Below are 65,560 nucleotides of genomic sequence, written 5' to 3'. Positions count from 1 at the left end.
ACATTGAAGCATTGTTTAGAATGGAATGGAATAGAATAGAATAGAATAGAATAGAATAGAATAGAATAGAATAGAATAGAATTTTTATTGGCCAAGTGTGATTGGACCCACAAGGAATTTGTCTTGGTGCATATGCTCTCAGTGTACATAAAAGAAAAGATACGTTCATCAAGGTACAACATTTACAACACAATTGATGGTCAATATATCAATATAAATCATAAGGATTGCCAGCAACAAAGTTACAGTCATACAGTCATAAGTGGAAAGAGATTGGTGATGGGAATGATGAGAAGATTAATAGTAGTGCAGATTTAGTAAATAGTTTGACAGTGTTGAGGGAATTATTTGTTTAGCAGAGTGATGGCCTTCGGGAAAAAACTGTTCTTGTGTCTAGTTGTTCTGGTGTGCAGGGCTCTGTAGTGTCGCTTTGAGGGTAGGAGTTGAAACAGTTTATGTCCAGGATGTGAGGGATCTGTAAATATTTTCACAGCCCACTTCAGGAAGTTTCTCTTTAGTTCTAGGTTGCTTCTCTCCTTGATTAGTTTCCATCCATTGTTTCTTGTCTTGCCCACAGGTGCTTTGGAAAATAACTTGACCCTCTTCCTCCTCTCTGTGGCAGCCCCTCAGATATAGGAATACTGCTCTCACGTCTCCCCTGGTCCTTCTCTTCACTAGACTAACCATATCCAGTTCCTGCAACAATTCATCGTATGTTTTAGCCTCCAGTCCCCTCATCGTCCTGGTTGCTCTTCTCTGCACTCTTTCTAGAGTCACAACATCTTTTTTACATCGTGGCAACCAAAACTGGATGCAGGATTCTAGGTGTGGCCTTACTAAGGCTTCATAGAGTGGTATTAACATGTCACGTGATCATTGTAAAGTGATCATTGTAAAAGATTGCCAGTAGAATATAGAATAACCGAGTTTGAGGTGACCTTGGAGGTTCGGTTTTTTTTTTCATTTCCCAGGGTTCTGTTGGTAGATAGGCTATACAAGTTAACAACAAGTTAACAAGTTAAGAACAACAGAGTTGGAAGGGACCTTGGAGGCCTTCTAGCCCAACCCCCTGCCTAGGCAGGAAACCCTACACCATCTCAGACAGATGGTTATCCAACATTTTCTTAAAAATTTCCAGTGTTGGAGCATTTATAACTTCTGCAGGCAAGTCGTTCTAGGTCTTCTAGTCCAACCCCCTACTCAAGCAGGAGACCCTTACCATTTCAGCCAAATGGCTGTCCATTCTTTTCTTAAAAAGTCCAGTGTTGAAGCACCCACATCGTCTGAAGGCAGGCCCTTCCACTGGCTAATTCTTCTCACTGTTAGGAAATTCCTCCTTAGTTCTAGCAGTATTTCACGAGAGGACTTCACCAATATCAAGAGTTCCATCAATACCAATTCTTCACGAGAGAGAACCGACACCAAAGATCTCCTTCCATGAAGATCTTATCTGGATCCCATTTATTTCTTGCTTCTCCGGGACTTTTAAGTACAAGGATGGCACCCATCCAATGAACCATTTTCCTGAAATGGCCAAGCTAAGGTCTCCTGCTTGGGCAGGGGGTTGGACTACAACAGGGGTCTCCAACCTTGGTCCCTTTAAGACTTGTGGACTTCAACTCCCAGAGTCCCTCAGCCAGCAAAGCTGGCTGAGGAACTCTGGGAGTTGAAGTCCACAAGTCTTAAAGGGACCAAGGTTGGAGACCCCTGGACTAGAAGTTCTTCCAGGTCCCTCCCAACACTTCTGTTCTTCTTTTTGGGGAGAGGCTGGGTGTTGTTGCGCAAGACTGCCTGACCCAAAGCTTCTGAGAGAGAGAACGTTGCAGAAGGACGACTCACAGCTCAGCTTTTCTGCAAGAGGGGATTGCAAAACGTGCTTCCGGCTGACTTGAAGAAAAAGGAAGAAAGTTCATCTCGGATCAAGACTTTGATCCTCCTTTTGAGAAAAGGAGGGGAGTCGTGGAACATAGAGGAGGGTCAGAGCTGACAGAGTAGCTCAGGGGTCAGCAACCTGCAGGCTCTGGAACCGCATGCGGCTCTTTCATCCCTCTGCTGCGGCTCCTTGTTGCTGGGTCGGCTCCACAATTGATAGGGGTTTCGGTTAGGACAGGTGGAGGAAAAAGGATGCTGCGCTAGGAGGAGACTCTATGGTGGGGGAGCTGGACATTTGGTCGGCTTCAGAATTTATTTATTTTTTATTTTGTCACAACTGTAGGAATTTAGCACCCACCCCCCTTCTAGAAGAATGAAATATTTTAGAAAATATTTAAAAGGCAGAATATATTTCCCTGGATGAGAAATGGAGAAACATGTTTTAAAGACAAAGCAGCTCCCTGCAACTTCCTGCCACTCCCCACCTTTGTCAATGGGCCATCATCTGCATCATAATAGAACCCATTTAGCAACTGAAACTCACCACATGGCACCTGGGAAGATTACATCAGCCAGCAAGGCTAGCTAAGATCCCCACCCCCTGGGAGTCTGACAGCCAATCAGGGTACTCTTCTTGTGCCCCAGAAAGTTCAAAGCTCAGAAAAAGCATAAATCCAGGGAGCACACAGGATCTCATCCCTTTTCTGTTCAGGATCTCAAGCCATGTGATCCTGACCACCATTAAACCATCTTTCCAAGCAGCCTCCATGTTTCCAGTGTCTTTGTCCCCACTTGGAACTGAACCCAGATGGATATTTCTTCCAACACAACAGTATACACAAACATAATATATAAGCAAAAGTATGCAACAACTATATTAATTTGATATAATGAAATGGAACAATAGGACAGGAACGGGAGGCACTTTTGTGCTCTTATGCACGCCCCTTGTAGTCCTCTTAGGAATGTGGTGAGGTCAATGGTAGTCAGTTTTTGGTTAAAGATTTTGGGATTTTGAGATGAGACCACAGAGTCAGGTAGTGAGTTCCAAGCGTTAACAACTCTGTTACTGAAGTCATATTTTCTGCAATCAAGATTGTTAACAGGACCTTTTTGGCTCTTTGACTGTTTAAGGTTGCCGACCCCTGGGCTAGCTAGAAGAATCAGGAAGTCCCAGAGAGCTTCTCCTTGGCAGGAAATGGTTGCTGGCCCAGGTTGCAAAGGGGTTCCCCTTTTTTAAAGCTCTTTCACCCAGCTCAGCTCAGCCAAGGAAAAAACGAGGCTTTCCTGCTAGTGTGTGTCTTTGTGTGTGTGTGTGTGAGAGAGAGAGAGAGAGGGAGAGAGGGAGAGAGAGAGAGAGAGAAAGGGAGAGAGAGCTCAGTTCTTACCAGCTTTTTGATATGTAGATCTGCTTGTGTTGTTTTGCATAGAGTTTCCCCCCCCCCTTGCATTGGCCACCACCCGCAGGGTTGGGAGGAGCTTTTGCAGAACAGGCTCAGCTTGGTTAGAAGAAGGAATCTGGGGAGTTAATCTGGGGAGTAGCTTGAGCTCTCTGGTTTATATTCATTTATTTATTTAGGGGATTTATATTGCCACCTATTCACCCATGGGGACTCAAGGCAGCTGACAGGATGTAAAACCCCATATAAAAACAATAAAACTAATAAAATAGAATAGAATAGAATAGAATTTTATTGGCCAAGTGTGATTGGACACACAAGGAATTTGTCTTGGTGCAGATGCTCTCAAAAGAAGAGTCATATAATTTTTTAAGTTCTTTAAGTTCAATCAGATTCAATTCAGATGGGAGGTGCCAGTTGGACTGACACTATTCTATCAAGGAAGGAGATATAGAATTGACACGGTTTTAAAGGCAAAGGATTTTCTTTCTACAGTTTTGAAAGTCGAAATAGAAGTGATAGAAAAACTTCAAGAGACTCAAGAAGGCGTGGTGACCCAAGAGCCTTTATTGCTGCCAGTATCAGAGGAACCACAAGAGCAAAGGGTGACAAGAGGAGCCCTTAAGCGTAAAGAAGAGCAACAGTCTCAAAGTAAAAGTCAGGATCCCATTATGGAAGCTGTGGGAGGAGCTAGACGGAAGATACCGGAGGAGGAGCTTCCGTTGTCTGCTTCAAAGCTTCAGGAGGCCAGTAATGGCAAATAGAATCTTGTCATGGAATGTTAATGGCTTGAATTCAGCTCAGAAAAGAAGGAAAATATTTCACTACTTGAAACAATTTAAAAATGATGTGATTTGTTTGCAAGAGACACATATAAAATTATCAGACCAAAAATATTTAATTAATTCAAAATTGGGTAACCATTTTGTTGCATCAGCTTTGGAAAAGAAGCATGGAATTGTTGTATATATCAGGAAGGATTTACCAGCTAAGCTAATTGAGGCAGATATTCAAGGAAGATTTATTGCTATTGAACTGGTGATAGATGCAAAAAAGACTTTGTTGATAGGTATTTATGCACCTAATCAGCAACAAGAAAAGTTTTACAAAATGTTACATGAGAGGTTGACCCTCTGGGATTATAGTTCGTTTATTTTATTAGGAGACTGGAATGGAGTAATTGATACAAGAAGGGATAAGAGAACCTCCTCCAAGAAGATACCTATACATGCAAAATTACCAAAATCCTTTTTTGAAATGATGGAAGATTCGGAAAAGGATTTGGTAAAGGATTGTATGATAAAATGGGCACAGAATATTCAGGAACCAATAATGTTGGAAACATGGGAGAAAATCTGGGTTAGAAATGTTAAGTTTACACAAGCACAGAATTTAAGGGAAAATTTTTATAAGATGTTTTATAGATGGCATTTAGATCCCAAAAAATTATCATGTATGTATCCTAATATCCAAGCGAAATGTTGGAGGTGTGATTGTGATGATGCTACATATTTTCATATTTGGTGGACTTGCAAGAAAATTAAGGTCTTTTGGATAAGAATTTGGTGGATTATTCAAAATGTACTGAAGAAGAAGATAAAGTTCCTGCCACAATTTTTCCTTTTGGGAATTATAATGGATTGTACAGGGATTGAGACTAAATTGATTTTGAACTTAATAACAGCAGCAAGACTGTTGATTGGACAATACTGGAAGAAAGAAGAGATACCTACAATAGAAGAATGGATATTGAAAGTTATTAATTTGGCTGAGATGGCTAAAATCTCAGCGTTTTTAAAGACAATACGGGAAAGATATTTAATTGAATGGAAAAATGGATTGATTATCTACAAAACAGATATCAGATTAAGAAATATCAGATTGCCTTTGAATAATTAGAAAGTTATTTTATGTAATGGGGAGGGGGTTGGGAGACGAAAAGCTTTGGATGTGGTTATTTGGATTGGACTTTACCTTGTGATTGACCCGGGAAGCCGGGGGTGGGGAGGAGGGGTGTTTTGTTTTGTTTTTGGGAGGGAGGGGGAAAAAAGGGGGGAAAATGTTTTTGTTTTTTTAAAACTCTTTCAATAAAAAAAAAAAAAAAGAGTCATATAATAAATTAATGTATTAAAATCACCCCATCCCACCCCAGCGAATGCAGATCACACGAGCATTGAATGGGCTCCATCACACTCTGGGTTCCCCAGGCCCTCTGGCAGAACCGGGTCTTCAGTGCCTTCCGGAAGAGTGTTAGAGTGGGGGCCGTTCTAATCTCTGGGGGAAACGATGTTCCAGAGAGAGGGAGCCACCACAGAGAAGGCCCTTCTTCTGGGTCCCACCAGGTGCATCTCCCTCGGGGATGGGACCCACAACATTCCCTGCCCCCCCTCTCTGATGTTGTCTCCCCGCTCTTCAGTGTTGTCTGGCAATCCAGCAAATGTGCAACTCGGGGTAAATACGTTGTGTAAACACAGTAACCTGAACCTGCCGGAGAGCGATTGGAGGGGCTTTCTCACTGAGCTTGCAGCCAGGATTCTGGGAATGATCTGGGGGTACCAGTTTGGGGAAGGCTGGGGTCTAACAGAAGAGAATGTTTGTAGCTCGGGGGTCCTTGGTGATGTCAGAGCTGGGTTATTTTCTTGCAGACGCTCCATGTCCCAACTGGGGATCATCGTCAGTGCTGGAAGGAAGGAGGGTTTGCGGGGTGGGTGGGTGGGTGGAGGAGGAGGAGTGGGAGGAGGGCTGTGGGGTCCTTGGTGCTCTCTGAGCTGGGGGATTTTCTTGCAGACATTTCATTACCCAGCTAGGGAACGTCATCAGTGCTAGAAGGAAGTTGGGGGTGTAGGAATTTAGCACCCACCCCCCTCCTAGAAGAATGAAATATTTTAGAAAATATGTAAAAAGGCAGAATATTCTATTTCCCTGGATGAGAAATGGAGAAACATGTTTTAAAGACAAAGGAGCTCCCTGCAACTTCCTGCCACCCCCCACCTTTGTCAATGGGCCATTAAGGCCTGAGCCAGTCCATTGTCTACATGACAAAGATAGGATTAGCCCCTACCCATCTAGCAACAGAATCTTACCACATGGCAAGGCTCAAGCAAGCTTGAGAGACAACCTACAACATTAGCTAAGACCCCCACCCCCTGGGAGTCTGACAACCAATCAGGATACTCTTCTTGTGCCCCAGAAAGTTCAAAGCTCAGAAAAAGCATAAAACCAGGGAGCACACAGGATCTCAGCCCCTTTTCTGTTCAGGAACTCAAGCCATGTGATCCTGACCACCATTAAACCATCTTTCCAAGCAGCCTCCATGTTTCCAGTGTCTTTGTCCCCACTTGGAACTGAACCCAGATGGATATTTCTTCCAACAGGGGAGAGAAGGAGGAGGAAGACTGTGGGGCTCCTTGATGCTCTCTGAGCAGGGTTCTTTTCTTGCAGATGGTTCATTACCCAACTAGAGAACATCATCAGTGCTAGAAGGGAATGGGGGGGAGGAGGAGGAGGAAGACTAAGTGGTCTTTGATGCTGAGCTTGGTTGTTTTCTTGCAGACGCTTCGTTACCCAACTAGGGAATATCATCAGTGCCAGAAGGGAGAGGGTTTGGGGAGAGGAGGAGGAAGAGGAGGACTGTGGGGCTCCTTGATGCTCTCCGAGCTTGGCTGTTTTCTTGCAGATGGTTCATTACCCAACTAGGTAACATCATTTGAGCCATCATGAAACATCTGCAGGAAAACACCCCAGCTCAGAGCCCACCAAGGGCCCCTCAACCCACTCCCCTTACGTGTTTCCTCCCCCTGCTCTTTTCCCACTCTGGGCCACCAAAGCCTTGGTCTTCTCTTTCCTCGTTTCCCCTCCCCTTCCCCAGAGGACCCAAACCACGATGAGAAAAAAGCTGCCCCCAATTTTCCATCCTGCTGTCAAGATCCAAGAATGTGCAGCATTTCCAGGACAGTCAGATGGATCAGAAGCCATAAGGACTATTGGACTCTGTGAAGAGTAACTACAAAGTAAACAGTTGGGGGAGAATTAATGAGTCCCCAATGAATTAATTAAAAAAAAACACCTGACTGGGTGGGTTGCTTTGAAGCCGTGATTGCCCATCAGTCACAAAGGCACTTTTAGAGGTGGGGGCTGGAGAAACAGAGGCCCCTTCCCCAAAACCTCCACTGGCTCCCTTTTGTCAGGGAAGTTGGAAGGAGGCCCTTCATCCATTGTCTTCCCTCTCTCTGCCATCCTGCCCTTGAAGTCTCCATTCAAAGCCAGCGTAATTAATTTCGCTCATCCATCACCGAAACAAAGAGCCATCCAAGTTAGCATCCATCAAGGTTTCCATTAGCTGCGCAAACCAGTGAGATGTGGAGAGATCTGGCTGGCTGCAGAAGGGAGATAGGGCAGGGATGGAGAAGGCGGTGGTGGCCCACCTCTCTCCAGTAGACTTTGGGGAGAGAAAAACTTTGGGGAGAGAAACAGTGAGGTCCTTTCTGTCGTGTCCCACTCCTCCGCTGACGGCTGGGTCAGGGAAATCCGAATCAGGCATGCCTCTGCAGCTCTGCCAAAGTCCCAGCAAAGTCCTCAAGGCAGGCAGGAGACCAGAAAGTGACTTCAGCAAGATATGTGTAGACTTTGCCTGACTCAGAGAATGCCAGAAAGCAGGTCCTTTATATAGGCCATGGGGTGTGGCTCCATGACTCAGCACTTATCCAGGCCTGCCCCTCCCTTCCTTCTGTTGACGCCGCCTATCAATCCTTCTGAAGCGAGGGTCACTCCAGTCTGCAGCTGTTGGTAATTGACCTTCCTCAGGCTCACATGCTGTGGAGGAGGGGGAGGGGTCTAGTTGCTCCGTTTGCCTGGGCATGGAGCCAGAGCTGGGGGCTGGAGATACTTCCTCCTCTTCAGCCTGTCTGGGCATGGAGCCAGGGCTGGGGCCGGGAGGCATACTAGAACATTCCTCCGTGTTCGGAAGCAGATAAGAAGGCCCCGGCTGTGGTGAGATCGGACGAGACACAACACCTTCATGTCCTTTCTCATATGCTGAGGTCTCCAATACCTGACCTACCGGGAAGGGAAGGGAAGGGAAGGGAATGGGAGTGGAGTGGACCAACAAAAGCAGGAGACCCTTCACCATTTCTGACCGATGGCCGTCCAGTCTCTTCTTGAAAGCTTCCAGGGATGAAGCTCTCGTAACTTCCAAAGGCAACTTCTGTTCCATCAGCTGATTGTCCTCACTGTCAGAAAATTCCTCCTTACTTCTAGACTGAATCAATCAATCAGAATAGAGTTGGAAGGGAGCTTGTAGGTCATCTACTCTAACCTCCCCCCCCCCCCCCGCAAGCAGGAGACTTCCGAAGGCAACTTCTGTTCCATGGGTTGATTGTTCTCACCGTTTCTCCTTATTTCCACGCTGAATCTCTCCTAGATCAGTTTCCATCCATTATTCCTTGCCTGGCCTTCAGGTGCTTTGGAGAATAGCTTATCCCCTTCCTCTCTTTGGCAACCCCTCAAATATTGGAAGACTGCTCTCCTGTCTCCCCTGGTCCTTCTCTTCCCTAGACTAGCCAGGCCTGGTTCCTGCAACCGTTCATCGCTATGTTTTAGCCTCCAGTCCCCTCATCATCCTGGTTGCTCTTCTCTGCACTCTTTCTGAAGCCTCAACATCTTTTTTAGAGTGTGGTGACCAAAACTGGAGGCAGAGTTCTAGGTGTGGTCTAGGTGTGTAAGATGGCAGCCCAGTCTTTTCTTGAAAGCTAACCGTGATGAAGCTCCCACAACTTCTGAAGGCAACTTCTGTACTATTGGTTTTCTCACGGTCAGAAATTTCCTCCTTATTACTAGGTTGAATCTCTCCTTGATCAGTTCCGATCGACTTTGTCATACACTTCAATGTTTTTCAACCTTGGCAACTTTAAGAGAGGTGGACTTCAACTTCTAGAATTCTCTAGTCAACCCCCCCAGAAGATAGGCTCGAGATCCAGATGGATCTTGACAGACTTGGACACTGGGCCCTATCCAACAAAATGAAATTCAGTGTAGAGAAAAGTAAAGTAAAGTAAAAGAAAAGTAAACAGAGGGATAAAATCAAGATCACGTGAAGTGTTAGTGCCACTTTATAATGCCTCGGTAAGGCCACACTTGGAATATTGCATCCAGTTTTGGTCGCCACGATGTAAAAAAGATGCTGAGACTCTAGAAAGAGTGCAGAGAAGAACAACAAAGATGATTAGGGGACTGGAGGCTAAAACATATGAAGAACGGTTGCAGGAACTGGGTATGTCTAGTTTAATGAAAAGAAGGACTAGGGGAGACATGATAGCTGTGTTCCAATATCTTAGGCGCTGCCACAAAGAAGAGGGAGTCAAGCTATTCTCCAAAGCACCTGAGGGTAGAACAAGAAGCGATGGGTGGAAACTGATCAAAGAAAGAAGCAACTTAGAACTAAGGAGAAATTTCCTGACAGTTAGAACAATTAATAAGTGGAACGACTTGCCTGCAGAAGTTGTGAATGCTCCAACACTGGAAATTTTTAAGAAAATGTTGGATAACCATCTGACTGAGATGGTGTAGGGTTCCTGCCTAGGCAGGGGGTTGGACTAGAAGGCCTCCAAGGTCCCTTCCAACTCTGTTGTTATGTTATGTTAAAGTCCTACACTTAGGCAAGAAAAACTAACTATACAGGTACAGACAAGGTCAAACTTGGCTAATGCCAGCACATGAGGGGGATCTTGGAGTCCCAGTGGACAATTACTTAAATATCAGCCAGCCGTGTGCTGCAGCAGCCAAAAAAGCCAATGGAAGGAAGGGATGGATGGATGGAAGGAAGGAAGGAATAGGATTTAGACTTATATACCACTTTACAGTGCTTTACAGCTCTCTAAGCAGTTTACAGAGTCAGCCTATGGCCCCCAACAATCTGGGTCCTCATTTTACTGACCTCGTAAAGATACAAGGCTGAGTCAACCTTGAGCCTGGTGAGATTCGAACTGCCAAACTGCAAACAGCTGGCAGTCAGCAGAAGTAGCTGCAGTACTTCAAGGAAAGAAGCAACTTAGAACTAAGGAGAAATTTCCTGACAGTTAGAACAATTAATCAGTGGAACGACTTGCCTGCAGAAGTTGTGAATGCTCCAATACTGGAAATTTTTAAGAAAATGTTGGATAACCATCTGACTGAGATGGTGTAGGGTTTCCTGCCTGGGCAGGGGGTTGGACTAGAAGGCCTCCAAGGTCCCTTCCAACTCTGATGTTATATTATTATATTATACTGCACTCTAACCACTGGCTCAAGGAAGGAAGGAAGGAAGGAAAGAAAGTTCACGCTATGTTCTAAGCATTGTTTTTCCACTTGTTAGGTGCTCCATCACTAAAGGCTTCTGGGAAAAGACTGGACAACCATTTGTCTGGAATTGTATATAGCGAAGTTCCCCAAACTTTCTAGCTTTGCGGACCCGTGGGGAGGGTTCCACATTGAGGGCCCCTGATATAGAGTTTCCTGGCTCAGGAGGGGTTGGACTAGAAGACCTCTAGGGTTCCCTTCCAACCCTATTATTCTATCTTCAGTCCTAAGAAGTCACTTCCTGGCCTGAGAACGGAGCATTGCAAGCCAGAGGCACAACCACAATGCTTAAGAACGCAGAGCACAGACTAGAGAGCCTGCCAAACACAAGAGGAGCAACTGCTGGACAAACACATTTGTGAACCAAGTAGGAATGTTTTTCTTTCTTTTTTGGTTGAAAAAGAAACAATATAAAAAGAATGAGATTATAAACACATGTTCTTTTCTCATAGCGATTTCCACATCTCCCCCCTCCCCCCAGAAAAACCCCTTTGCATTTCATTCTGCCTTTCTCCAAGGAGTGCAAAGGTTACTGAATTGGTAAGATTCTCACACTTGTTTCTACGCTTCATCCCTGTGAGGTAGGCCAGTCCGAATGTGACCTTAAGACACCTGGGGAGTTTCAGAGCTGTGAATTTTTCCTCCAAATTCTAGCACAGGTGCCATCAGGATTTTAGTTTAAGCCACTCTGGACAATGTCTATGGAGATTCTCCGTCATCCAGGTCGAGGTTGTGCCAAAGGTGCCTTTTCAAGAGGCAACTGGGCCTTCTTGGTTTTGCCTTGAAGACGTTTCGCCTCTCAAGAATCGAAGAAGCTTCTTGGATGAGAAGCAAAACTATTACCAACTTTTTTTAAATATTAAGAAACTTTGGACTCTAGTCTGCAAGAATGAACAGTGGTCCAGCTTCGGTGTAAGAGGAGGAGGAGGAGGAGGAGGAGGAGAAAAGGGAGGAGGAGGAGGAGGAGGAGGAGGAGGAGGAGGAGGAGGAGGAGGAGGAGAAGGAGAAGAAGAAGAAGAAGAAGAAGAAGAAGAAGAAGAAGAAGAAGAAGAAGAAGAAGAAGAAGAAGAAGAAGAAGAAGAAGAAGAAGAAGAAGAAGAAGAAGAAGAAGTAGTAGTAGTAGTACTAGTCATCCATTAAATCATGTCTATGGGCCAGGAAGGAGAAGAAAGAGGAGGATTGTGGGGTCCTTGGTGCTCTCTGAGCTTGGTTTCTTTGCTGATGTTTCATGACCCAACTAAGGAACATCATCAGTGCTAGAAAGGAGTTAGATTTGCAGAGGGGAAGTGTTGTGTCTGCACCCCCCGAGCCGGGCCCCCTGCCAGAAAGTGACTTGGAGAGTGAGGGGGAAGGGCTGTCAGGACTTACCTCGGGAGCACCAGCTTCCCTGGCTCAGCTCCAGGAGCCAGAGGCAGGCCAGGTGGAAGAGATAACGAGGCCTCCGTCCCCTGACTCTTCCCCCCCCCAGGCCACGCCTCCCGACCCGGCTGATGGCAATCAGGCCTGGCTGGACCCTAGGTTTCGTAGGCAGGAGAGGCGGGAACAACAGAAGCAGGGGAGGGGCAGGCCTAGGAAGTGCTGAGTCATGGAGCCACACCCCACAGGATATAAAGGGAGCAAGGGCTGCTATACCACTTCGTGGCGAGCAAAATCAACTGCTTAGAGGGAGAGAACTAGAGCTGAAGTCCTGTTTGTTCCTGGTTTCCTGGCTGACTCATCGGCATCAAGAGAGATAACAGAGACACTTGGCAGACGCTCGCTAATTTGCTGCCAGAGCTGATAGTTGCTGGCTAATTAAGTCATCACTTGTGTCTCCCGGACTGAGGCGAGGGGGACAGAACAGGAAGGGAGGGAGGGAGGGAGGGAGGGAGGGAGGGTGGAGGAAAAGGAGCAGGAGGACTGTGGGATCCTTGATCCTCTCTGAGCTGGGTTGTTTCCTTGCAGACGTTTCATGACCTGACAAGGTACCATCATGAGTGCTAGATGGGAGTGAGATTTGCTCTCTTTATATAGACTAGTGGCTTGCCCTGTTAAGAGTGAAGAAACAGAAACGGGCTTTGGGCGAAAATCCAGCTGGGTTACAAAAGCACCAAACAACCAGGAATGTTTTCAGCACCAGGTCGGTTGGCCAGAAGACCTAGAAATAATCCAGAGCTCCAACACCTCAAGTCTCTGGTTTCACTGGACTTGAGCCGCTGCTTGGACTGTGGTTCTCCAAGTAGAGGATCCCCAGGCCCTTCTCCTGAGCCCCACCTCCTCCTCGGAGGCCCTGCAGTTCCATGGACCACGTGCTACTGGAGTCCACGGCATCTTCGGATGAGTTCTGAGAATCAGCGTCTTCTGAAGAAAAACTCCCATGTCTGGAGAGCTGGAAGTACTGGGCTCTCTCTCGCTTTGGGGGGCATGGTGGACCTCTCACTGGCAGAGGGGCACAGGAGTGGCCAGAGGGGGGAAGAGTCTCCCCGGTTCCTGGCATTGGCTCTGCTTTGGGAGAAGAGGCGGAAGAACGACACAACGGAGAAGAATCCCAGGAGGTCCTCTGAGGTTTTCTGGAGGGCTCCTCACCCAGATGCTGATGGTCAAGCCCACCAAATTCCAAGGTGGCACCTGGAGAAGCTTCCTTGTTGTCTCTTACATGCATGTCTGAGCTGATGCACAAGGACCTCTTTTGAGAGGAAGGGTCAACTTCATCCGTTCTGTCCACGGTTTCTTTGGAGAATGGCTCCAGATTCTTGGTGGTCTCCAATACCTCACCACCATTGAGGAGGTCAACTGGGATTGATGAGGATGAGTTAGGAGCTGAAGGGCCTCTCTCTTCCCCACAGCCTCCTGCAGTAATTCCCTTGACCTCCTTGAAGTTGGTCAGAAGATCCTCCAGAATTCCCTTGGCTTCTTGGCTTCGTTTCAAGGCGTCACTCCAGATCAAGCGACCCTTCTCGCTGTGCATGCTGGAAGCTTGGAGCTTCATCTGCTGGAATTTCTCCTCTGAAAAGTCCTCGGACATTCGCCGGAGAGCATCTTTGGTGTCCTGCTGGACGTCCACGGTGTTGGGTTCCTTCTCCCTGGCCTTCCACTGGGCCAGATGTTCCTTGCAGTCCAGGTGAAATGCCGTGACCTTGAAAAGACAAGAGGTCAACATTCATTACTGACTCCATCAAAGATGTCTTTCTTGGTTTCCACACTAGGTCAACAATAAGAGTATTTTTCTTGACAGTTGAGAAGGAGAAGTTTCTTGACAGTTAACATTAATCAGTGGAATGTGTTGCCTTCAGAAGTTGTAGGTGGAGGTTTTCAAGAAGAAATTGGACAGCCATTTGTCCAGAATGGTATTGGGTAAGGATGTCCAACTCTGGGAATTTTGGGGACTGGAACTCCTAGAATTCCCCAGCCATCCATGAATAGGGTAGGGTAGGGTAGGGTAGGGCAGGGCAGGGCAGGAGAGGAGAGGGCTGGAAGGGACCTTGGAGGTCTTCTAGTCCAACCCCCTGCTCAAGCAGGAGACCCCATGCCATTTCACACAAATGGTTGTCCAATCTTCTTAATAGTCTCCAGTATTGGATGCCTGTGGAGATTTTCTGTCATATAAGGTCATGGTTGTCCCAAAAGTGTTTTTTCAAGAGGCAACTGGACTTTTTAAAGAGGCAGCTGAAGAAACTTCTTGGATGAGAAGCAAAACGTCTTCAAAGAAAAACCAAAAAGTCCAGTTGCCTCGTGAAAAAGCACCTTTGGGACTCCCCACAACTTCTGGAGGCAAGCCGTTTCACTGATTAATTCTCCTCACTGTTAGGAAGCTTCTCCTTAATTCCAGGTTGCTTTCTCTCCTTGCTTAGTTTCCATCCGTTCCTTCTTGTCCTGCCTTCGGGTGCTTTGGAGAATAGCTTGACTCCCTCTTCTTTGGGGCAGCCCCTCAAGTCCTGGAAGAAGCTATCGTGTCTCCCCTGAGCCTTCTCTTTCTTAGGCTAGACATGTCTAATTATTTTAGCCATTCATAACCATTCTTGACCGTTCTTCCACTTTATGAAGGCCGTTTCTGAGCTCACCTGGTCACAGAATCGGTAGAGGTCCAGGAAAGATTCCAGCTCTGCTCCTTTCATCTCCATGTCCATGTAGAACATGGTCAGCTTAGCTTGGAAAGCTCCCTTGGCTGCCTCAAAGGCGACCATCTCGGGAAACTTGAACCCATGGATCTTGACAGCTTCCTTGGATAAGGAGAGGCCCCGGTTGTAGTGAACCTATGGCAGAAAGAAGGCAGCTCATGGTTAGCCATCTGCAACAGACATGATTAGGGGACTGGAAACCAAAACGTACAAAGAACAGCTGTAGTGATTGGGTTTGTCTAGTCTAATGAAAAGAAGGACTATGGGAGATGATAGCAGCCTTCCAATATTTGAGGGCTGCCCTAAAGAAGAGTGGGTCAACCTATTCTCCAAAGCACCAGAAGGCAGGACAAGAAGCAACGGATGGAAACTAATCAAGGAGAGAAGCTAGAGTCCTGCATCCAGTTTTGGTCACCACACTCTAAAAAAGATGTTGAAACTCTAGAAACAGTGCAGAGAAGAGCAACCAGGATGATGAGGGGACCGGAGGCTAAAATATACAATGAACGGTTGCAGAAACTGGGCCTAACTAGTCTAGTGAACAGAAGGACCAGGGGAGACATGATAGAATAGAATAGAATAGAATAGAATAGAATAGAATAGAATAGAATAGAATAGAATAGAATAGAATAGAATAGAATAATAGTATAATATTATTATTAAGACTGATAACAGTCTTCCAATATCTGAGGGGCTGCCACAGAGAGGAGGGGGCCAAGCTATTTTCCAAAGCATCAGAAGGTCAGAAAAGGAACAATGGATGGAAATTGATCGAGGAGAGATTCAATCTAGAAATAAGAAGAAACTTCCTGGCATTGGTAACAATCAACCCATGGAACGGAAGTTGCTTCAGAAGTTGTGGGAGCTTCATCACTGGAAGCTTTCAAGAAGAGATTGGACTGCCATCTGTCAGAAGTTGTGTGGGATCTCCTGCTTGGGTGGGGGGTTGGACTAGATGACCTACAAGCTCCCTTCCAACTCTGTGATTCTACGTCCTAAATCACGCCAAGGAGTAAGTCACCTTACTAGGGTCTCCTGCTTGACCAGGGGGTTGGATTAGACGACCTACAAGGTCCCTTCCAACTCTGTTAATCTATCTATATAAACAAAGGTCTCGTGGCTGAGCTGGGGGTTGGTCTAGAAGACCTCCAAGCTCCCTTCCCTCTCTGTTATTCTGTTAGCTGCATTTTATTCTACCCAGCGACCAAAAAGACCCCTGAACGAAACGCCCATATCCAGAGGCCCCCAGGAGATCCTTGCAGGGGGAGCCTTGATTCTAAGCGATGCTAGAGATGGTTCCCAGGGACTCATGGAGAAACAAGGCTGAGCTATCGATCTTTGGTTCAATGTTCAACCAGACACTCCTAAATTAAGAAGTCTGACGGAAGAAAATATTTAACAGATTAACAGAATTGGGAGAGACCTTGCAGGTCATCTACCGGAGGTCAACTCCCCTGCCCAAGCAGCAGAACCTACACCGATTTGTGGTCGCTCACGGCCAGACGCCACATGACACATGGCCCCAGTGCTGCTGTTTGCGGCAGGACGCCATGTGGCGCATCGCACTGGTGCCATCACAACACAACAAGCCATGAGACCGCCTCCTGCTGTGAGTGGCCGCAATGGTGTGACGAGCCACAAGGCATCTGGCCACGAGTGGCTGCAGAAATCAGACAGTGGCTGGACAAGTGTCAGGGCATGGGAAGCTTGAGTGCGGTGGTCCTAAAAAAAGCGGGTAAGACATCCCCCAAAAATAAAACCTGGTGCATTTTTGGGGGGCCCAGAAGAAAATAAGACCGGGTCTTATTTTTGGAGAAACATGGCTATCTATCTGCCGCAAGCTTAAGACACATCTATTTATTTGTGCAGGGCTGGCCTAGGGTTTAATTTTAAAATTAATTTTAAATGGGGTTTTGTACTTTTAACTATAGTTTTAAATTTGGCCTAATGGAATAAGTTTTTTAAATGTTGTTTTAACATGTATTTATTTTATACTTTATGTTTTATAAGGCTGTAAACCGCCCTGAGTCCTTCGGGAGATAGGGCGGTATAGAAATTTGAATAATAATAAATAAATAAATATCTATTTATCTGTCATCTATTTATCCTCTGTCTATGTATCTATATCTCTTGCCTGTCTGTCTGTGTCTGTCTATGTCTGTCTGTCTGTCTATCCCTTTCTCAAATGTCACACTTAGCAACATAAATTCTGGGCTCAATTGCGGTCATAAGTCGACCTGTATATTGGCTGAACTTAGAAACATTAAAAGATATTTAGGCGTGTCGGGCAGATTTGACTTGGAACGAATCTACCTGTCAGGCAGAATTGAGATCAAGGAAGGGACCGAGCTGGCGCCCAGTTAGTTCTGGGCAGGAGGACTGAAGCCCTGGAGGAAGAGATAAGAGACTCTGCAGAACAGACCGTTTCTTCCAAGCAGGGGGAAAAAAATATTCCCCAAATTAAAAAGTGACTTTTTAGAATATGCTATCATGTCAGCCAAAGAAAAGTGGGAAATTAAAGCCTCAGGTGAAACGGTTCGGAAAAACTCATTACGGAAATAAAAACGGAAACTGAAAAGTCCAGGTTTAAAAAATAAAGTTTAGATCCAGGTAGTCCTCGACTTATTGGGACTACAATTTCCCTTGCAAGCAAGGGCACTGTTAAATGAGTTGCATCCCATTTTATGATATTTCTTGATGTAGTTTATGATTTATATTGATATATTGACCATCAATTGTGTTGTAAGTGTTGTACCTTGATGAACGTATCTTTTCTTTTATGTACACTGAGAGCATATGCACCAAGACAAATTCCTTGTGTGTCCAATCACACTTGGCCAATAAAAAAATTCTATTCTATTCTATTCTATTCTATTCTATTCTAGTCTAGTCTAGTCTAGTTTAGTCTAGTTGTTAAGCGAACGGCTGCCGTTCTTAAGCAAATCACTTGTTAAGTGAATCTGGCTTCCCCATTGACTTTGTTTGTCCGAAGGTCGCAAAAGAGGATCATGTGACCCTGGGACACTGGGTTGCATTAACAAAGACACAGAATCAAGATCACCTGAAGGGTTAATACCACTTTATAATGCCTTGGTAAGGCCACACTTGGAATATTACATTCAGTTTTGGTCGCCACGATGTAAAAAAGATGCTGAGACTCTAGAAAGAGTGCAGAGAAGAGCAACCAAGATGATTAGGGGACTGGAGGCTGAAACATATGAAGAACGGTTGCAGGAACTGGGTATGTCTAGTTTAACGAAAAGAAGGACTAGGGGGACATGATAGCAGTCTTCCAGTATTTGAGGGGCTGCCACAAAGAAGAGGGAGTCGGGCTGTTCTCCAAAGCACCTGAGGGTAGAACAAGAAGCAATGGGTGGAAACTAATCAAGGAGAGAAGCAACCTGGAATTAAGGAGAAACTTCCTGACAGTGAGGACAATTAACCAGTGGAACAGCTTGCCACCAGAAGTTGTGGGTGCTCCATCACTGGAGGTTTTTAAGAAGAGACTGGACAGCCACTTGTCTGAAATGGTATTGGGTCTCCTGCTTGAGGAGGGGGCTGGACTAGAAGACCTCCAAGGTCCCTTCCAGTTCTATGATACTATGATTCAGTGGTGAAATCCAATTTTTTTTTACTACCAGTTCTGTGGGCATGGTGTGGTGTGGCTTGGTGGGCATGGCAGGGGAAGGATACTGCAAAATCTCCATTCCCACCCCACTCCAGGGGAAGGATACTGCAAAATCTCCATTCCCACCCCACTCCAGGGGAAGGATACTGCAAAATCTCCATTCCCACCCCACTCCAGGGGAAGGATACTGCAAAATCTCCATTCTCACCCCACTCCAGGGGAAGGATACTGCAAAATCCCCATTCCCACCCCACTCCAGGGGAAGGATACTGCAAAATCTCCATTCCCACCCCACTCCAGGGGAAGGATACTGCAAAATCTCCATTCCCACCCCATTCCAGGGGAAGGATACTGCAAAATCTCCATTCCCACCCCACTCCAGGGGAAGGATATTGCAAAATCTCCATTCTTACCCCACTCCAGGGGAAGGATACTGCAAAATCCCCATTCCCACCCCACTCCAGGGGAAGGATACTGCAAAATCTCCATTCCCACCCCACTCCAGGGGAAGGATACTGCAAAATCTCCATTCCCACCATAATCTGGGACCAGCCAGAAGTGATATTTGCCGGTTCTCCAAACTGATCAAAATGTCCGCTACTGGTTCTCCAGAACCTGTCAGAACCTGCTGGATTTCACCCCTGCTACGATTCTAAGCAAATATAGGACACAATTCTCCAATAACCTCACTTACATTTCCTAAAGAAAAAAATCTCTTGAAATACAGGGAAGAATTCTCCCAAAGGTGCTTTTTACAAGACTTCCTGGTTTTTCTTTGAAGACATTTTGCTTCTCATCCCAGAAGCTTCTTCGGCTTGAAAAGCACCTTTGGGACAACCATGATCTGGATGACTGAGGACCTCCATAGACAGGGAAGACTTAAACTTCAACTGCCTTTACTTGCCTACGGAGGGTTGCAGTTACAACAACAGGAAAATTAGAATATACATGTCGGATTTCAGCTGTGTAGGATTTGACAAGCTCTGCCTTGCTCTCTCCACCCTAACTTACTGTGGCTTCTTTGAAAAAGTCCTTAAATCGCCGGTAGGACTCTTCGGTCTTCTTCAGGCTGCCTTCTGCCAATCCCACCGCATGCAGCTCTGGCTCTCCTTCTTCATCAATCCACAAAGTGACCTGCAGGAACAAGCAACAGGGAAAAAAAAAGACCCTCTTTCTCTGGACAAGGACTTGCTTTGAAGGTCAAGTTGAGCCAAGGTCACTTCGCCGGATGCTCTATTTCTAGGGAACGCGAAGCTCAGCTGGTCCATTCTTAAGTTTCTTGTCATTTGGGGCTTCATTTGTCCCACAAAAAGGCCTGGAGACTAAAACATAGGAAGAACGACTGCAGGGTCTGGCTAGTCTAAAGAAAAGAAGAATTAGGGGTGACATGACAGGACATGGTGGCTCAGGGGCTAGGACGTTGAGCTTGTTGATCGAAAGGTCGGCAGCTCAGCGGTTCGAATCCCTAGTGCTGCCGTGTAACGGGGTGAGCTCCTGTGCCTTGTCCCAGCTTCTCCAACCTAGCAGTTTTGAAAGCATGTAAAAATGCAAGTAGAAAAATAGGGACCACCTTTGGTGGGAAGGTAACAGCGTTCCGTCCACCTTTAGCGTTGAGTCATGCCGGCCACATGACCACGGAGACGTCTTCAGACAGTGCTGGCTCTTCGGCTTTGAAACGGAAATGAGCACCGCCCCCTAGAGTCGGCAACGACTAGCACGTATGTGCGAGGGAAACCTTTACCTTTTATGACAGCTGAATTCCAGTATTTGAGGGGCTGCCCCAAAGAAGAGAGGGGTCAAATTATTCTCCAAAGCACCTGAAGGCAGGACAAGAAACAATGGATGAAAACTAATCAAAGAGAGCAGCAACCTGGAATTAAGGAGAAACTTCCTAACGGTGAGGACAATCAACCAGTGGAACAGAAGTTGCCTTCAGAAGTTGTGGATGCTCCATCGCTGGAGGCTTTTAAGAAGAGACTGGACAGACATTTGTCTGAAATAGTAGAGGGTCTGCTGCTTGAGCAGAGGGTGGGCTAGAAGACCACTGAGGTCCCTTCCAGATCTATTCTATTCTTAGTGGGTTCAATCTTGGGGTTGACCTTTGTAACTTTAGAAAGAGGTTTATTCGATCACTAGGCTAAGTGTGAGGGTGGGTGAAGTAGCTGGCTTGCTTTACAGGCAGTCCTCGACTTACGACCACAACTGAGCCCAAAAGTTCTGTTGCCAAGCGAGGCAGTTATTAAATAAGTCTTGCCCCTTTTTTTATGACCTTTCTTGCCAGAGTTGTTAAGCAAATCAGTGCAGTTGTTAAGTTAGTCACACATTTGTAGGTGAACCCTGCTTCTCCATGGACATTGCTGGTCAGAAGGTCACAGAAGGGGATCACGTGACCCCAGGAAGGGGGTCTTACTCCTTGGCGTGATTTAGGACATATAATTACAGAGATGGAAGGGACCTTGCAGGTCATCTAGTCCAGCCCTCTGCCCAAGCAAGGGACCCTACAGCATCTCTGACAGATGGCAGTCCAGTCTCTTCTTGAAAGCCTCCAGAGATGAAGCTCCCACAACTTCTGAAGGCAACTTCTCTTCCATGGGTTGATTGTTCTCACTGTCAGGAAATGTCTCCTTATTTCCAGGTTGAATCTCTCCTTGGTCAGTTTCCATCCATTGTTCCTTCTCTGGCCTTCAGGTGCCTTGGAAAACAGCTTGACTCCCTTCTCTCTATGGCAGCCCCTCAAATATTAGAAGATGCTATCCTGTCTCCCCTGGTCCTTCTCTTCACTAGACTAGCCAGGCCCAGTTTCTGCAACCGTTCATTGTATCTTGTAGCCTCCAGTGCCCTCATCATCCTGGTTGCTCTTCTCTGCACTTTTTCTAGAGTCTCAGCATCTTTTTATAGTGTGGTGACCAAAACTGGATGCAGGATTCTAGGTGTGGTCTTACTAAAGCTTTATAGAGTGGTATTAGCACCTCCCGTGATCTTGATTGTAGCCCTCTGTTAATGCAATTTAGGATTGCATTGGCTTTTTTGGCCGCTGCTACATGAACAGAGATAGAATGAAAAAGATGAAAGGATGAACACAATGCGGCGTAACTAGCATTGGACACAGTTCAACTGCAGCCCTTCCCTTACCTGGTGAAATTGTTCCTCAAGTTCCCGGATCTTCTTGAGGAACTCCAAGTGCTCCAAGCAACTGTTGGATTTGGTTACCAGCGTGTGAACGTCCTCCTCCACCAGGTTGTAGACGGCCAGGGCGCTCTCAAAACTGCCCCTAACAAACACACACACAAACAAACAAACAGGGAGCCCTCCTGGGTCACTCTTGGCCTTGTGGACATCTTTGCCCTTGCAACATCTCGAGGTTTTTGTTTTTCATTTTCTCTACGGCTTTGCTTAAGGATTGTCCCACCCCCGAGTTCTTGAAGCACCGAAAAATCAGGCTGACAGGGAGTTTGCTGATGCCATTCCTACCCATCTTCTGCCCACTGGACGATGGGATATTTATTTGCAGTGTGGTGGGGAGGTTATGGAAGAAGATTGGTATGGGTAGTCCTCAACATATGGACGCCGTTGAGCCCAAATTGGCCACTCAAGGTCCCTTGAGTGAAATGGAGAAGGCCAGGAGCTTTGCTAGGGACTATTAAGGGTGTGCATTGATCTCCTCTTCCTTCCTTCCTCCCTCCTCCTCTCTTCGCAAAACCTCCCTCCCTTCTAGCACTGATAACGTTAGCTAGCTGGGTCCTGAAATGTCTGTTAGAAAACAACCAAGCTCAGAGAGCACCAAGGACCCCACAGTCTTTCTCCTCCATCTCCTCTCTGCAAACCCCACTCCCTTCTAGCACTGATGATATTACCTAGTTGGGTCATGAAATGTCTGCAAGGAAACAAGCAACCCTGTTACCCCAAGAGCATCAAGGACCCCACAGTCCTCCTCCTCTTCCTCCTTCACCACCACCACCTCCTCCTCCTCCTCCTCCTTTTCAGAACTGCCCCAAGGACTTGGTGTTCCTACCGGACGTCAGGCGTGAAGCCGAGTCGGGCCGCCTCCTTCCGCAGCCTGGCCAGGGTGGCCCCTCCTTCCCTCTGCAAGCTGACCAGCTGGGCATCACGCAGAACTTCTTGCATGAGCTGCTGGTGCCTGCTGACTTGGCGCTCCACTGCCTGGGGGACAAGCCAACCGGTTAGCCAAGTCCACGGAGGGCAGGAAAGTTCTCCTCGAATCGCTTTGGTCCAGGCAGTCCTTGATTTATGACCGCAATGGACCTTGCCCATTACGGTCATAAATTGTGATGGCCGTTAAGCAATTCACTCGTGTGGTGGCCTTGCTAAATGGGCCCAATCCCTGCTCTCCCTATTGCAGTCATTAAGTGACTGCATGGGTTGTTAAGTGGAGCATGGGGTGCTAAGGGGGGCAGGGGGAGGACCCTCTGGGAGGGCTATTGCAAGCCCAGGCCAACACTGCAGTCCCTTCCCAGCTCATACATAGCCTGCCTGGTCCTTTCCCGTCTTCTCAGGCACCCTGGCTCCACTTTCTGCCCAGGAGTCCTTGGGACTGCTTTCCACTTCACTGGGTCCTACATACCTCCTCTCCAGCAGAAAATAATATTTGCAGCTCAGGGATCAACCTCGGCTTCCTTGGTGCTCTCTAAGCTTGACGTTTCATGACCCAACTAGAGAACATCATCAGTTCTAGAAGGGGGAGAGGATTGTGTAGGGGGGGAGGAGGAAGTGAAGGATGGGGTTCTTGGTCTCTCTGAGCTTGATTATTTTCTTTCAGGGGTTTCATGACCCAACTAAGGAACAGCATCAGTTCTGAACATCGGGTAATGAAACATATCTGTAAGAAGACCACCAAGCTTAAGAGAGCACCAAGCACCTCACAGTCGTCTTCTTCTTCTTCTTCTTCTTCTTCTTCTTCTTCTTCTTCTTCTTCTTCTTCTTCTTTTCTTCTCCTCCTCCTCCTATTCTTCTTCCTCTTCTTCCTCTTCTTCTCCTCCTCCTCCTCCTCCTCCTCCTCTCCTCCACAACCCCTTCCTCTTCTAGCACTGGATGCATTACCTAGCTGGGTCATCTGCAAGAACACAACCAAGCTCAGAGCACCAAGAACCCCACAGCCCTCCTCCTCCTCTCCTGAACCTTCAAGCATTGATGCTGTGACCTAGTTGGGTCATGAAACATCTGGAACAAAATCACCAAGCTCAGAGAGTGTCAAGGACCCCATAGTTCTCCTCCTCCTCCTCCACTTCCACCTCCTCCTCTCCAGCAGAAAATAATATTTGCAGCTCAGGGATCAACCTCGGCTTCCTTGGTGCTCTCTAAGCTTGACGTTTCATGACCCAACTAGGGAACATCATCAGTTCTAGAAGGGGGAGAGGATTGTGTAGCGGGGGAAGAGGAGGTGGAGGATGGGGTTCTTGGTCTCTCTGAGCTTGATTATTTTCTTTCAGGGGTTTCATGACCCAACTAAGGAACAGCATCAGTTCTGAACATCGGGTAATGAAACATATCTGTAAGGAGACCACCAAGCTTAAGAGAGCACCAAGCACCTCACAGTCGTCGTCTTCTTCTTCTTCTTCTTCTTCTTCTTCTTCTTTTCTCCTCCTCCTCCTCCTCCTCCTCCTCCTCCTCCTATTCTTCTTCCTCTTCTTCCTCTTCTTCTTCTCCTCCTCCTCCTCCTCCTCCTCTCCTGCACAACCCCTTCCTCTTCTAGCACTGGATGCATTACCTAGCTGGGTCATCTGCAAGAACACAACCAAGCTCAGAGCACCAAGAACCCCACAGCCCTCCTCCTCCTCTCCTGAACCTTCAAGCATTGATGCTGTGACCTAGTTGGGTCATGAAACATCTGGAACAAAATCACCAAGCTCAGAGAGTGTCAAGGACCCCATAGTTCTCCTCCTCCTCCTCCACTTCCACCTCCTCCTCTCCTGAACCCCACTCCCTTCTAGCACTGATGACGTTACCTAGTTCGGCTCATGAAATGTCTCCAAGAACACAAGCAAGCTCAGACAGCGCAACGGACCTCAAAAGAGACTAATGCAGCCCTCCAAAGCTAGGCCACAAAGCCTGGCCTCAAATGTCCACCTCCAGTAGTCCTTACCTGCAAGGTCTCCAGACTCTCTTCCTTCTCCAGCTCCTGGGTGGTGGTCCGTAACAACTCAGAGGCCTTTCTGAGACCACCGACAAAATGATGGACTTTCTAGGAGAAGGAATCGCCAAAAGGCATTTGGTCACAATGAAGGTCTACAGATCGATTGGCTGGTTTCAAGGTGGCATCTGTACAAAATGTGGGTCACTACGGAGGGCAATCAGGGTGATACAGCTGTGTGGTCCCCATGAATGATGGGAAGAAGACAGGAGGCCATAGAATCTCATACTCAGAGATGCCAATCTCCAAGTAACTCTTTGCACGTCCTCCTGACACACACTTACGTCCACCTACACCTGATTTTTCCACCTGCTACAAGCTCTTTCTCACCAAAGGCCTTCAAGCAGGTGGCTCCTTCACAGAGCATTCCGCACTGGAGAGGGCTTTGGTCTAATGGTTAAGGCTAGAAAGTGGGACATGGTGAGTTCTAGTTCTGCCTTAGGTATGAAAACCAGGTTTTGGTCCAGTTCCCAGGACATGCTGGGTTCTAATCCTGACTTAGCCATGGAAACTGGTTGGGTGACTTGGAGTTAATTTCAAAGAAACGGTGAGTTCTAGTTCCGGCTTACGCATGAAAGCCAGTTGAGTGACTTTGGGCCAATCACCAGGAGACAGTGAGTTCTAGTCCTGCCTTAGGCGTGAAAGCCAGCTGGGTGACTTTGGGCTGATAACCAGGAGACTGTGAGTTCTAGTCCTGCCTTAGGCGTGAAAGCCAGCTGGGTGACTTTGGGCTGATAACCAGGAGACTGTGAATTCTAGTCCTGCTTTAGGCACGGAAGCCGGCTGGGTGACTTTGGGCCGATCACCAGGAGACAGGGAGTTCTAGTCCCATCTTATGCATAAAAGCCAACTGGGTGGTTTTAGGAATCACTAGGAAAAGCCAACTGGGTGACTTTAGGCCAATCACCGGGAGAGAGTGAGTTCTAGTCCTGCCTTAGACATGAAGGACACTGGATTACTTTGGAGCAGTCATTTTCTCTCTGCTCAACCCACCTCACAAGTTTGTTGTTGTGGGGAAAATAGACAAAGGAAGATATGTCAGATATGTTTGCCACCTTGAATTATTTGTAAAAATCATAAAGGCGGGATACAAACAAACTGAGAAATAAATTGTGTTTGAAGGCAAGGAGATCCCCTACCACGTCTGAGCCACGGGACCAGGTAGCTGTGGGGGAAGCCTGGAATTTTGAGGCCAAAAGCCACGAAAGGGACTAGAGTCTTTTTTTCCTAAGTGAGAAACTCCATGATAAATCACAGAACGGCGATGTCTTCAGCTCCAAAAAGTCAAGATGGCGGCCGTGATGGCGAGATGAAAACTTCACCTGATTTTAATCTGTGGGGCACATCTTGAAAATTCCTTGTGTGTCCAATCACACTTGGCCAATAAAAATTCTATTCTATTCTATTCTATTATAATTAAAACCAAGATGGAACCTCAATCACACCCCAGTTGCCATCTTGGTTTTTTGGACCACCCCGCCTGGACACCCCTTGCCGTCGAGACCCAAAGAGCAAGTTTGCCCCCGAGACCCCTCCCCAAATGGATAAAGGGCGGGAAAAGAGGATACCTGGAAGAACTGCACCCATTCCCCGTGGTTGTAAGGGAAGTGACCGTCAAAGGCCTGGGTCAGCTGGCTATTGTCCACGTGGCGGCTCAAAGCTTTCGGAGAAGTCACGGTCTCCACCTGTGGGCAAGACACGGGATGACATTTAACCTCAGCCTGGACATTTACCTAGCTCAACCCACCTCACAGGGTTGTTGTTGTGGAGAAAAGAGGAGGAGGAAACAGTATTGGGTATATTTGCTGCCTTGAATTAAGTATGTTGTTGTTATTGTTGTTGTTAGTTGCAAAGTCATGGACAACAGGCCTTCCTGTCCTCTACCATCCTCTGGAGTCCATTTAAGCTCACAGCGACTGCTTCAGTGACTCCGTCCAGCCACCTCGTTCTCTGCCGTCCCCTTCTTCTTTTGCCCTCAGTCGTTCCCAGCATTAGGCTCTTCTCCAGGGAGTCCTTCCTTCTCATTAGGTGGCCAAAGTATTTGAGTTTCCTCTTCAGGATCTGGCCTTCTAAAGAGCAGTCAAGGTTGATCTCCTCTAGGACTGACCGGATTGATCGCCTTGCAGTCCAAGGGACTTGCAGGAGTCTTCTCCAGCACCAGAGTTCAAAGGCCTTAATTCTTTGGCGCTCAGCCTTCCTTATGGTCCAACTTTCACAGCCATCCATTGCAACTGGGAAAATCCTAGCCTTGACTATACGCACTTTTGTTGGCAGGGTGATGTCTTTTTAGTCTGCTGTCTAGATTTGCCATAGCTTTCCTTCCCGGGAGCAAGCGTCTTTTAATTTCTTGGCTGCAGTCCCCATCTGCGGTGATCTTGGAACCCAGGAAAATAAAATCTGTCACTACCTCAATTTCTTCCCCATCTATCTGCCAGGAATTGAGAGGGCTGGATGCAGTATTAAAAGGATGAAAATTGAATAAATAAATAGAAGCTAACAATAAATACTATAAAGGTTTAGAATTTGGACTGTCAAAAGCCAAGAGAATTCGACTCACCAATGACAAGAGAACAATAATTAGATTTTATTAGGGTTCAATTCAAAAACAGGCCAATATTGGCTGATGATGCCGAATTAGGGAGCTGGAATAACAATAACAACAACCATAATAAATGAGGTAGATTTGAGCCAGAAGGCAGAACAAATCAACCAGACGGACAGAGTAGCATTGTTTTGCAATGAAATACAGGCAGTCCTTGAGTTATGACCACAATGGAGCCCAACATTTATGTTGCTAACTGAGACAGTTGTTCAGTGAGTTTTACCCCATTTTACAAACTTTCCTTCCACAGTTGTTAAGGGAATCCCTGCAGCTGTCATATGGTCGTTCAGCGAATCTGGCTTCCCACGTCGATTTTTGCCGGGTCTGAGAGTCACCAAAGGGGATCACGTGACCCCCAAGACACTGAGACCGTCGTAAATACGAGCCAGTTGCCCAGCGTCTGAATTTTGATCACGCGACCATGGGGATGGTGCAATGGTCATAAGTGTGAAAAACGGTTGTCAGTCCCTTTTTTCAGTGCAGTTATAACTTTGGGTGGTCACTAAGTGAAAAGAAGGACTAGGGGAGACATGATAGCAGTCTTCCAATATCTCAGGGGTTGCCACATAGAAGAGGGAGTCAAACTATTCTCCAAAGCACCAGAAGGCAGGACAAGAAGCAATGGGTGGAAACTAATCAAGGAGAGAAGCAACCTAGAACTAAGGAGAAATTTCCTGAGAGTTAGAACAATTAATCAGTGGAACAACTTGCCTCCAGAAGTTGTGAATGCTCCAACACTGGAAGTTTTTAAGAAAATGTTGGACAGCCATTTGTCTGAAGTGGTGTAGGGTTTCCTGCCTGGGCAGGGGGTTGGACTAGAAGGCCTCCAAGGTCCCTTCCAACTGTTATTCTGGATTATTCTGACTCCACAGAGATGCCAGTTTCAATGAACAAATAATCAGTCGAACCCAAACCAGGTTTAGTGTAAACTTGCAACTCCCTAAAAAAAAAGCAGGAAGCAACCCAAAAATTCCACCACCACCCCTCACCTCTCTGCCCATCCTCCAGGTGTTCCCTAGATGATAACGTGTGGGACAATTTTTAAGAAGAGACTGGACGGTCACTTCTCTGAGATTGTATAGGTTCTCCTGCTGGAGCAGGGGGCTGGACTAGAAGACCTCCAAGGTCCCTTCCAGATTCTATTCTGTTCTGTCGTATTATGTCCTGTCCTATCCTACCCTACCCTACCCCCGTTCTCTATTCTATTCTATTCTATTCTATTCTATTCTATTCTATTCTATTCTATTCGCTATTCAATTCAATTCAATATCCTATCCTATCCTATCCTATCCTATCCCATCCCATCCCATCCCATCCCATCCTATTTGAATGGTAGTAACGAGGTCTACCTGAAATTTATTCAGCTTGCAGAATTGGGTCTTGGCTGACAACTCATTCAGACAACTCTTCCAAAGCAAGGCCAATATTACACCTGTTTTCTGAATCGCCTGCATTTTAGGAACACTGATCCCAGGGGACCCCTTGCACCCCTCCTTTTTCTGAATCGGGCAGGGCGGTGAGGGGGGGGGCTTCTGGCTCCTTTTCCCACTTGTCATTCATCAGACACCCCGGAAGGAGCTTCCCCACCCCCACACCCCACCGACGGGCAAAGGAACCTGTTAATCATGCCAGGCAGCTGCAGTTTATCAAAGCCATTAATATTTCACATTGCATTAATTAAAGCCATCGGCATTAATGAAGGAACAGGCCCCTTTCAAGGCTGAATTATTATTTTAATCTCCACGCGCCGAGGTGTGTGATTTGAAGAGGCTGGCGTAGCCAGCAGGAGCCAGAAGTCCATTAAGGGCTGCTCCAATCAACACGGTTGGCGTTAATTAATGGCTGGGGAGAGAACAGAGGCAGGCAGGATTGGAACTCAGTTCCCACCCTGACATTCAGCTTCCGAGAGAGAATAACAGAATAACTCTTGTTATTCTTTAAGAAAGAATTTTCATGCCAGCTTGTCCTAACCAGGCTGTGTAATTGGGGAGGAAGAGTCAGGTTGCGGTGAAGAAGATTTGGGAGTACGATGTCTTTCAAGGATTCTTATCGGAATAACAGAGCTGGAAGGGGCCTGGGAGGTCTTCTAATCCAACCCCCTGCTCAAGCAAGAAACTCTATACCATTTCTGACAAATGTCTTTTCTTGAAAATCTCCAGTGTTGGAGCATTTACAACTTCTGAAAGCAAGCTCCTCCCTCCTTCCTTCCTTCCTTCCTTCCTTCCTTCCTTCCTTCCTTCCTTCCTTCCTCCTCCCTCCCTCCCTTCCATCTGTCTCTCTGTCCATCATGTATATTATCTCTCTCAGAATCCTAGGGCTGGATGGGACCTTGGAGGTCATCTATTCCAACCCCATGCTCAAGCAGCAGACCCTATGCCATTTCAGACAAATGGCTGTCCAGTCTCTTCTTGAAAACCTCCAGTGATGAAACATCCACAACTTCTGGTGGCAAGCTGTTCCACTGGTCAATTGTCCTCACTGAAGAGGAAATTTCTCTTCTCTTAATTCCTGGTTGCTTCTCTCTTTGTTTAGTTTCCATCCGTTGCTTCTTGTCCTGCCTTCAGGTGCAGAATAGGTCAACCTTTCGCTGCGAGCTTAAGACACATCTATTTATCTGCGCAGGACTGGACTAGATTTTTAAATTTGAATTGGTTTTAATGGGGATTTTATTATGTGTATTGCTATTTTTAATTATTCGGCCATATGTAATAAGTTTTTTTTTAATGGATGTTTTATTTTGTATTTATATGTATATTTTATCTGGCTGTGAACTGCCCTGAGTCCCTAGGGAGATAGGGCAGTATAAAAATACGAAAAATAAATAAAATAAATACATAAACCCCCAATTCTTTAAAAACCGCCAGCACCCACAACTAGCCTTGTTCTGGGGAATTCTGGGAGTTGAAGTCCAGACGTCTTCAAGGAGCCAAGGTTTATGCTGCTACCTAACAAGGCACCAAATTCTACCTTTTAATGTGAAAGAGTAATCCGTTTAATTATATTTGATTGGGAAGGGCTGTTATCCATTATATGTTAATGAAAATTGAATAAAAGAGAGAATGCCATTTGACTCCTCAGCCTCTTGGTCAGAGGCCACCCGTGGTCCTGCCGCAGGGGGGGAAAAACGGGTCAGCCTTAATCTAATGATTTGATTACCTCCAACCTGGTTAGAAATGAGTCTGTCGCCGTTTTTGAAAAATGGCTTAATTGTTGTTCAGGTAGAACTTCACGCTTCTCTGCCTCCATCCATCATTCTGAACACTGTTTTGAGGGAAAGACAACTTGGTTTCCCATAACGGCTGCCGTACTAGGAAATGTATGGCGGTCCTTGAGTTACAACCGTCATGGAGCCTGCCCATGACGGTCGTAAAACCCAACCGTTGTAAAACAGGTCGGTCACACGACCGGCACGATTTTTACAATGTTTTTTTGCTGCGGTTGTTTAGCAAATGTAGTGGTCATAAGCGCGAACATTGCGGTCGTTAAGAGGACACTGCAGTCGTTAAGCAAAGCCATTGGTCGCTCAGGTGCAGTTTTGCCAAAAACCAGCCAGACTTTCATAAAATGTGACCGTGGGCAGCTGCAAACGGCTGTATATGTGTGTATAATTATTTGGTAAAAATCAATTAATAAGTAACAATTACACGCGTTGCTGAGTGTGGTTCTATGATTGTGTCTTGTGGGTCAACCTTTGGAACTTTGGGTCCAGGTAAGTCCCCTTTTTCGGGTAGGTCATAACCTCAAAAGGTTGCTAAATCGAGGACCACTAAGGGAAGTTTGGTACCTGTCCACCTGCCAATCGTAGGACAGAGGAGTTAATAAAGAGTAGGGGTCTCCAACCTTGGTCACTTTCAGATGGGTGGACTCAGTGGTGAAATTTGAACCGGTTTGCCACCGGTTCACTGGCTGCGCATGCACAATACATGCCAAACACTTCATGTGGAAAAAGGACGCTTGGGAAGGTAAGTAGAACAGCGAGGTGGGGGGGGAACATCTGTGCCGCATGATTTAGATTTCCTGCTTTCTAGTGATTTTAAATCGTGCAGCATAGCTGATCGTCGGAAATACCGGTAGCTTTTTTTTACTATGGGTTCACCTGAACCGGTAGTTTTTATCGCCACTGGTTCGCGCGAACCGGTGCGAACTGGTAGCATTTCACCACTGGGTGGACTTCAACTCCCAGAATTCCCCAGCCAACGAGACCCAGGCACAGAAGGGGATGGGCAGAACTTATGTTGTGACTCATCCTCCTCTCCTCAGCCGGGCCCCTCCTGTCTCCAACCCGGCCTGAGTCTGATAATGAAGATGAACGGCCTGTCATGCCTCCAGCCCCCGGCCCTGGCCCCATGCCCAGAGAGGATTCCAGGATTGAACAAACAAGCCCGATAAACCTCACTCATACAGCGTGTGTTCCTTGTGTGTTCCTTTGGCTCAGCCGTCAGAGGAAGCCAGCCAGGGATTGGAATTGCTCAAAGTGGTAGGATCCTCGCTTCCGGAGATCTGAGAGGCGACGCCAGCAGAAGGAAGGGAGGGGCAGGCCTGGATAAATGCTGAGTCATGGAGCCACACCCCACAGCCTATATAAAGGACCTGCTTTTGGCATTCCAACCTTGAGTCAAGCAAAGTCTTATCTAGTTTGCTGATATCGGACTCTATTGCTGAAGTCACAACTTGGACTCCTGCCTGCCCTGATAAACCTCGAAGGAATTTGGCAAGCTGCAGAGGCTTCGTTGCCACATTTGATACGGACTTCCTTGACCCGGTCGTCGGAGGGGTAGTGGGACACGACAACTTACCTGTAAGCCGAGGAACTTCTCCACCTGAGAGGTGGCCTCTTTCTCTGCCACCAGCAGGAGAACTTGGATGGATCCAGGAAAAGTTTTCTGCAAGGAAGTGGAGACACCAGTGACTTCCCGTGGCTTCCCTCCATGGCTTCCTCTGCTCGTTGTGTCTGTGTGCATTGTCTGTATGTGTGTGTGTGTAGCACCTTCCAATTTGAAGCTCTTGTCTTCTCTCCCCCCTCCTCAAATGGTCCCACAGCATCTTCATCGGGGCAAGACGTGGAAGGTGGGCAGGAAAGGGATGTGGGAACATTTGGGTTGCTTCCTGCTTTTTTGAAGGAGTTGCGGTTTACACTAAACTTGGTTTAGGTTTGGCTTGGATTGTTTGTTCATTGAAACCGGGATCTCTCTGGATTCAAACTAGACAAAGCAGGGGTGAAATCTATTTACCTTCCTTACCAGTTCGGAAGTGCATGTGCCGCATGCAAAACCTTTCTGCGCATGCGCAGAGGGTACAAAACACATTACTTCCTGGTTAAAACCAGGCAGTAACGACAGCCAGGCTGGTGGGCAGAGCCTCGCATTGCGATTGCTACTGGTTCTCCGAACCACCGGTCAAGATTGCTACCAGATCGAGCGATCCGGTCCGAACCGGGAGCATTTCACCCCTGAGACAAAGGCCCAGAGGCTTTGCTACGTCTTAACATTAAAAATGTAAAATCTAGAGTAAAGGCAGTCCTTACCTTATGACTGTTTTTCAATGACTACTCGAAGTTCCAACAGCACTGAAAAAGGGGACTCATATTTATGAAGCTTGGCAACTGACCTATATTTATGAGGGTTGCAGTGTCTTGGGGGTCACGTGTCCCCTTTTGCGACCTTCTGACAAGCAAAATCAATGCCAGATTCACTTAACAACCGTGTTACTAACCTAACAACCGCAGCGATTCACTTAACCAACGTGGCAAGAAAAAGTCGTAAAATATGACCAAACTCCCCTCACCGATGTCTCACTTAGGAAGAGAAGTTTTGAGCTCGACAGTGATCCTAAGTCGAGGACTATTTTGGTTAGTTAATGGTTCGAGATATTCTGAGAAAGGTTTAAAGGTTTAACAAGAAAGGTTTAACAGTTCAGGAAGTTTTGTGAACACAACCTCTGGCCGCTTTAAGATGGTTGGAGATTAAGCCTCAGAATGTCCGGAAGTCCATCCATCTGAAAGTGATCCAGGCTGAAGAAATTTCCTGCTATAGGGTCTCCTGCTTGGGTGGGTGGGGGGACTCAGTGGTGAAATCTAAACTGATTTAGTACCGGTTCGATGGCTGTGCAGGCACACTGTGTGTGCACATTCATAGTGTGCGTCACACACCAAATACAAGTGTTGTGTCTGTGCCCCCTGAGCCGGGCCCCCTGCCAGAAAGTGAGGGGGAAGGGCCATCAGGACTTACCTGGGAGCACCGGCTTCCCTGGCTCAGCTCCAGGAGCCAGAGGCAGGCCAGGTGGAGGAGATAACGAGGCCTCCGTCCCCTGACTCTTTCCTCCCCCCCAGGCCACGCCTCCCGACCCGGCTGATGGCAATCAGGCCTGGCTGGACCCTAGGTTTCGTAGGCAGGAGAGGCGGGAACAAGAGAAGCAGGGGTGGGGCAGGCTTAGGAAGTGCTTAGTCATGGAGCCACACCCCACAGGATATAAAAGGCAGCCAGAGTTGCTGTGCCTCTTCGTAGCAGGCAAATTAACTGCTTAACTAAGAGCTGAAGTACTGTTTGACTCATCGGCGTCGAGGGAGATAACAGAGACACTTGGCAGACGCTCGCTATTTTGCTGCCAGAGCTGATAGTGCCGGCTAATTAAGCCATCGCTCGGACGGAGGCAAAGGGGGACAGAACAGCGAGGTGCACATGCGCAGTGCACACCAAAAGGAGGCTTTGGGTAAGTAGAACGATGCGCAGGGGATGCTGGTGGGGGTGATCAGCTGTGGCGCACAATCTTTTTTTTTTTACTTTTAAAAGCATTTTTTTTACAACCTATTCGGCTGAATCGGTTGTAAAGAAAATGCCTTTAAAAGTAAAAAAAAAAAAAAGGATCTGACGATCGCGTGGCTCAGCTGGGATTGTCAGAGCCTTTTTTTTACCTTTTAAAAGCATTTTTTAAAAGAAGCGGGCAACCGGGCATTGGGTGGGCATGGGCAATGGGGGGGGGGACACCAGGGATTTTTGCTACCGGTTCTCTGAACCACCCGCCAACCATCACTACCGGATCAGCTGATCTGGTCCGAACTGGGAGCATTTCACCCCCTGGTGGGACTAGATCAGTGGTCACCAATCTTTCGGACCTCAAGGACCATTAAATTAATAATTTTCAATCCTGCGGACCATTAATATGATCTGCCTAATGACTGAGTGGGTGGGCGTGGCTAAGTGGTCATGTAACTGGGTGGGCATGGCCAACTCGATGCCATTCACGTCAAGGGGTGCCTTGCCAGCCTCTTCTCGCCCCTCCTTTTCCAGCCACTTTGCCTGCCACCTCGGGATCCTTAGGGTAGCAACAGGTAGCAACAGGTAGCAGTTGTTGGAGCAGCCACCATGAGAAAGAGTCCATAGTTTGAGGACCCCTGATTTAGTGCAATATAAAAAATGCAAATAATTTTTCTGCGGACCACCAAAATTTTCTCACGGACCACCAGTGATCCACGGACCACCAGTTGGTGACCACTGGACTAGATGACCTCCAAGGTCCCTTCCAACTCTGTTAATCTGTTTGTTTGTCAGGGGATTGAGTCTCGACGGAAAAAAATACCATCCTACTTGGATGTCCTCTTCCTGGGGAAAGAACGGAGCTGCGCCTCTCTTTTACCAACTACAGGTAATCCTTGAGTTATGACCACAACTGCAGCTGACCGCAACCGCCATAAATACAAGAAGCAATGGGTGGAAACTGATCAAGGAGAGAAGCAACTTAGAACTAAGGAGAAATTTCCTGACAGTGAGAACAATTAACCAGTGGAACGACTTGCCTGCAGAAGTTGTAAATGCTCCAACACTGGAAGTTTTTAAGAAGATGTTTAAGAAGATGGATAACCATTTGTCTGAAATGGTTTAGGGTTTCCTGCCTGGGCAGGGGGTTGGACTAGAAGGCCTCCAAGGTCCCTTCCAACTCTGATATTATTATTATTATTACAAACCAAGTGGCCAAGCGTCTGAATTTTTGATCACGTGACCATGGGGATGCTGCAAAGGTCGAAAGTGTGAAACACGGCCATAAGTTGCTTCGTTCAGTGCTGTTGTAACTTTGAACGGTCCCTAAACGAACGGTTGTAAGTCCAGGACCGGCTGTATCAAGAAGGAATCTTGGAATCTACTTCCCGAGGTGAGAAAACTCTCCCTCCTCAACCGGTCATAAGCAGTATGGATCTCCGCTATGGATCCTGCTCGCCCATAATTACCTGGAGGGATGCCAGGGCTGTGGGGAGGGTGGGAGGGGGTGCTTCCTTTCTGGCATCAATGAGGACTACCACCGCCTGGTCGTGGGAACGCTTCCTGCATTGTGGAATAAAATAAAGTGAGGTAGACTCTCGAGTGGAGATGGGCTTCATGGCCATCTCTGTTGACCCAAAGGTGCTCTTTCAGGAGGCAACTGGACTTTCTTCTTTCGAAGACGTTTCCCTTCTCATCCCAGAAGCTTCTTCAAGGAATATAAACCTTTCCCTTCCCCTCCATCCAGTCAGAACTGAAGAAGCTTCTGGGATGAGAAGCGAAACGTCTTCCAAGAAAAAGCAAAGGAAGTCCAGTTGCCTCCTGAAAAAAAGCGCCTTTGGGACTGGATGACTGAAAATCCCTACAGACTTTCTATCTCTGTTGAGTTTCCTTAGTGGTGGTCCCCTCGGGGGTCTTTTAGGACGGTTTCCCATCTTCTCACTCTAACCAACAGCCGTAAGATTTCCTCGTGGTCTCCCATCCTCTCACAGAAGAGGAACAAGGTTGAGGGTTATTATTTTTTTAAAGCTAGGCAAAATTGAGCCGATGCTGCCCCCTGCTGTGCAGGAGGTGAACTAAGAGGCTGGTGAACTGGAAGGGAATTTCTGGAGGAGGCAGAAAGTGGAGGAGGGGATTTAGAACTTGGGGAGATATCTATGGAGCTTCTCCGTCCTCCAGTTCATGGTTGTCCCAAAGGTTCTTTTTCAAGAGGCAACTGGACTTTCCTCTTTTTCTTTGAAGGCATTTCGCTTCTCTCTTGGCGAGTTGCTGCCTTGTCCCCTGCTCATCTAAAGACTCAGCTCCACCTGGATGGTGGAGAGTGCCTGGCGGTGGGTATTTGGGCCATCTCATGGCCTACCAGGACATCCGGATGGGTAGCAGAATGAGAAAAAGAAGGTGCTTCCTTGGGAATCGAGGTCACCTTTGCTTGTCTACTGGGAAGAGGCATCGGGAAGAGCAAGTGGGCTGCAGATGGGGCGTTTCCCCCCCCCCCACGCACCTGCAGGGAGGGGATCCCACCTGTCTTGCCTCCCTCCCATCGTATTGGACTCCTTTCCTCTCGACTGGCTTACCTGGCCATGGAGCAAAGGCAGAGTAGAAGCCGTGCCACCTCTTTGGGGGAAAACCCAGGGTCCTGCCAGCCTCCTCCGTTTTGGGGGATTTCAACCACGGGCCTCCCGAGCTTGTCCACGCTGCCTGAAATTCCAGAAGAAGTCAGGAAAAACCACGCGTGAATCCAGGGATCTCCAAACGTGGCCACTTTAAGACTTGTGGACTTCAACTCCCAGAATACCCCAGCCAGCATTGCGAGTTGAAGTCCACAATTTTAAAGTGGCCGCCTTTGGAGACCTTTGCATGAGTTGTTAAAAAAAAAAAAGGTCACATCCTGCAGAGCCTCCCAGTTTACCAAATGTTGTAAAATTACTCTACTTTGGATGAGATTAAAAGGATACTTGGTTTGGAAAAATCCTCAGGGAAAATGCTCTCCTTAATAAAGAACAATTGATCAGTGGAACGACTTGCCTCCAGAAGTTGTGGGAACTTCATCACTAGCCTGTTATTAAGAACACAGTAGCCTGCAATTACTGCAGGTTCGAGCCCGGCCCAAGGCCTCTGGTGGCGCAACAGGCTAATGCAGCCTATTATTAACAGCAACTGCTTGCAATATTGCAGGTTCAAGTCCCACCAGGCCCAAGGTTGACTCAGCCTTCCATCCTTTATAAGGTAGGTAAAATGAGGACCCAGATTGTTGGGGGGGCAATAAGTTGACTTTGTAAAAATATACAAATAGAATGAGACTATTGCCTTATACACTGTAAGCCGCCCTGAGTCTTCGGAGAAGGGCGGGGTATAAATGTAAACAAAAAAAAAAGGCTTTCAGGAAGAGACTGGACTAGAGCAGAGGTCTTCAAACTTGGCAGCTTTAAGACTTGTGGACTTCAACTCCCAGAATTCTCCAGCCAGCTATGCTATGCTGGCTGGAGAATTCTGGGAGTTGAAGTCCGCAAGTCTTAAAGCGGCCAAATTTGAAGACCTCTGGACTAGAAGACCTCCAAAGTCCCATCCAGCCCCTAGGATTCTATGATTCTGAAGAACATGATCACCGAACTGGTTGTTAAACCGGAAGGATCCCACCACTGAAGCTAAGGATCTACTCCACCCAAATCTTTCACGGATCAACTCTTTGGCCATCAACCCAACTGGACCAGCCAGGAGATTTGGGCAGGAAAACATCTCTCACTCAGACCATCCTGGAGCGTTTTCCATGCAGGGTACCTGGCAGACGGGCAATCCCTGAAGACAAAAGCTCGGAGTTGAGCAGATCCCACGGGACCGACGTGGAGGGATTCGATCCCAGGACAAGCGACTCGCTTATCAGAGTATCAGTGCTGGAAGGAGTTAGGCGAACAGCGTCCAGATTCAGGGGTCTTGAGAGTTCCCCAACGACTTCAGTCTGACTGGAACCTGGGAGGGAAAGAGAGAGAAATGGACTTTATTTATTCATTTATTTGCTTGTTCATTCATTCAATTATTCATTTAGATATTAATTAATTAATTAATTAATTAATTAATTAATTCATATGCAACCCATCTCACAGACAAGCGACTCTGGACAGCTGCCAGACCTCATTAAAACAGTGGGACACAATATTAATAACTTTTATATTTAATTACCGTGTTTCTCAGCCTTGGGAACTAGAAGAAGGGTGGACTTCAACTCCCAGAATTCCACCCATCTTCAAGTTCCCAGGGCGGAGAAACCAATCTGTCTGGGGAATTCTGGGAGATGAAGTCTATCATCTTCAACTTGCTAGGTGTGGCAAACATTGTCTTAGAAAATGCTAGGGAGAATTGGGGTGGGCTGAAACAAGGCTTCTTTGGGGAGGGAGCACCAGGTAACACCCCCTCCCCTTCCTGGGGGCCTCCTTGCCCCCAACCCTCCGGACATTTTGCAAGGCCTCCTAGGGTGGAGATCTTAATGTTGGCTGTTAGGCGGTTTGGTGCCCATGGCTGTTACTCATCGATTTTATAGTTTTAGGTTCTTCTTATTGGCCATTTAAGTGGTATTTGTTGAGGCTGTAACACTGGATGGTATTAAATCAGGGGTCTCCAACCTTGGTCCCTTTAAGACTTGTGGACTTCAACTCCCAGAGTTCCTCAGCCAGCTTTGCTGGCTGAGGAACTCTGGGAGTTGAAGTCCACAAGTCTTAAAGGGACCAAGGTTGGAGACCCCTGGTATAAAGTTCAATGTAATAAACAAAATTAGATTAAAACTTTGGCTGGCGCAAACACCCACAATGGTGTGGTTGACACAACCCAGGTCCAGGTGAAGACAAGGCACAAAAAAACAGCACAATAGTTCCAGAGATTTGACTAACTGATGCTTTGTTTAATTTGATTTAATTTAATTTAATTTAATTTAATTTATTAAGTGCATGTACCGCCCATCTCACTATTAGGGACTCTGGGCATCTTACCATATTACAAGGAGTCCTTGATTTATAACATTTTATTTAGTGACCAAAGTTACGACGACGTCAAAAAAAACTTAGGATCATTTTTCACACAACTGTTGCAACATCCCCACGGTCACATGATCAAACTTCAGACAGTTGGCGACTGACTCGTATTTATGACGGGTCGCGTCGCCGTCTCCCGGGGTCATGTGATCCCCTTATGCGACCTTCTGACACAGGTCAATGGGGAAACCAGATTCACTTAACCACCATGTTACTAAACGAACCTACCGCAGGGGTTTACTTAATAAACTGTAGCAAAAAAAGGTAATGAAATGGGGCAAAAACTCACTTAACGACCGCCTCTCTTAGCAAAGGGAATTTTGGGGCTCAATTGCAGCCATAAGTCAAGGACCCCTCGTAAACCAAAATTTGATTCCTGCCATCCCCCCTTCTCCCCTTCCTCTTACCCTTTCCAGCTGCCGGCTTTGCTCTGGCCACTTTGGGAGAGGAAACCATCAGTGTTTTCTTTCGAGGTCCTTCGGGCCCCTTGCCAGCTTTTTCGGGGGGCCCGGGGCCCTCCCCAGAAGAAGCCAAGGGACGGTGGCCTTTCAAGAAGGAGAATTTATTGCTGACCGCCGGACCTTCGGCTGGAGACTTCGTCAGTTTTGTGACCTCTGACTTGGGACTTTCCTCCGTTTTCCTGTCCTTGTTGGGGTGCTCCGAGAGGTTTGGAGAGATCATCTGGCCTGACCCTTCATCCGGCTGGGCCTCCGCGTTCTCAGAAGCTGCTTGGGTCAAGTCCATTTCCTCCAATATGGCCGCCATCAGCCCCGAGTTGAAGCTGATGGGATTCTGGAGAGCCGCCATGTAGGAGTCTCGGTAACGGCAGCGTGGCTCATGGATCTTGGAGTCCGGACTCAGTTTCCTTCTCAGGCAGGGGGTACAGGGACCTTCCTCCAAATCTTGCTCCTTCCCACAGTTCCAGGGCTCCCCCTGAGATCCGGCTTCCCCGTTGGGCCGAAGAAGCACCTTCTCAGCCGCGGGAAATGCGGCAACCTCAGGAGGAGACATCTCAGCCTTTGGAGATTCTTCTGAAAACTCCACCAGGTTGACATATTCGCCTTCCAGGTTCTCGCTGATGATGTCGCAGAGGCTGGGCACCACAAAGAGGTCGGGCTTCTTCCAGGACCCTTGGTCCACCTTGATGAGTCCTGGATACTTTGCTTGAGATGGTTTGGAGACCTGGTCTCCACCATTCTGGTGGCTTGGAGGCTCAGCATTTAACCTGCAGTGGGTCTCCGGGTGGACGGAGTCCTTCTCCATAGGATGTTCTGCTTTGGGGAGCTGGACAAACTCCGGGGTAGCTATTTTATTCCAGAGGACGGGGACAATCCCGTTGCCGGTGGCCACCAGGCAGGTGTGCAGGGTTGGCCGTTCCAGGTCTCGGTTGATGTCCTCCAACCAAGCTTCGGTGAAGAGCCAAGAGCAAGAAGCATCAGGGATGGAGATCTTCTCAGCGGTGGTCAAGTCCCTGGAGAGACACTTCACCACCAGGCAGGCTGACTGCTCCCCACAAGGCTCGGCTTGGAGGTAAAAGTCTCCCGGACGGAGCAGTAGGGGGTTCAAGGGGCTGAGATGGACGGTCACCTTCTCGTGGAGACACAAGGGCCAGCCTTCGTGCAGGAAGACACAGCCAGAGTAGGGCGCCTGGGGAGGGGGGCAGAGAAGGAAAAAGAGAAAGCATGGAGTGAAACCAGTCAATTCTCTGAAACTTTAACTGTTTTTAACTGTTTTATACTGATGATGCACTGATGAAGTTACCTAGTGTGGCAGTGAGATGTCTGTAAACATATAACCAAGTTCAGGGACCACCAAGGACCCCACAGTTCTCCTCCTCCTCCTCTCCGCAAACCCCACTCCTTTCTAGCACTGATGACATTAGATAGTTGGGTCATGAAATGTCTTTTTAAAAAACAAGCAAACTCAGGGAACACCAGAGACCCCACAGCCATCCTCCTCCGCCATTCTGCAAACCTCACTCCCTTCCAGCACTGATGGGGAATTCTGGGAGTTGAAGTTCACCCATCTTCAAGTTGCCAAAGTTAAGAAATACTATCCCCTGAGACTAGAAGGCCCTGCCATGAAATCACCAAGAGCTGTGAAACTCATTTTTCGCAATAGTTGTCTGCAGGTGGGAGACATACGCTCCAATTTTATTGTACAACTGCAACCCCACCATTTGCATGCGGTTACCACGCTGGGCCTGCCTGTGCTGGGACTTGCTCTGGAAGCCCAACATCCCAGAGTTACCAATTACATGGAGAGGGAGAGAGAAAGAGAGAGTGAGAGAGCGAGAGAGAAAGAATGAGAATGAGAGAGAGAGAGAGAGAAAGAATGAGAGACAGAATGCGAGAGAAAGAGAGAGAGAATGAGAGAGAGAGAGGGAGGGAGAGAAAGAGGGAGAAAGAGAGGGAATGAGAGAAAGAGAAAGAGAGAGAACGAGAGAGAGGAAGAAAGAGAGAGAGAGGGAAGGAGAGAAAGAGAGGGAGAAAGAGAGGAGGAGGGAGGAATAAGAGGAGAGAAAGAGAGAGGAGAAAGAGAGAAAGGAGGAATGAGAGAGAAAGAAAGAGAGAGGAAGAAAGAGAGAGAGAGGAAGAGAGAAGAGAGGAGAAAGAGAGGGAGGAGGAGGAATAAGAGGAGAGAAGAGAGAGAGAAAGGGAGAAAGGGAGGGAATGAGAGAAAGAGGAAGAAACAGAATGAGAGAGAGGAAGAAAGAGAGAGAGAGGGAAGGAAAGAAAGAGAGGGAGAAAGAGAGGGAGGGAGGGAGGGAATAAGAGGGAGAGAAAGAGAGAGAGGGAGAAAGAGAAAGAATGAGAGAGAGAGAGAATGAGAGAACAAAAAAGAATAAGAAAGAGAAAGAGAGAGAGACAAACACACAGAGGGAGGGAGGAAGAATGAGAGAGGGAGAGAGAGAATGAGAGAGAAACACACACAGAGAGAATGAGAAACACACAGAGAGAGAGAATGAGAGAGAGAAGAGAGAGAGAGACACCAGAGCTGGGGATTTTCCTTCTGTACTTACACAGGCAGCTTGTCGGATGTGCTCCAGGAGGCGCTTCAGAGGGATGAGGAAGTCCAGGAGGCAGCAGAGCCCATCCCCGTGGTACTTGGACTCCAGGACCCGGAAGAGCTGGCTCAGCACCGTGGGAGCCGTGACCTCGAAGGGAGGGAAGAGCCCAGACAAGGTGTTCTGCACAGCGGCATCCAGAGATTGGGGGTCCTGCCATGGGAAAGGAAGGGAGGGAGGAGGAAAAGGAGAAAGGGAAGGAGGAGGAGGAGGAAAAGGAGAAGAAAGGAAGAGGCATTTATTTTATTATTTAGTAAATTTATCTGCCAGCCTTCTCGGTGTCATAAAGCAATCAAAGCATCAGTAGAAGAGAATATTTGTAGTCCAGAGTTGAATTGTGGGGTCTTTCTTGAAAGGTGTTTCGTGACCCAACTAGGTAACATCACCAGTCCTAGAAGGGAGACAGAACAAGACCAAACCCCCCTCCCTTGTAGCACTGATGATGTTCCTTAGTTGGGTCATGAAACGTCTGCAAGAAAACCACCAAGCTCAGAGAGCACCGAGGACCCCACAACCCTTCCTCCTTCTCCCCTCTGCAAACCTCACTCCCTTCCTGCACTGATGATCTCACCTATTTGGGTCATGAAACATCTGCAGAAAAGCAACTAAGTTCACCAAGAGCACCAAGGATCCCACAATAATTAAAGCATGATAACCACAAAGCATTAAAATCAGAACACTGGAATGAGGATGAATTGCAAACATTGGTAAGGTTGAAAAAAAAAACCCCTCGATGGAGCAAATCTGAACCCAGGGCAACCCATAAGATGGGCCTCATCCACAAGTTATCTGGATCACACCATTTTGAGACCAAGGCTAGAACTTTGTCTTTTCTTTGGGTTGGCCCAGTAAAATTAAATCTTTATTAATTTGCTGCTCAACGTTTATAAGTTTTCGTCATTATGGTATTTCTAACATGGTACGATGTCCAGAGCTGCTAATAATGAGATGGGCGGCATGTACATTTAATCAATAAATTACATTAAATTAAACAAAGCATCAGTTAGTCAAATAATTGCAATTTCTGTTGTGTTGGTGTTTTCAGCCCTATCTTTGCCTGAATTGGGGTTGCATCAACCACACTGTTGTGGGTGTTCATGCAAGCCAAAGTTTTAACAGTAATTTTGTTTATTGCATTGAATTTTTTACCGTCCATTTAACAGCCTCAAAACTTACAACTTAAATGGCTGATATGAAGAACCTAAAACTATAAAATCGATGAGCAACAGCCGCGAGCACCAATGAACCGCCTAACGGCCAATATTAAGACCTCCACCACAGGAGGCCTTGCAAAATGTCCTGAGGGTTGGGGGCATGGAGGCCCCAAGAAAAAGGTGGGTGTTACCTGGTGTCCCCCAAAGCAAACTTTGTCTCTAGCCCCCACTGCAATTCTCCCAAGCGTTTTCTAAGACCATGTTTGCCACACCTAGCAACTTGAAGAGGGGTGGATTTCAACTCCCAGAATTCCCCAGCCTGGCCAATGTTTCTCAGCCTTGGGAACTTGAAGATGGGTGGAATTCTGGGAGTTGAAGTCCACCCATCTCAGGTTGTTCAACTTGCGAACTACTGCGGTAGAACCAGGCTGTCCCTTTCCCCCCCACCCTAAGATACATCATCAGGATGGTCACTGTACCTTTGGGGAGTAGAATAGCGGGCTTCTGTCAACACAGATTCTGGCTCCAGCCTCTTGGGTGCACCACGCTCTAATTCTAGGATGGGAGGCCACCAGGCAACCCTTCTGGCTCCTCAAATGCACAGAACCACCCTTCTCTTGGGTCTACTGCTGCAATTCCTTGAAGGCTGTGTGTGTGTCAAATCTTAAGACTTTTGCAAATCTCTGCTGTCCCCCAACTGGCCATCTGGAGGTTGATATCCCAGATCGGGTGGCTCAATGCCTCCCCAACTGATTGATTTACAATAACAGAATAACAGAGTTGGAAGGGACCTTGGAGGTCTTCTAGTCCAACCCCCTGCTCAAGCAGAGACCCTATACCATTGTTGACAAACGGCTGTTCAATCCCTTCTTGGAAACCTCCATGGATGGAGCACCCATAACTTCTGGAGGCAAGCAGTTCCACTGGTTAATTGTCAGGAAATTTCTCCTGAATTCCAGGTTGCTCCTCTCCTTGGTTAGTTTCCATCCGTTGCTTCTTGTCCTGCCTTCAGGGGCTTTGGAGAATAGGTTGACCCCCTTCTTCTTTGGGGCAACCCCTGAGATATTGAAACACTGTTATCACGTCCTGGTCCTTCTTTTCCTTAAACGAGACATACCCTCAACCGGTTCTTGGTTATGTTCTCGCCTCCAGTCCCCTAATCCTCTTTGTTGCTCTTCTCTGCACTCTTTCCAGAGTCTCAACCTCTTTTAATATCGTGGCGACCAAAAATGGATGCAGAATTCCAAGTGTGGCCTTCCCAAGGCCTTCTAAAGCAGTGCTAACACTTCATGGGATCTTGAATCCTTGGGAGGGATGTGTGTTGTTGAGAGAAACGCTCCCCCCCCCACTTCTCACTTTATGTCCCAGTGGTTCCGCAGACTTCATGGGAAGGAAGGAAAACTTGTCCAACCAGTTTTTCCATCCATCCATCCATCCACACTGCCCACCCCCTTCCTTTGGTCTGCATGGCTGCAGCGGAAACCCACCCAGCCCTCCCCTCCTTGCTGCAGGTAACCGGAAGGGACTTTCTCCCCCAGAGAAAAAGTCAGAAGGGCCTTATTGGGGAGAGGGGGGAGAGTGGCATTTATTTATTGGCTTCTTTATCGAACGTTTCAACTGCCCGCCTCCCAATGGGGGGAGCCGGGCTCTGGGCAGTGCACAATTTAATCAATATACTACAACATTTGATACGTGAGTAATTTAAGATCAGCGTTTTAAAATGTAAATTAACATGACGGGTAATCCTCGAGATACAACCGTTCATTTAGTGACCGTTCAAAGTCACAGCAGCACCAGACTTGTTACGACCGTTTTTCACACTTACGACCGTTGTAGCATCCCTATGGTCATGCGAACAAAATTCAGATACTCGGCTGCCGACTCACACTTATGACGGTTCGCCGCTTGCCGGGGTCACACGATTCCCCTTTGGCGACCTCCTGACAAGCGAAGTCCACGGAAGAAGTGAGGTTCACTTAGCGACCGTGTTATTAATTAAACAACTTCAGTGATCCACTTATCAACGGCGGCGCGGTAGGTCGTAAAATGAGGCAAAACTCACTTCAACGTCTCACTTGGACAAGAGAAATTTGGGGCTCAATTAGGGTCGTAAGTCGAGGAGTGTCTGCACAGAATTGCAGAAGGTGGGGGTGGACTAAGAGTGTTACAACCCACAAAGGGTCAGGCCCACAAAGTTTTGCCAACTCTGGAACAGCCCTGAGCTGTTCCCTCTGCAGCCTCCGCCACCCACCCACCCACCCTTTCCTGGAAAAGTTTTAAGAGGAATCCTGGGAAATTTGGCTGGAAAGCAAAGCCAGCGGTCTCAACATTGTGCCCAGCCTCCACTTTTTCTGGCTGGAATGCCCTTCAATGGAGACTTTGGAGTCAGAAGGGGTCAATTGGGTAACAATCCAAAGTACTAGACCTGGGATGGGTCAGTCTTTCTCAACCTTGATCATGTAGAGATGGCTGGATTTCAACTCCCAGAATTCCCCAGCCAGACTCATGTTTTTTAATCCTGGTGACATGAAATGGCCCAGCAATTTTGCGGTGCGTAGACTTCAACTCCCAGAATTCCTCAGCCAGACCAGTGTTCCCCAACCTCGGGCATGTAAAATGTCTGGACTTCAACTCCCAGAATTCCCCAGCCAGACTCATGTTTTTTAATCCTGGTGACATGAAATGGCCCAGCAATTTTGCGGTGCGTAGACTTCAACTCCCAGAATTCCTCAGCCAGACCAGTGTTCCCCAACCTCGGGCATGTAAAATGTCTGGACTTCAACTCCCAGAATTCCCCAGCCAGACTCATGTTTTTTAATCCTGGTGACATGAAATGGCCCAGCAATTTTGCGGTGCGTAGACTTCAACTCCCAGAATTCCCCAGCCAGACTCATGTTTTTTAATCCTGGCGACATGAAATGGCTGGACTTCAACTCCCAGAATTCCTCAGCCAGACTCATGTTTTTTAATCCTGGCGACATGAAATGGCTGGACTTCAATTCCCAGAATTCCCTACCAGACTCATGTTTTTTAATCCTGGCGACATGAAATGGCTGGACTTCAATTCCCAGAATTCCCTACCAGACTCATGTTTTTTAATCCTGGCGACATGAAATGGCTGGACTTCAACTCCCAGAATTCCTCAGCCATACTAGTGTTCCCCAACCTCGGCCATGTAAAATGTCTGGACTTCAACTCCCAGAATTCCCCAGCCAGACTCATGTTTTTTAATCCTGGCGACATGAAATGGCTGGACTTCAACTCCCAGAATTCCTCAGCCAGACTCATGTTTTTTAATCCTGGCGACATGAAATGGCTGGACTTCAACTCCCAGAATTCCTCAGCCATACTAGTGTTCCCCAACCTCGGCCATGTAAAATGTCTGGACTTCAACTCCCAGAATTCCCCAGCCAGTTGCGACAATTAACTTAACAACTTGAGACAAGGAAGGTTGTAAAATGGGCCAAAAAAAAATCGCTTAACAAATGTTTCACTTAGCAACAGAAACGCTGGGCTCAATTGTGGCCGTAGGTCGAGGACTACTTCCGTACTTCCTCTTATAGCGCAACATGCTGCACTCCGTTTCGTTTCCTGCTAGCTGGGGAATCCTGGGATTTGAAGTCTACGCACCGCAAAATTGCTGGGATTGAGTAATTCTCTTCTAATGTTTCTCCCCCCACACACACACTTTTGTGTTTTATTTGCTGTACACCGCCCCGAGTCTTTGGAGATGGGCGGTATAAAAATTTGAAAAATAAATAAATAAAATAAAATAAACTTTTCCAGGTGTTTTTTCTGTAAGGATGTTTCTGCCCCGGGCCTTGTTTGCGTCCCAGGTGCTCCCACCTGAGATGGAAGAGGAGACGTGACTCACTTTGCAAAACCTGGAGTTGAAACCGTTGCTCCGGCAAAGCAAACCACATGGGAGAATCAGGCCATTTCCGGGACCGCAAACACGGGTGAATCATATTTCAGTCTGTCCAGAGGTGAAAACATAGGAACCGAGTCTTGATTTGCACCTTATCTCCAGGAAAGGAGAAGAGGAGCATGGCGGTCGGGTCAAAATACTCAAATTGATCAGGTTAAAATAGCTCGATCGGGCAATCAAAAAACCACCAGTGTATAAGCAAGCGAGCCAACCCTCCTCTCTTCTAGTACTGATGTTGTTACCTAGTTGGATCATGAAAGGTCTGCAAGAAAACTGCCAAGTTCAGAGAGAGCCCTAAGAACTCAATAGTCATCCTCCTCCTCCTCCTCCCCGCACTGAGGAAGTTATCTAGTTGGGTCATGAAATGTCTGGCAGAAAACATCCAAGCTCAGAGAGCACCAAGGCGCCCACAATACTACTATTTATTTATTTTTTATTTATTTATTAGATTTCTAGACCGCCCTTCTCCCGAAGGACTCAGGGCGGTGTACAGCCTTATTAAAACACATAGGTACACAATAAATTTAAAATACATTTAAAATGAAATATTTAACCGGCCAATTTAAAACTAAAACGGTCAAAAGACCGATATAAAACCCTAAAATATAAAATTACAAATAGATTAATACAATTTAAAATTCAATTAAAATTAAGTTAAACTAAAATATTAAATTAAAATAATATTTAGGCTAGTCCCGCCCGATTGAATAGCAGAGTCTTCAGTTCCCGGTTGAAGGTATGGAGGTCAGGAAGTTGGCGTAACCCTGGAGGTAACTCATTCCATACTATTCCTCTTCCTCCACAAACTCCACTCCCTTCTAGCACTGATGATGTTCCCTAGTTGGGTCATTAAAGGTCTGCAGGAAAACATTATAACTGTTCTAATTGTAAGGAAATTCCTCCTTAATCCAGATTGCTTCTCTCCTTGATTAGTTCCCATCTGTTGCTTCTTGTCCTGTCTTCAGGTGCTTTGGAAAATAAGTTGTTGAAGAAGAAGCACTTGTCTCAGTTTTATTGTAATAGTAACAGTAATAGAGTTAGAAGGGACCTTGGAGGTCTTCCAGCCCAACCCTGTGCTCGAGCAGGAGACCCTAACCCATTTCAGACAAGTGACTATCCAGCCTCTTCTTAAAAGCCTCCAATGATGGAGCACCCAGAACTTCTGGTGGCAAGCTGTTCCACTGATTAATTGTTGTCACTGTTACCATGTTTTCCCCAAAATAAGACCAGGTCTTATATTAATTTTTGCTCCAAAAGATGCATTATGGCTGATTTTCCAGTTAGGTCTTTTTTGGGGGGGGGAAATACCATACTTAATGGCTCCATCAGGTTGACGATCTTAACTGGGGCTTATTTTTGGGGTAAGGGCTTATATTATGAGCATCCTGAAAAATCATGCTAGGGCTTATTTTCCAGCTGGGTCTTATTTTCGGGGAAACGGGCTAGGAAGTTTCTCCTCAATTCCAGGTCGCTTCTCTCCTCGATTAGTTTCCATCCATTGCTTCTTCTCCTTCCTTCAGGTGCTTTGGAGCAGGGGTCTCCAACCTTGGCCACTTTAAGACTTGCGGACTTCAACTCCCAGAGTTCCTCAGCCAGCAAAGCTGGCTGAGGAACTCTGAGAGTTGAAGTCCGCAAGTCTTAAAGGGACCAAGGTTGGAGACCCCTGCTTTGGAGAATAGGTGGAGCCTCCCTCTTCTTTGGGGCAGCCCTTCAAACAGTGGAAGACTGCTATCGGGGCCCCTCCTACTCCTTCTCTTCTATAGCAAGGTTTACTCAAGGAGTAAGGGGTGGGCTTCATGCAGAGTAAATGGGAGGCAGCCCTTGAGAGCTAGCAACTGGCATGGCAAGAGAGAGCGGGCATGCCACAGCGAGTAGCTGGGGAGGGGGTGGGGGCAGTGGTTTCACCTGGGAGCAGCCCAGGCAGGTGGCATCAGAATTGGCAAGACACAATGCCCAGGTAATGCAAACAGGGAGAGGTATGGCAATGCCGCAAGGCGTGTTTGCAGAGGGACTGGGAGAGCCCGTGCTGATCTCATCGATGGGAGATTCGTACAGGCTGGTTCCCGACTGATAAGGACTCAGGCAATGCAGGTAGCCCTCAAGTTACCACAGTTCATTTAGTGACCGTTCAAAGTTACCACAGCACGGGAAAGCTTTTTCACACGAAATGACCGTTGCAGTCACGTGATCAGAATTTGGAGGCCTGGCAACTGGCTCGTACTTATGACGGCTGCAGTGTCCTGCGGGATGTGTGTGTGTGTCACGTGATCCCCTTTTGTGGCCTTCTGACCTGCAAAGTCCATGCCGGATTCGCTGAACGCCCGTTGTAACAGACTTAACTGCAGTGATTCACTTAACAGTTGTGGACAGAAAGATTGTACAATGGGGTAAAAGTCACTTAATAGAGGAATGGGAATTGCGGAGAGGAGGAGGGGGGGAGAGACCGTGGGGCCCTTGGCGCTCTCTGAGCTTGCTGGTTTTCTTGCAGATGTTTTAAGACCCAACTAGGTAACATCTTCAGTACTAGAAGGGAGTGGAGTTTATGGAGGAGGAGCAGGAGGAGGAAAGGAGGAGGAGGAGGAGGAGGAGGAGGAAAGGAGGAGGAGGAGGAGGATTGTGGCAAAGGTTTGACTTGGGGGTCACTGAGCCTGGTGGTTTTCTTGCAGACTTTTCATGGCCCAACTAGGGAACATCATCAGTGCTAGAAGGGAGGGGGGTTTGTGGAAGAGGAGCAGGAGGAGGATTGTGGCAAATGTTTCAAGACCCAAATAGGTAACATCCTCAGTGGGAGGAAGAGGAGGAGGACTGTTGAGTCCTTGGGGATCACTGAGCCTGGTGGTTTTCTTGCAGATCTTTCATGACCCAACTAGGGAACATCATCAGTGCCCTAGAAAGTAAGAGGGAGTCAAGCTATTCTCCAAAGCACCTGAAGGCAGGACAAAGAGCAATGGGTGGAAACTAATCAAGGAGAGAAGCAACTTAGAACTAAGGAGAAATTTCCTGACAGTTAGAACAATAAATAAATAAAATAAACAATCAATAAGTGGAACGACTTGCCTCCAGAAGTTGTGAATGCTCCAACACTGGAAGTTTTTTAAGAAAATGTTGGATAGCCATCTGTCTGAAATGGTGTAGGGTTTCCTGCCTGGGCAGGGGGTTGGACTAGAAGACCTCCAAGGTCCCTTCCAACTCTGTTATTACGTTATGTTAAGCATTCTTTCAGGTGAAAAAACTCTTTGGATGGCCCAGGGTCCTGTGCTGAAGTGGGTTTTGAGTCTGGCAAGGCAAGAAACCCAGGAGTTTTGTCTGGCTGGTGCCAACCTTGACCTACAGCAGATGCTACTCCGGTTGCAGAAGGTCACAGTCTGAATTTAGCTCTCCTTGGCCTGGTGGGGGGGCTGGCAAGGGGCATTCCAGGGCCCTGTGAAAGGCGGGTGGGCATAGAGGACAGACCCCCTACCACCACCAGCAGGTGCCAGCCTGGTGCCGATGCCAAGGTCACCCCCAGCCCCCCCCCCGAACAAAGCGGAGTCTGCGATCTATTCCAGCCTTGTGACTTTTAATCCTGGCTAGATACTCCCGGGCTAACATTGGAAGCTATTTTTAAAACCTTTTGTAAAGGCTTAGAGCTTTGGAGGAGTTGTTTACACATATCCCAAATTAAAATCATCTGCCAAGGGAGGAGGGGGTGGAGGGGAAAACTCCCAAATTTTTCCCAGCATCAGATTATGGAAGACAAACAGGAGGGATAGAGAAAGGCTGCTCAAGAACTGCAGTGAGAAACAAAGTTAAAAGTGAAAGAGATTCTGGATTGGGGCAACAGACTCCACCTGGCAGGGTGCCCGGGGCCTTGAATCTGACCTTGATCTTCAGGTTTGTTGAACCCAACTGCCAAGAGGAGCCCCCTTCCCCACCCGCCATGGCCCAGGAATCTGAGGGAGGGGAGACAGACTGTCTGGGATCATTAAAAGGGACCTCTAACTCACCCCAAAGTCACTGAGTAGGGAGATCTCCAAGGTTTGCTTCTTCTCTGACATTGGAGAAGCAGGTAGGATTGGCACGGACTGTTTAGTCTAGCAGTGAAAGCATCAGGCTAGAAACTAGGCGTTGTGAGTTCTAGTCCCGCCTAAGGCATGAAAGCTGGCTGGGTGACTCTGGGCCAATCACCAGGAGCGGTGAGTTCTAGTCCCGCCTTAGGCACGAAAGCTGGCTGGGTGACTCTGGGCCAATCACCAGGAGACGGTGAGTTCTAGTCCCGCCTTAGGCACGAAAGCTGGCTGGGTGACTCTGGGCCAATCACCAGGAGCGGTGAGTTCTAGTCCCGCCTAAGGCATGAAAGCTGGCTGGGTGACTCTGGGCCAATCACCAGGAGACGGTGAGTTCTAGTCCCGCCTTAGGCACGAAAGCTGGCTGAGTGATTTTGGGCCAATCACCAGGAGACGGTGAGTTCTAGTCCCGCCTAAGGCATGAAAACCAGCTGGGTGACTCTGGGCCAATCACCAGGAGACAGTGAGTTCTAGTCCCGCCTTAGGAACGAAAGCTGGCTGGGTGACTCTGGGCCAATCACCAGGAGACGGTGAGTTCTAGTCCCGCCTTAGGCACGAAAGCTGGCTGGGTGATTTTGGGCCAATCACCAGGAGACAGTGAGTTCTAGTCCCGCCTAATGCATGAAAGCCGGCTGGGTGACTTTGGGCCAATCACCAGGAGACAGTGAGTTCTAGTCCCACCTAAGGCATGAAAGTCAGCTGGGTGACTTTGGGCCAATCATCAGGAGACGGTGAGTTCTAGTCTCGTCTTAGGCATGAAAGCTGGCTGGGTGACTTTGGACCAATGAGCAGGAGACGGTGAGTTCTAGTCTCGTCTTAAGCACGAAAGTCGGCTGGGTGACTTTGGGCCAGTCCCTCTCTGTCGACCTACCTCACAGAGTTGTTGTGGGGGGGGGAAAGGAGGAAGGAGTTTTAGGTCCCTTCACCTCCTTGAGTTACTTCTGCATAACAATAAACACTGGATAAAAATCAGATACCTCAATCAAATAAATGGCGGACAGCCCCTCCCTTGCATCCCTGGTACCACCCTTCCAACCCCAACACCCCCCACCCTCAAGAAAAGCAGAATCAAGCCCCCATCTCCCTAAACTGCCCCCCCCCCCGCCCCGCTGTGCCAAGTCCCCCTGGCTGCCCTCCCCTTGCAGAAAAGCACTTGTGACACCCGGAAGAATTTTCCGACCACTCTCCTTGCAGAGTTTAAGAGGGGAACTTCTGACTCTTCTCATTTCCCCTCCCCCCTCCCTCCCCCTCCCCTTCTTTTTAACAGCCGGACGGGTCACCCCCAACAGTGCAAGCAACCCAGCAGCCACCCCCTCCCAGGTAGAAAGGCGGAAAAAGCAGGCTGTTGCTGCTCCCTCCCTCCCCGCCTGCCTCCTACCCATCTCTTCACTGACATGAAAGACCCTGGGGGAAGACAAGCCCCTCCAGCCCCGGATCACCCCCACGTTCTCCGCAAAACAGGAACCCTTCCCAGATGCAACGATTTTGGCAGGAATCCGAACAAGGAGAAGGAGAAGGAACAATGAATTATGGAGGAGAAAGCAGCCCAGAGAGCCTAGCGGGGAACGAAGCTGTCTGGGAACGGGAATAAACAAGCAGTCAAGTTCCCACCCTCATGAACTCTCCTCCAGCTTTGGAAATCTGGTAACCGTCAGCCTCGGGGAGGTGTGTGTGTGGGGGGGGGAGGGAATTCCTGGATCTGTGTGGAAGGCTGTGGTCCAGGGAAGCCCCCCACCCCCCCCACCCCCGCTAAAAAATTTCAGCCTCTGAGACTTTTTGGCTGGTTGGAAAAGTGCCCCCTCCTAAGCCGGACGGTTTCGTTTGCCCCTTTGAAACTGCAATAGAAATTCACGCATGGACCTATATAGAATGACACGGGTTGGAAGGGACCTTGGAGGTCTTCTAGTCCAACCCGCTGGTGAGGCAGGAGACCCATTCCAGGGGAGTCCTTGAATTACAACTGTCTGTTTAGTGACGGCACTGGAAAAAGTGACTTAGGACCGTTTTTCCACACATACGGCCGTTGCGGTTTCCCTGGGGGTCACGTGATCAAGATTCAGCCATTGGGCAACTGACTCGTACTTATGACGGTTGCAGTGTCCCGGGGTCATGTGATCCCCTTTTGCGACCTTCTGACAAGCAAACCAATGGGGAAGCCAGAGCCACTTAACAGCTCTGCAACTAACTTAACAGCTGTGACCAGAAAGGTCGTAAAAGGGAACAAAACTCACTTAATAAATGTCTCGCTTAACAACAGAAATTTTGGGCTCAATTGTGGTCGTAGGTCGAGGATTTCCTGTTCCATTCCAGACACAGGACTGTCCAGCCTCTTCTTAAAAACTTCCAGTGTTGGAGCATTCACAACTTCTGGAGGCAAGTCGTTCCACTGGTTAATTGTTCTAACTGTCAGGAAATTTCTCCTTAGTTCTAAGTTGCTTCTTTCTTTGACCAGTTTCCACCCGTTGCTTCTCCTCCTCTCTCTCTCTCTCTCTCTCTCTCTCTCTCTCTCTCCTTCCCTTTCCTTCTGGACCAAACTCCCCAGACGTCTCTCTTTCCAAGCTGCAAAGCTTTCCAAAGCCCATAAGATGCCTTTCCAAACAGCTGCTAATAATCTCGACCGCCCGGTGCCAAACTTTTGTTCCTGCTGCTGAAGACGAGCAGGGGGACCTTTTATTTTTTGCGTGAGAAAGAAACTTCTCCCTGCAGATCCAAGAAAAGGAGGAGGAGGAGGAGGAGGAGGAGAAGGAGAAATAATAGGAAGAAGAAGAAATAGGGAGGAGCAGGAGGAGGAAGAGGAAGGAGGAAGAGGAGGAGAAGAAGAAGGAGGAGGAGGAGGAGAAATAGGGAGGAGGAGGAGAAGGAGAAATAGGAAGGAGGGAGGAGGAGGAGGAGGAGAAGGAGAAATAGGGAGGAGGAAGAGGAGGAGGAAGAGGAAGAGGAGGAGGAGGAGAAGGAGGAGGAGGAGGAGGAGAAGGAGAAATAGGAAGGAGGAAGAGGAGGAGGAGAAGAAGAAAAAGGAGAAGGAGATGGAAAAGGAGAAGGAGGAGGAGGAGAAGAAGAAGGAGAAATAGGAAGGAGGAGGAGGAGGAGGAGAAGAAGAAGAAGAAGAAGAAAGAGAAGGAGAAGGAAAAGGAGAAGGAGAAATAGGAAGGAGGAAGAAGAGGAGGAAGAGGAGGAGGAGAAATAGAAAGGAGGAGGAGATTGGAGAGGTTGCTAAAAACTTGGGTCTCTGGCAGAGATTTTCCACCCTCTGGCCTTGGGCTAATGTATATATATATATATATATTTGCCGTTTTTTAGCCAAGCAGAACAGCCATAAATATGGGCCACCTTAGACACACAACACTGCCAAGCGTGTTTTTTGCCCCACCTCTAATTTCAGACAACCTACAACCGTCAAGATTTCGAGGCTCTTCCAACTGCCAAGATTTCGAGCCGCCTACATTTGGTGCCTTGGCCAGGCCCTTTCCCAGGGAAGCCGAAGAGAGACACCCACTTTACACCAAGGCGAGTCTGGGTCTGGTGCAAGCCCAGTTAACTCTGCAGCCGGTTTCCCTTTAGAAAGGCGCCGTCTCTCTCTTGCACCCACTCGGTGCCAAATGTTGCATTGGCACCGGCTAGAAGATCAAAGCCACAAAACCCGGGGTGGGTTGAGCCACCGCAGCTTATGATAAGTCTTGCTTGGCGCTCAGCCGGGGGCCTTGGGTGGTCCCCGAGGGGTCCTTCCTTCCCTCCCCCCCACTTCACCTTTAGGAGACCCAAGCTCTGCCTTCCCAGCCGTCCTCGCTCGGGGGATCCTACCTAAAGACACCTCTGTCTCTCCGTTTCCTTTCGCATCGCCGGGAGAAAGTTTGCCAGCCCGGTTGGCCTTCGCCCAGACTTCATGGAAACTCCGGGAAACTCCTCCGCCCGCGATAAGCACCTACTTACCTGGTGCCGTCCCACCCCCTCCCTGGAGGAGGGCACTAAACTCGGCTAAACACGGAGGGGTGGGTTTTTACCACCCCCCCCTTTCTCTCTTTTAAAGGGGATTCTCACGCTTTTGAGGGGGGGGGGGACCTGCAGCCTGCAAAGGACAAAGCCGGAGCGGAGCTGAACTCGCGCAAACTTTTGCTGGCCTGCCTGCATCAGATGGAGAGTTGCGCTAAAGTGGCCGGGAGGGGGTGGGTGGGTTTGCAAAGCAGTGCTTGGAGGTGGGGGGGGGGGCAGGCAGGGTCTCCCTTGGCCCCCGAGGTTGGTCTTTGGGAGGGGGGTCTTCGGGCAGAAGAGGGGCGCCTGCTGCGCGCTTTGCTCCTCGGAGAGAGAGGCGCCGGCTGCAAAAGAGGAACAAAGGCAAAAGTTCTCATTACCATGGCTCCTTCGGAAGGGGCGCTGGAGGGGGCGCCCCCAGACCCCAACTGCCTTCCTTCCTTCCTTCCTTCCTTCCCCGGGGATCACTGGACGGCCGCGTTCCTCTGGCCGCGCCCGGCTCCCCTCTCGGGATCCCGTTCAGGCATTCTGGACCAGAGGCTCCGCTCTTGCGGGGCTGGGGAGGCAGGGGGGCGTCCCGGATGGGATCCAGGTGTGCTTCGCCCCGGGCGACGGGCCTGGCTGCACCCCCGTCCTCCTCCTCCCTGCAACCGGGGACGCCCCCCGACCCAGCGCTGGCTCCTCTCGGTCCGGCCTTGGAGCGCCTCGCGAACAGAGAAGGGTTCTCCGGCCGGGGTGGGGGGGTAGAGGAGGGGGTGGGAGGGGAATGAAGGAAAGGGGTGGGGGGAAAAGGCTGCCCGCTCTGGAAAAACTCCCTCCCTCTTCTTCTCTTTTGCTCTCATGCGTTCTCTCTCTCACACACACTCTCTTCCATTCTCTCTACCTTTCTCTTTCTCTTTTGCTTTCATGCATTCTCTCTCTTTCCTCTCTCCCTCCCTTTTCTCTTTGTTTCTCGGTTGCTCCCATGCACACTCTTTCTCTCTCTCTCACTTTCTCTCTCTCTCTCTCTCTCTCTCTCTCTCACACACACACACATACTGTCCCGGGGCTGCAAAGGACTCCAGAGCTATGCGAACCCTGTAGAACAGCGGCCTTCTTTGTGTCCCGGGTCCTGCCCTGCGCCCAGACAGCCTGAGAACAGCTTCCTTGCCCGCAGGGGTGGGGACGCCCCCCCACTCCCCCGCAAATGCCTCCAGGGTGTAACGCTTGCAGTTGGCATTGGGGGGGGGGTGTCTTGCAAGGAAGCCCATCCTGCCAAAGTGACTCCAGTCCAGGCCGCCTTTGACCAGCCTTTCTTTCTGCCAAGAAACCCCTTCCCACCCCTTCCTCACACCTCCCCACCAGCTTCTTTCACATTCCCTTCCTGAAAGGGGCCCTGGCTGCCCTCCCCTCCAGTCAATAGGCAGCTTAGCTGGAAATGCCAAGGAGGGAAGCAAAGAGGGAGAGAGGCTGGCTGAGATACCCCCCCCTCCCTACTTTGCTCACAAATCTGGCTGTGCAGCCATGGAGATGGGAGGGTGTTGCCAAGGAAGGGGGCAGGAAGGGAAGACCCTCCCCAACCTCCAGCCCCCAGGAAAACTTCTATTCCTTTGAAAATGATAACAAGCAAAGCCCCTGAAGGCAGGACAAGAAGCAAACTAAGCAAGGAGAGAAGCAACCTGGAACTAAGGAGAAATTTCCTAACAAGGAGGACAATTGACCAGTGGAACTGCTTGCCTCCTGAAGTTGTGGGTTCTTCAACACTGGAGGTTTTTAAGAAGTGATTGGACTGCCCTTCGTCCGCGATGGTATAGGGCGGTGATGGCGAAACTTTTGGCACCAAGTGCCCAAACCGAACACGAATGCAGATGCATACAGGTGCAAATGCCAGAGGACCGGAAAACCAAAGACCAGCTGGCTGGCACACACATGCCAGTCTTTGGGCTGTTTTTCAGGCCATTTTTACGGCTGTTTCCGGTCCTTTTTTAGGCCCAAAATGGCCCAAAAAACAGCCTGAAAATGGCCCCAAACCAGCCTGAAAACGGGCCAAAAAATGGCCTGATTTTTGGCCATTTTCTGGTGCTACGGTGCCCACGAAGAACAGCTGGCCAGTGTGCATGTGTGCCAGAAACCAGAAGAGCAGCTGGTGACGGTACACGTGCCCATGTGTGCCATAGATTGACCATCACGGGTATAAGGTTTCCTGCTTAAGCAGGGGTTGGACTAGAAGTCCTCAAGATTCCTTCAAACCTGTTATTCTTTTATTCTTTGTAACAGGAAAATAACCAAACTTTCTTTCCTCCTCCTCCTCCCTGCAACCGGGGACGCCCCCGACCCAGCGCTGGCTCCTCTCGGTCCGGCCTTGAGCGCCTCGCGAACAGAGAAGGGTTCTCCGGCCGGGGTGGGGGTAGACGAGGGGTGGAGGGAATGAAGGAAAGGGTGGGGAAAAGGCTGCCCGCTCTGGAAAAACTCCCTCCCTCTTCTTCTCTTTTGCTCTCATGCGTTCTCTCTCTCACACACACTCTCTTCCATTCTCTCTACGTTTCTCTTTCTCTTTTGCTTTCATGCATTCTCTCTCTTTCCTCTCTCCCTCCCTTTTCTCTTTGTTTCTCGGTTGCTCCCATGCACACTCTTTCTCTCTCTCTCACTTTCTCTCTCTCTCTCTCTCTCACACACACACACACATACTGTCCCGGGGCTGCAAAGGACTCCAGAGCTATGCGAACCCTGTAGAACAGCGGCCTTCTTTGTGTCCCGGGTCCTGCCCTGCGCCCAGACAGCCTGAGAACAGCTTCTTTGCCCGCAGGGGTGGGGACGCCCCCCCCCCCCGCAAATGCCTCCAGGGTGTAATGCTTGCAGTTGGCATTGGGGGGGGAGTGTCTTGCAAGGAAGCCCATCCTGCCAAAGTGATTCCAGTCCAGGCCAGTTTGACCAGCCTTTCTTTCTGCCAAGAAACCCCTTCCCACCCCTTCCTCACACTTCCCCACCAGCTTCTTTCACATTCCCTTCCTGAAAGGGGCCCTGGCTGCCCTCCCCTCCAGTCAATAGGCAGCTTAGCTGGAAATGCCAAGGAGGGAAGCAAAGAGGGAGAGAGGCTGGCTGAGATACCCCCCCTCCCTACTTTGCTCATAAATCTGGCTGTTCAGCCATGGAGATGGGAGGGTGTTGCCAAGGAAGGGGGCAGGAAGGGAAGACCCTCCCCAACCTCCAGCCCCCAGGAAAACTTCTATTCCTTTGAAAATGATAACAAGCAAAGCCCCTGAAGGCAGGACAAGAAGCAAACTAAGCAAGGAGAGAAGCAACCTGGAACTAAGGAGAAATTTCCTAACAAGGAGGACAATTGACCAGTGGAACTGCTTGCCTCCTGAAGTTGTGGGTTCTTCAACACTGGAGGTTTTTAAGAAGTGATTGGACTGCCCTTCGTCCGCGATGGTATAGGGCGGTGATGGCGAAACTTTTTGGCACCAAGTGCCCAAACCGGAACACGAATGCAGATGCATACAGGTGCAAATGCCAGAGGACCGGAAAACCAAAGACCAGCTGGCTGGCACACACATGCCAGTCTTTGGGCTGTTTTTCAGGCCATTTTTACGGCTGTTTCCGGTCCTTTTTTAGGCCCAAAATGGCCCAAAAAACAGCCTGAAAATGGCCCCCAAACCAGCCTGAAAACGGGCCAAAAAATGGCCTGATTTTTGGCCATTTTCTGGTGCTACGGTGCCCACGAAGAACAGCTGGCCAGTGTGCATGTGTGTGCCAGAAACCAGAAGAGCAGCTGGTGACGGTACACGTGCCCATGTGTGCCATAGATTGACCATCACGGGTATAAGGTTTCCTGCTTAAGCAGGGGGTTGGACTAGAAGTCCTCCAAGATTCCTTCCAAACCTGTTATTCTTTTATTCTTTGTAACAGGAAAATAACCAAACTTTCTTTCCTCCCTCCCTCCCTCCCTCCCTTCCTTCCTCTTCCTTCCTTCCTCTTCCTTCCTTCCTTCCTTCCTTCCTTCCTTCCTTCCTTCCTTCCTTCCTTCCTCTTCCTTCTTTCCTTCCTTCCTTCCTTCCTCTTCCTTCCTTCCTTCTTTCCTTCCCCTTCCTTCCTTCCTTCCCACCCCATCTTTATTATTTTTTTACAAATAACTCAAGGCATCAAGCATACACAATATTCCTCCTCCTATTTTCTTGTGAGGTGAGTTGGCTGAGACAGTGGGATTGGCCCAAAGTCAACCCAGCTGGCTTTCCTGGCTTGGGGTGGGATTTGAACTCGGAGTCCCCTGCTTTCTAACCTGGTGCCTTAACCTTTAGATCAGGCGTCTCCAAACTTGGCGACTTTACGACGTGTGGACTTCCTCTTCCAGAATTCCTCAGCCAGAGTGGCTGAGGAATTCTGGGAGTTGAAGTCCACACGTCGTAAAGTCTCCATTTTTGGAGACCCCTCTCCTAGACCAAACTGCCTCTCGGCTGAGGGTTTTAGCAAATGAGTTTGCAAGGCTGGGAAAACAGCTGGTTCTGCTGCCTCCTGGAAGGGGTAACTGGGATGGGCTACGCATATGATGCCACCCTGACCCGTCACCCTGGATTTATGGGGCAGCTTCCACCAGTAGTGCCCCCAAGGGAGCCTCCCCATCAGGGCCTTCTCCTCTGACCAAATTGGCCACCTACAGTGATGGCTCGCTTGTTAAGCTCAACGGAGGGAGCCCGTTTGGAAGGGGGGGGCGTTGGTGAAATCTGCAGTAAAGACATTGGAAGCGACAGAGCGAAAACCGTACGGGGAATTTAAGGTTCAGGTTGATTGGCCCCGGTGAAAAATCACAGCCGACATTCCTGTGATTGAAAAACTACCTAGCTGGGCTTATTGAATGTAGCCGTCAAAAAAGGCCTTAACGTAAAGACCAGAAATTGAAGGTGCCGGGATTTGCAGGTCGAGATTGCAAAATAATAATAATAATTGAAAGACGTGGACCCAGTACAAATTCTAATCCTGGGGTGTAAGGGTGCAATACTTTGCATTTTTGGCTAGTGGTCCAGTTTGGTGTGGTCGTAAGGTGCTGGACTAGGAATCAGGAAACTGTAAATTCTAGTTCCACCTTAGACAAGAAAGCTGGCTGGGTGACTGTGGGCCAATCACCAGGAGACGGTGAGTTCGAGTCGTGCCTCAGGCAAGAAAACAAGCCAGGTGAGTCTAGACCAATCACCAGGAGACGGTGAGTTCTAGTTTCACCTTAGTCATGAAAGACAGCCGGGTAACCCTGGGCCAATCACTAGCAAACAGTGAGTTCTAGTTTCACCTTAGTATGAAAGACAGGCGGACCAATCGCTAGGAGACTGTGAGTTCTAGTCCCGCCTTAGGCAGGAAAGCCAGCTGGGTGAGTTTGGACCTTATTCACTAGGAGACGGTGAGTTCTAGTCCAGCTTTAGGCGCGAGAGCCAATCGGGTGACTCAGTCCCTCTCTCTCAGCTCAATCCACCTCGCAGGGTTGTTGTTGTGGGGGGAAAAAAGAGGAGGAAACAGTATTAGGTACACTTGCCGCCCTGAGTTATGTATAAGCAATTTTAAAAGGATACAAATTCAATGAATGTATAAAACATAAAAACTAATGCTACAAACGTTTAGAATCTGGACTGCCAAAAGCCAAGAGAATTTGGATCGGCACCAATGAAAAGATAACAATCATTAGAGGCTGATTTTTTACAAGGATTCAATTCAAAAACAGGCCAACATTGGTTAATGATGCTGAATTAGGGAACTGGAATAACAATAACAATAATAAATGAGGGAGATTTGAGCCAGAATGCAGAAGAAATGAACCAGACAGAGAGAGTACGATTGTTTTACAATCCAATGAAATACAGGCAGTCCTTGAGTTATGACCACAATGGAGCCGAACATTTATGTTGCTAAGCGAGACAGTTGTTCAGTGAGTTTTGCCCCATTTTACGGCCTTTCCTGCCATGGTCGTTAAACAATTCTCTCCACGTGGTTGTTAAATGAATCTGGCTTCCCCCATTGACTTTGGTTGTCCGAAGGTCGCAAAAGGGAATACAGCGACTGTCGTAAATATGAGTCGGTTGCCGAGCAAGTCTGGATTTTGATCACGTGACCCTGGGGACGCTGCAACGGTCGTAAGTGTGAAAAACGGTCACAAGTCACTTTTTTCAGTGCTGTTGTAACTTCGGTCACTACGTCAACTTTTTTTTTTTTATTTAAATGCGTGTATTTTCACAGTGTGGATCTTGTTCCCGGACTAAGCAAACGGCACTAAACAGGAATTACTAGCCCCATCCAGGGTTTGCGCAGACATGATCTCATTCTGGGCAGGTTGCAGATTGCAACACGTCTTCCTGATTGTGTTTTCCCCAAATCTTTTGCCACCTAATTATTTCGTGTTGTGCTTTTCACGCAATTACAGGGTCTGTGCGCTGCCAAAGACTTTGGGAGTCGAGAGTTGCGGTTCTAGACTTTGCCTGACCAGAGAGATGTCTGGAATGGGCTCGAGAGGGGGTGGACAGGTGGGCAGAGGGGTAGATCTGGCACACAAACACACACCCCGTGCCATGGAAGAGCTAACAATTCAGCATAACAGGGTTGGGACTTGGAAGGGACCTTGGAGGTCTTCTAGTCCAACCCCCTGCTCAGGGCAGGAGACCCTATATCGTTTCAGACAAATAGCTGTCCAGCCTCTTCTTAAAGATCTCCACACACAACTTCTGGAAGGAAGCCATTCAAACTAGTTCAAATTAATTGTCTATGGGGATTTTAATACCAATCTATAAAGGCTTAGTAAGGCCATACCTATAATAGTACATTCAGTTTTGGTCACCACACTATAAAAAAGATGTTGAGACTCTAGAAAAAGTGCAGAGAAGAGCAACCAGGATGATGAGGGGACTGGAGGCTAAAACATACCATGAACGGTTGCAGGAACTGGGCCTGGCTGGTCTGGTGAAGAGAAGGACCAGGGGAGACAGGAGAGCATCTTCCAATATTTGAGGGGCTGCTACAGAGATGAGAGGGTCAAGCTATTTTCCAAAGCACCCAAAGGCCAGACAAGGAATAATGGATGGAAACTGAGCAAGGAGAGATTCAACCTAGAAATAAGGAGGAATTTCCTGACAGTGAGAGCAAACAACCAATGGAACAGAAGTTGCCTTCAGAAGTTGTGGGAGCTTCATCACTGGAAGCTTTCAAGAAAAGATTGGACTGCCATTTGTCAGAAATGGCGTAGGGTCTCCTGCTTGGGCAGGGGGTCAGATTGGATGACCTACAAGGCACCTTCCAACTCTGTTATTCTGTTCTGTTAATTAAAATTCTCCGCCATCCAGGTCATGGTTGTCCCGAAAGTGCTTTTTTTTTTTTCAAAAGACAACTGGACTTCCTTGAAGACGTTTCGCTTCTCATCCAAGAAGCTTCTTCAGTTCCGACTGAATGGTGGGGGATGGAAGGATTTATATTCCTTGCAGCCATCTGGTCATTAGGACTCTCTCTGAGAATTGTTGAGGCCCTATCTGTGACACCCCCAAGGTGACCTGAATCAGGATGCCAATAGGTGTGCAACCTTTTTGGAACTCCTGAAAGGACTTTGGTGTAGGCAAGGCAGAGGAGGAGGGAGAGGAAGAGGAAGAGGAGGAGAAATGTGGGGTCCTTGGTGTTTTCTGAAGTTGGCTGTTTTCTTGCAGATAACCTAACTAGGGAACATCATCAGTGCTAGAAGGGAGTGGAGAGGAGGAGGAGGAGGAGAGGAAGAAGAAGAGGAAGAAGAAGAAGAAGAGGAAGTAGAGGAGGAGGAGGGAAACTGGGCAGGTCCTTGATGTTCCTTTCAACTTGGCTGCATTTTCTTGCAGCTATTTTATTATCCAAATAGGGAATTTGTATCAGTTCCAACCCTAACCCTAACCAAACCTAGCACAAATGATGTTACCTAGACAGGTATTTATTTATTTTTATTTATTTTTCATATTTATATACCGCCCTATCTCCCTAGGGACTCAGGGTGGTTTACAGGCAAGTAAAACATATAAATACAGACTAAAATAACAATTAAAAAACTTATTCTAATAAGCCAAATTATTAAAAACAATAATTTTATTGGGGTGGCACTCTGGACCTGATTTTTCTCTCTGGTCAGTGGTTGAGAGATCTGGACTTAAAGGAAATAGTCACTGAACCTTTGTCATGGTCAGATCACTCTCTTCTTCGCCTGGACTTTCTGACCGCCATTCACCACCGCAGGGAGACGGAGCCAATACGTTGGTTCCGTCCCAGGCGCCTGATGGACCCGGATGGGTTCCGGATGGAGCTTGGGCCATTTCCTGAGGGTCTGGCTCACGGCTCGGCCGAGGAACTTGTTGCGGCCTGGGAACGGGCCGCGGCGGGGGCCTTAGACCGAGTCGTGCCTTTGCGGCCTCTGACCCGGCGCAGGGCCCAACCGGCTCCTTGGTTCTCCGAGGAGCTGAGGGGGATGAAGCGCCGGAGAAGGCGCCTAGAGGGTTCCTGGAGGTCTAGCCGTTCGAGCTGATCGGACAGTAGTGAAGACCTATCCTAGGACTTACCTAGTGGCATTGAGGGAAGCGAGGCGTAGCTACGCCTCCTCCCTCATTGCATCGGCAGATAACCGCCCGGCCGCCCTGTTTCGGGTGACTCGCTCCCTCCTTCATCAGGGGGAGCGGGATGACCCGTTGCAGGGACGGGCTGAGGAGTTTAAGGTTATCTATACGATAAAATCGTTCAACCGGGATGGTCTGGACCAAGATTGCGTGATGCGGGTGAGACGCCGAGGGTGGTCTTGGCGACATTATTTGGGATGAGTTTGACCCTGTGGCTCCGAGGACATGGACAGGTTGCTGGGTAGGTTGAATGCCACCACGTGTTTACTGGACCCGTGCCCCTCCTGGCTGGTGCTGGCCACTCGGGAGGTGACACGAGGCTGGCTCAGGCGATTACGATCGCTTCTTTGGTGGAGGTGTCTTCCGGCCGCCTTGAAAGAGGCGGTGGTGAGGCCCTCCTAAAGAAGCCTTCCCTGGACCCGGCTGTTTTAGGTAATTATCGTCCGGTCTCCAACCTTCGCTTCGCGGCGAAGGTTGTAGAGAGTATGGTGGCATATCAGCTTCCCTTGCACCTGGATGAAACTGTCTATCTAGACCCGTTCCAGTCCGGTTTCCGACCCGGTTACAGCACGGAGACGGCTTTGGTCGCGTTGGTAGATGATCTCTGGAGGGCCAGGGATAGGGGTTGTTCCTCTGCCCTGGTCCTATTAGACCTCTCAGCGGCTTTCGATACCATCGACCATGGTATCCTGCTGCGCGGGTTGGGGGGATGGGGAGTGGGAGGCACCGTTTATCGGTGGTCCCCCTCCTATCTCTCCGACCGGCCGCAGTCGGTGTTGACAGGGGGGCAGAGGTCGTCCCCGAGGCGCCTCACTTGTGGGGTGCCGCAGGGGTCGATCCTCTCGCCTTCTGTTTAACATCTACATGAAACCGCTGGGTGAGATCATCAGTGGTTTCGTGTGAAGTATCAGCTGTATGCGGATGATACTCAGCTGTATTTTCTACACCGAACCACCCCAACGGTTATCAAGTGCTGTCCCGTGTCTGGAGGCCGACGGGTCTGGATGGGGAGAAACAGGCTCAAGCTCAATCCCGCCAAGACAGAGTGGCTGTGGATGCCGCATCCCGCACAGTCAGCTAACCGCGGCTGAACCATCGGGCGCAGTCATTGGCCCCGATGGAGAGGGTCCGCAACTTAGGCGCCCTCCTGGATGAACGGCTGTCTCTAGAAGAGCATTTGACGGCCGCTCCAGGAGAGCGCTCTACCAGGTTCGCCTGGTACGCCAGTTGCGCCTTTCTGGACCGGGATGCCCTATCCACGGTTACTCACGCACTCGTGACGCCTCGCCTGGATTACTGCAATGCTCTCTACATGGGGCTCCCTTGAGGGGCATCCGAGGCTACAGTTAGTCCAGAATGCAGCTGCGCTGGTGATAGATGGAGCCCTCGTGGCTCCCATATGACACCTATCCTGCGCAGACTGCACTGGCTTCCTGTGGCCTTCCGGTGCGCTTCAAGGTTTTGGTGACCACCTTTAAAGCGCCCATGGCATTGGGCCGGGTTATTTACGGGACCGCCTACTGCGACCGAATACCTCCCACCGTCCGTGCGCTCTCACAGAGAGGGTCTCCTCAGGGTGCCGTCAGCGAGGCAATGTCGTCTGGCGGCCCAGGAAGGGCCTTCTGTGGGGCTCCCACCCTCTGGAACGATCTACCCCGGACTTCGCCAGCTGGACCTTCGGACCTTCCGCTGGCTTAAAACATACTTATTTAATTGTGCAGGACTGAGCTAGATTTTAAATTTTGGGTTTTAAATTGGGTTTTATTTCTATTTTTAATTGGACGGCTTTAGAATAAGTTTTTAAATGTTTTATATTGTATTTATATTCTATTTATCTGTTTTAGTGCCTGTAAACCGCCCTGAGTCCCTTGGGAGATAGGCGGTATATAAATATGATTAAATAAATAAATAAATAAATAAATAAATAAATAAGTGTGTTTTAAGCTCATGACGGAAGGTTCGGAGGTC

The 65,560-nt window shown here is 48.4% G+C and overlaps 1 protein-coding gene across 2 annotated transcripts; it reads right to left on the bottom strand.

The window, feature by feature from the left end:
* Window positions 1-8,756: 8,756 nt before the first annotated feature.
* On the bottom strand, window positions 8,757-55,971 carry KIAA1755 (KIAA1755 ortholog). 2 transcript variants are annotated; one of them, XM_058177173.1, is made up of 14 exons: window positions 55,397-55,968; window positions 41,875-42,072; window positions 39,260-40,499; window positions 37,609-37,797; window positions 36,405-36,528; window positions 35,301-35,394; window positions 31,876-31,962; window positions 26,046-26,162; window positions 24,430-24,528; window positions 22,342-22,490; window positions 21,462-21,600; window positions 19,341-19,463; window positions 14,645-14,836; window positions 8,759-13,719 (listed from the first exon to the last, which is right to left on the bottom strand). In XM_058177173.1, the coding sequence occupies exons 1-14, from the start codon at window positions 55,397-55,399 to the stop codon at window positions 12,769-12,771; spliced, it is 3,705 nt and encodes a 1,234-aa protein (XP_058033156.1). In that variant the 5' UTR covers window positions 55,400-55,968; the 3' UTR covers window positions 8,759-12,768. The 2 variants fall into 2 exon arrangements, with proteins under 2 accessions (XP_058033157.1, XP_058033156.1); XM_058177174.1 differs by lacking the exon at window positions 19,341-19,463 and having other exon boundaries at window positions 8,757-13,719; window positions 55,397-55,971.
* Between the last annotated feature and the right edge of the window lie 9,589 nt (window positions 55,972-65,560).

This window comes from Ahaetulla prasina, chromosome 3, assembly GCF_028640845.1.
Source record: "Ahaetulla prasina isolate Xishuangbanna chromosome 3, ASM2864084v1, whole genome shotgun sequence".
NCBI classification, from domain to species: domain Eukaryota; kingdom Metazoa; phylum Chordata; class Lepidosauria; order Squamata; family Colubridae; genus Ahaetulla; species Ahaetulla prasina.
Note: the sequence above shows the minus strand (reverse complement) of the source record. Positions and strands in the feature narration are given on the sequence as shown.

Coding starts and splice junctions, on each gene's coding strand:
- KIAA1755 (XM_058177173.1), bottom strand. Junction 31,963..35,300: donor CAGCCCTGGCATCCCTCCAG/GTAATTATGGGC, acceptor ACTTCCTTGCAG/AAAACTTTTCCTGGATCCAT. Junction 19,464..21,461: donor TTGAGGAACAATTTCACCAG/GTAAGGGAAGGG, acceptor TTGTTCCTGCAG/GTCACTTTGTGGATTGATGA.